Source organism: Ictidomys tridecemlineatus, chromosome 12 (genome assembly GCF_052094955.1).
Source record: "Ictidomys tridecemlineatus isolate mIctTri1 chromosome 12, mIctTri1.hap1, whole genome shotgun sequence".
Taxonomy (NCBI): domain Eukaryota; kingdom Metazoa; phylum Chordata; class Mammalia; order Rodentia; family Sciuridae; genus Ictidomys; species Ictidomys tridecemlineatus.
Genome location: NC_135488.1, coordinates 30,644,321 through 30,707,232, shown reverse-complemented (window position 1 = coordinate 30,707,232; position 62,912 = coordinate 30,644,321). Strand labels below are relative to the sequence as shown.

General features: G+C 51.5%; 1 protein-coding gene across 3 annotated transcripts; it reads left to right on the top strand.

Moving 5' to 3' along the window:
- Positions 1–19,666: 19,666 nt before the first annotated feature.
- Il1rn (interleukin 1 receptor antagonist) lies at positions 19,667–38,466 on the top strand. 3 transcript variants are annotated; one of them, XM_021720162.3, is made up of 5 exons: positions 19,667–19,796; positions 28,606–28,657; positions 35,391–35,479; positions 36,427–36,539; positions 37,467–38,466. In XM_021720162.3, the coding sequence occupies exons 1-5, from the start codon at positions 19,787–19,789 to the stop codon at positions 37,680–37,682; spliced, it is 480 nt and encodes a 159-aa protein (XP_021575837.1). In that variant the 5' UTR covers positions 19,667–19,786; the 3' UTR covers positions 37,683–38,466. The 3 variants fall into 3 exon arrangements, with proteins under 3 accessions (XP_021575837.1, XP_013220625.1, XP_005340302.1); XM_013365171.4 differs by lacking the exon at positions 19,667–19,796 and adding an exon at positions 28,349–28,464; XM_005340245.5 differs by lacking the exon at positions 19,667–19,796 and having other exon boundaries at positions 28,471–28,657.
- Positions 38,467–62,912: the final 24,446 nt, after the last annotated feature.

The window sequence follows — 62,912 nt, the reverse complement described above, 5'->3', positions numbered from 1 at the left end:
TGGAACTTTGTTTTCGTGGGTTGCTTTTAAGTTTTACAAAGTGGGAGAAGTCACAGTAGGGCAGTGACAGTGGGGATGACTCTGTGCCCACCCCAAGCCCCTGGACCTGAGGAATCTGGGTGGTGGGGGGCGCGAGCTTTTTTTCTTTTTGAAAAAGCTGCAGGGGAAGCATAGCGCGGAGATGTTGGATTTCACCAGAGGAAGAGCCAGGGATACTCAGGAAAGAGAGCAGGCCAGGCAGTGGTGCCCCCCTGTCACCCAGTGGCTGAGAGGCTGAGGCGGGAGGATCAGGGGTCCAAAGCCAGCCTTGGCAACTCAGCAAGGCCCTAAGCAACTTAGCGAGACCCTGTCTAAAATACAATAAAGGGCTGGGGGTGTGGCTCAGTGGTTAGGCGCCCCTGGGTTCAATCCCCCAGGCCAAAAAAAAAAAAAAAAGAAAGAAAGAAAGTAAAAACCATTTACTTAACAAAAACTGTGGAGCACACTGAGACACATTCCTGAACAAGGTGAGGAATGGACATCTCAGCAGTTGGAACAGACAACAAATACCTATGCAAATTTATACTGGGCATAATTTCAGACAGTGATACAAGGTATGAAGAAAAAAAGAAAGCTATTGGATGGAGACTGACCAGTGTGGGCAGGAAGTGGAGACGGGTTTGTCACAAATCGTATCCTCCCAAGGGAATGGAGGTGCCCTGGGAGCTAGGCCAGCAGGAGGCCCAGATAGGTTTCACGGGGTTAGTGCTTGCTGGAGTGAACAGCTCTGCTGAAGAGCACATTAGGGCCTTCCTGTGGGACCCTGAGGCTCCGGCCGCCCTGCAAGGTTCTCTCAGACACGTGTTCTCACTGGGGCCCCCTGGGGGCAGCCGAGGGCAGTGCAGGCTCTTTCCTACCTGCTGGACCTCAAGACCAGAGGCAGGCTGTTGCAATCGCTGCCCACATCCCCGTGGGTCATGGAAGCCCTGAAAGCAGAGCTGACACGCGTGCGGGGGCTGGAGGCAGCCTCCCAGGCTCTCAGGCCATCTGCACGCAGCCCAGGAAGCCACAGAGCTCCTGGAGCCGAGCAAAGGGAAGTGGCCAGCACTTCAGACATGACACCATGCGGGCTCAGAGGACGTGTCTTTAGGGCACAGAAAAGGAAGTTTTACTTCACCAGGGTTAGTAAACATGAGCAATTTGCTTTCTTAGTAGACGTCTGCAGCTGTTAGAGGAAAGCAGGACCGGTACCTGCAGGGAGAGAGTCACAACTGGTTGTCAATGGGAACTGGGAACACGAGAGCGTCCTCACATAGGGAAGCCACAGAGAGGTGGCCCTGAGCTCCTGGGATCCTTTCTGGTGCCCTGAAGGGTCTGAGTGTTAGAGATTGGTGTCCCTCCCTCTGATGTTCCTTTATTGTGATTCTCCCTGAACCTGTGCGCCTTTTGCGATCTTGAGCTATATGGAATGGGCAAATTCGTTCATTACTGATTCACATATTCCCACTTTTTGAATTGTTAGGGTGCTCCAGCAAGGTGTTCATCTCTGTGACCCAAAGACCTGACAAGAACAAAATAGAGGAGGAAACAGTTATTTGGGGCTCACAGATTCAGAGGTCTCAGTCTGTGGACAGCCGGCTCCATTGCTCTGGGCCTGAGATGAGGCAGGACACCATGGTGGGAGAGTGTTCTGGAGACTAGCAGCTCAGGAGGGGACCATCAGGAAGCAGAGAGAGCTCTGCTCACCAGGCACAAAATATAAGTCTCCAAGACACATCTCTTGACCCACCTTCTCCAGTGACACCCTAGCGGCCCCAGGTTAGCACCCAGTTAATCCATATCAGTGGGTTGATCCACTGACTTGGTTAAGGCTCTCCTAACTCAACCAGTTCACCTCTGAATCTTCTTGCGTTGACACTTCATGTCCAAATTATAGCAAAGATACTATTCCAAAATACAAGGACTTAAGGATAAAATCGTTATAATTCTTAGCCCAATGGGGAGAATAAAAAGTGATTTTGAATGACATCACAAAGTACTGCAGACACTGGTTTACCCTCCACTCCACACTCCTGTGCCAAGCTGCAGCCATCCCACGTGGGCCTTTGTCTCTGCTCCTGTCCGGGTCTCTATGTCCAGCCACCACTGGGCAGCTGGGTTACACAGCTGCATTTGAAATGCCACTCAAAGAGGAGGGACCACCCCCGCTACCTGCAGGAACACCCGCTTCTCCTCCTGTTTCTTCTTTCTCTGTAAATGAAGCTCCTATTCCTCCTCCCACCTCAATCATCTAAGCCTCAAGATAAGATTGTCCTTGACCTCCCCTTTGTTCCATATTTCGCAGTCACCTCTGTGGCCAGTCAGCAGCCATTGAGGCCCGTTGATGGCCACGTCTTCCCAGGCTCTTCCCCTCCTGGTGGCTCCTGGTCTGGAGGCTGTGGAGGCCAACACCCATCTCCTCACTGCAAAGCCCGGCCTCCTTCCAACCTCCGTGCACACGCTGCACCTCCATGGCAGTGGAGTAGAATTTGATTCACTTATACAAACACAGAGTGCATCTTATTCTTGGGCTGTTCATAAAGTGGAGTGTCCCTGGTTGTGTGTTCATATATGAACCAGGAAAGTTATGTCCCAGTCTTTCTCCCGTCTTTCCTATTCCCATCCTCTCTCTTCCTTCATTCCCTTTTGCCTAATCCAATGAACTTCTATTTTTAGCTCCCCTCCCCGGAATTGTGTGTTAGCATCCGCATATCAGAGAGAACACTCGGCCTTTGATTTTTTTGGGACTGGCTTATTTCACTTAGCATGTTAGTCTCCAGTTCCATCCATTTACCAGCAAATGCCAGAATTTTATTCTTTATAGCTGAGTAATATTCCATTGTGTCTATGAACCACACGTTCTTTATCCATTCATCTGTTGAAGGGCACATAGGCTGGATCCATAGTTTGGCTACTGTGAATTGAGCTGCTATCAACATTGATGTGGTTGTATCATTGTATATTTAAGAACAGCCATCGTGAAGTACTGGCAGGTCCCCCAGGTCCCCGTGGTCTCTCACAAGTTCTGTCTTGCACGTATCACTCTTTGGGATTAGACAATCATCCCTCTTCTGTTTGCTGCCTTCTCTTCCTCGTGCTTCAGAGCTCCGCTCTCTCTGGGGGACGCCATGTGCAGCTCTGCAGCAGACTAAGCACCGTCCACGTTCTGTGGCCCTGTGGCCCTGGATGCCAACACAGATTGCCAGCTCCGTGCCCGCGGGAGGCTTTCCCCCACTCCACAGGCAACCTGAGGGCGGCTTGCTCCACGGGTCGCATCGCCAGTGTCTTAAGGGGGCCATTTAACCATGTGTGACAATGAACAAGTGAGGAAGGGGGAGGAGGGAAGGGAAGGAGAGAGGGAGAGGGGAACAGAGAGGAGGAGGGAAAGAAACGGGGCACAGGGACGAGGAGGAGGACCAGCCACAGCCTCCCTGAAGTAGGCAGCAGAGCCTTCCAGGAAGAGGCCATGTCTGCGCCAAGTGAAGAGTAAAAGGAAGTTTCCGGAAAGAGCCGGGAAACGCCCTGAAGTGCAGTCAAGGAAAAGGGCGAGATGCTGTTCTCTTCGTCAGGATTCAGTGACGGGTGACAGAAAGCACTCGGGGTGTGTCAGGAAGGTTTTCACATAAGGAACTGGACCCTCCCAGCCTCCGCTGGAGACCTGGAGGAGCGGGCCTTAGTCCACATCTGGGAACCGTCCCCAGGAGGCCTCCAGAGGGGGCCTGCTGGGAGCTGTCTGTCCGTCTGTCACAGTCAGGAAGGTGCTGCTGCTCCGCTGGCCCCTGTCGCCCACCCCTGGAGCCGGCCGGGGAAAGGGGCCGCCGGGCTGCTGGCTCCGGGACCACACTGCTGCGCCTGCAGTCAAGATCCAGAACCTGCGGCCTGGAGCGAGCCGTGCTGCCTGAGATTGGGGGTCAGCATCCCCTGATGATGCAGCCAGATTCAAGCCTCTCAGCCACGTGTCCGACGGGCAGAGTCGGAGTGACATCTGGAACTCCAGCTGCAAGGGCGTCTGGGAAGCGTGGTTATGGGCATGGAGATGGTTTGCCCCAAAGGGCTGCATATGGGCAGCCCGGTCCCCTGGGTGGCCGTGTGGAAGTACTGGCGGGAGGGAATCAGGTCGTGGGGTTTCAGGGTGGGTTGATGCACCTGGCAGGAGGGGTCAAGTCTCGAGGGACGGAATGAGCCCTCAGCAGAGTGGGCGGCTGTGAGTGGGGCTGGCCCCTGCGTGACCCCCTGTCCTGCACAAGCTCCTCCTGTGTGTGCAAGTGCTGTCACCGCTGTGGTGCCATCTTCCGTGAGGCCCTCATAGAGTGGCCGTGGCCAGCAGTGTGCTGTCCAACCTCCAGATCAGTGAGCTAAGCAAGCTTGCTTTCTTCCTAACACTCCAGTCTCAGCCATTTCTTACAGTCACACAAAATATCCTAAGACGGTGCTGCTTCCCGGGCTCTGCAGAGACGAGCTGGAAGGGGGCAGAGGAAGCCACCCGCTAGGCCAGGTCAGGTCCGAGAATGGAGGAATTCACAGGCGACTGCCTTCAGCACCCTTCCCCCACCCTTATCAGGATGACCTGCCCCACTCCAGCCTGTGGCCCAGGTCACCTGTCCCAGGAATTTCCCTCCCTACAGGGAGCTATGGGTTGTTAAGTAATGTGTCTGCTCCATCCTGCCCTTCAGACCCCCTGCTTCCCACCCTTGGGCCACCCCCACGGAGCATTCCTGGGCCTAGTCACGTAGGCAGGAAGGAGAGAGGTAAGGGGAGAAGGCAGAACAAAGGTAGCCTAGGACATAAAAAGGGCAGAACACCTCGCTTCTGGGGCTGCCAGGATACCAGCTGTGGCCCCTTCTCCCTCCCGGGAGAGTCTGTTACCCCTTTTTAATAAACACCTCTTTCTATGCTTGCCTGGGCCTGTGTCTCCAGTGTTCAAACTTCAACATGTGGGGAAGCAGGACTCGTCACCAGTGACCCGCGGTATCACTAACAGACGTCCTGAAGACCCCAGCTGCCACCCACAGGCCCTCTTCCCATATCCGTTGAGTTTCCAGGACCAGAAATGGCCTGGGTGTGACAGCAGCAGTAGCCAAAGCCCTGTGCAGGGCCATGTCTCTTGCTCTCCCAGCCACCTGGCGGGCGGTGTGGGCTTGTGGAGCATTCACCCCACGACAGGAGGGACACCACCCTCGCATCTGGTCATTCACACCCAGGACAGGAGGGACACCACCCTCGCATCTGGTCATTCACACCCAGGACAGGAGGGACACCACCCTCGCATCTGGTCATTCACACCCAGGACAGGAGGGACACCACCCTCGCATCTGGTCATTCACACCCAGGACAGGAGGGACACCACCCTCGCATCTGGTCATTCACACCCAGGACAGGAGGGACACCACCCTCGCATCTGGTCCTTCACACCCAGGACAGGAGGGACACCACCCTTGCATTGGGTGCAGCCCGTGCACTTTGCTGAGTTTCCACCTCACAGCCGAGAGCATCAGGGTACAGTCCTCCATGGTGGTTGATGCACGGTGACCAATCTGAACTTCTCTGTGTGGGGGACTGTGGTCCGCAGAGCACCTCAGGAGTGGGAGAAAGTCCCCTCTGTCTGTGAGCCCTCCTCAATAGCTGTGTGACTCTGGGAATGACGTCAGTGTCCTGGGTCTCAGTCAGTGCTGCATGGTAGCCTACGGGGACATGATGGGGACATGACGACACTTTGAAGGATCACTACAGTGGCTGCTCCATCACCCTGGAACCTGGTGCTTTCCGCAACTTTGGGTCATTCTGCAAAATCAAAGTCCTCAGTAGGAGCACCCATCTGTCCCACTGGGCCACACCCTCCTCACTACCCGGGGAGGAGCGGGGAGGAGCACTGGGTCCTTTGAGGTTATGGCGTGGAAGCCACCAGGCCATGACCTTGGAGGTTGGAGGGGCTCGTCCCCCAGGTTCACGGAAGCCTGTGTGGTCGATGGACGGAAAGCAAAACGGCCACTCCACCCTGCATGTGGCCATCACATCTGCATTTAACTAGGGATCGCCTACTGTACATCAACCCAAGAAATTGAGCACCAATCCAAGAAATCATGTCTTTGAGGTGCTGACTGTATTTGTTTCTGTTACATCTTAAACACATAATGGTGCTATTAAATATTTTTAAGTATTGAGTTCTGAAATTATCCCATGTACCCCTAGAGATGGCCACACCGGGGGGAATTGCCACAGGGAAACATGAAGGGTGGGTGGTGTGTGAAGTGGCACGATTTGGGTGTGACAAGTCACCATCATCAGTGCGTCTCTGTGGCTGTCAGAGCTCGGTGGGACGGCCTGTGGAGTGAACTCAGACTCACTGAAACAGGAATCCATTACAGAAATGTTTGAAAAAAATGTATTGCAGTTTATTGAAGAAGATTATCGGGTAATTCCCGGGATGGATGGGGCGGTGGGAGCGACCTCAGGACAGAGATATTAAGGGGGCATTTGAGGAGGCTAGAGAAGCTGAGGAAAGACAAGAGAGGCCATGGACAGAGGAAGACCCTCCTGCAGGGACATTCTGTTCTTCCTTAAAAGCTCAACAATCAGATTATTTTGTGGTTGGACACATTCAAGTTATGCTAGTCACAAGAGTAGCACTGAATGACAAAGAGGGATAGGGGCACATCAGGCCACATGTGGCCACCAGGGGAGACAGGATGAGCCACGGTCCCCACGCCCAGGAAGTGGGCCCAGTGGTGACCTCGGGCACGGTGCTGTCTGCATTACCTGTGGGGCCTCACCTGAGAGGCACCTCCAGGACCTCATTGTTCAGATGAGGAAACTGAGGCCCAGGGAGTCTCAGCAACAGGGAGTCTCAGCAACACGTCCTTCCTAGTAAGTGGTGGGGACCAGACTGGCACTCAGACCTTTCTGATGGAAAGCCACGTTTGAAATCACTGTATGCTCACATTCCTTGCTGGAGGGTCCAGCAAGCTCCTACAAGCCGAGATTTAGATGCCACAAAGAAGATCCAAACAACCTGTCAGGAGAGACGGCACTGTCGGGAGATGAGGAAGCTGTGTAGGGAAGGCAACAGTCTTTTTTCCCTCCGTCCTCATAAATTCTCGTTGGGTCTGCACCCCTGCAACCAAACTCAGAATAACAAGAGAGAATCACGCAGGAGTTTATTAAATGTATGTTCCATGTACACAAAGACGCCAGGCAATGAGAAGTGTCAAAGAGGTGGCTTTGAATTCTGTTGGCATAGCATCTTTAACGAAGAGCAAGAAATGTGTAAACAAGACAAAAGCAAAGGGCTCTGAGTCTCTAGGGACAGCAAGTTGGGAGAAGCCAAATAAAGTGACAGATAGAAACCAGCTAGTAAACGGGTCCATGTAGGTCCTTCCATGCCGTCTCCAGGCCCACAGGTCTTCCACGGTCACCCTTGTTCCCACTGGTGGAAGAGGAGGGGGGCACCTCATGCCTTTGTATATCTGCACCCTGCTGTTGGCAAACAGGGGAGGGTCCGGGCTTTCCTGCACCCTCGGCAGCTCCTCCTCCTCTTCCTCCTCTTCCTCCTCTTCCTCCTTCTTCCATCTCCCCTCCTTCTCCTCCTCTTCTTCCTCCTCCTCCTCCTCTTCCTCCTCCTCCTCTTCCTCCTCCTCCTCTTCCTCATCCTCCTCTTCCTCCTCCTCTTCCTCTTCCTCCTCCTCCTCCTCCTCTTCCTCCTTCTACCATCTCCCCTTCTTCTTCCTCTTTTCTGGAGACATGTCACTGTGTGCCCAGCCAGGCCTTCAGCTCCTGGGTTCCGATGGACCTGCTGCCTCCTGGGTAGCCAGGGCTGCGGGAGCCACCACCATACCTGACCCTGTCTACTGCTCTTATTTGCCTTTAGCTTAATGGTCCTCGTACAAGACACAGGTCTTGGAGGACGGTCTCTGGTCCCCTTGGCTTTATGAAGCCCTCAGGGTTGGAGTGGGCTCTGAGGGTTCCCCAGGGTTTCAACAGGTCAATATGAGTCAGTGGGATGGGGAAGTCCCAGGAGCAAAACAAGGCAAAGGAACCAGGAGGGCGGGGCGGGGGGACGTTGGGAGAGTCCATGGTCCCTGTGGCAGATGTGTGGGAGTGCATGTGGGGACAGGTGGCAGTGGGCAGCCAGGGGTCACCTGGAGTGGCCCAAGGGGCAAAGGCATTTCCTTCCCTCTGTGGAGGGAGGCACACACATTTTCACATGGGGAGAGGGGCCTGTAGGATCTGAGCTGTGACTTCAGGCGACAATTTGTACCAGAAACCTTTTGTAAAATGTGGGAAACCAACTTTTTGTTTGAATGAGGACAGACACTAAGTAACAAGTTGCATCGATTATCACCATTATTTGAAGGAAGCAAGGCCATTTTTACATCTCTTCTCCACGAGACAGGGTCTCAGAAGCAAAGACCACCCTTCTCAAGACAGGAGCAGGAGGACAGAGCCCCGCCACACTGGAGTGTCCAGCACAGGTCTCGTTTCATTGGGTTCATTATTAAGACTGACGCTGATCTGAGGGCCAGCGTGCAGAAATCACTCCTCTGGAAGGTCTGGCCAGAGTGTGGCCGCGAACATGGAAAGGGGGGCTTTACAGAAGGGATCAAGCCAAGATCTCAGGATGGGAAGACGATCCTGGCTTTCACCGGGGGGCACCTGTGGGATCACAAGGGTCCTCACTGCGGAGGAGCAGGGTGGGGCTGAGGAGGGAGTGTGAGGGTGGGGGCAGTCCTGGGGGCCCGGGAATGGGAGTCGTAACCATGAGAAGTCGATGGCAGAGAGCACAATCATAAAGGGGCCCGGCAACACCTTGGCCCCTGGTGACAGGTTGCCAGGAGAAAAGCACAACACATTTTTTGGGTCCTAGTTTTACGTGACATGGAGCTTTTTCAGATGGAACCCCCAAGGACTTAGGATCAACTATTCGTTTTGACACGTAAGTTGGAGGGAGCATGGGGGCCACCTAGAACTTGGCTGGACATGGAGACTGGGATCTGGGGCCCCTTCACTGAAGGGGGCCCCTGCCAGGCCGTCTGCTCTGACCCTTCCTGGTTATCTCTGAGACTCCTTCCTCCCAGGGAGGAACCCCTCAGGTATGGGCCTCCGGACCTACGTCAGATGAGGTGGGTCAGAGCTGCTCTTGGTGGCCAACTCCAAGAAGAAAGGTGGAGGGAAAATAATATTTTTAGGATCTATGACTTATTTTGGAGAAGGAAGGCTCTAGTTTCTACGTCCATCTTCTGCAAGAAAAATTCTAATATCTTCAGCTTGCTTTGTGGGGGAGGAAGGGGAACAGGAGGCGGCAGGACTGGAGAAATTTAGAGAAACCTTGCTCCTGCAGCCCTGGCTACCCAGGAGGCAGCAGGTCCATCTGAACCCAGGAGCTGAGGGCCTGGCTGGGCACACAGTGACATGTCTCCAGAAAAGAGGAAGAAGAAGGGGAGATGGAAGAAGGAGGAGGAGGAGGAGGAGGAAGAGGAAGAGGAGGAGGAAGAGAAGGATGAGGAGCCATTCTGAGCCCTAGCTCTGGAACAGGCCCGGACATGGCTTGTCCCCTAGAGTCCAGAAGAAGCGCAGCCTGGCTAACACCTTGGCTTTAGCCCGTGGTCACCTGCCTCAGACTTCTCCAAGACCGCAAGACAAGAAGTGTCTGTTTACGGCCACCACGGCCGGGGTCGTTGGTTAGAGCAGCCAGGGAAAGCGAACAGAAGACGGGCTCTGTCCTCAACAGGGACAGCGGGGGAAGTCGGCCCAGCTTGCCCCGGGAGGTCGGGGGCGCGGGGGAACACTCTGGGTGTCATAAGCACATTTGGAGGGAAACATCCAACAACAGAAACTGGGAGTAGGAAGAAAGGAACGTGAGTAATTTGAAAGGAGGAGAAACAGGTGATAATCGGTATTGCCAGGACCCACAGGGTTTTTGGTTCTTTCTCATCAAGTTATTTGATTCTCGTGACACCCAGGAGGGGGGTTGTTCTGTTCTACCAGGTTTTTCCCAAAGTGGACCAGGTCAGTGGCCACGGATTTGGAGAAGTGGCCATCGATTATTCAGCTAATAACAGACAGAGCTCGGGTCCCATGGGGTCCGTCTGGTTGTGGACCGAGATGCGCACAGTTTCGTGGTTCCGCAGCGGCACTGAGGGAGAAAGTCAAGGGACCTCCCCACAGGGGCTGCCCTGGATCTCAGTGACAGGGAAGGTGGGCACTCCCACGGGGGGTGTCGGGAAAAGGCGCTGCACAGATGGCAGTGGGGGAGGGGGGACTCCTCGGGAACCTGGGGGGGCGTTTCCTGGAGGCAAAGTTCTTCACACCATGAGGTCACTGGCCCCAGGTCCAAGGGTATTGTGGACCCTGTTAACACTGACTCACTGACTGCTGGCCAGTGGAGGCAGAGGTGGGAGGCTGGGCTCCTCACCCCCACAGTGGGCCTCCCCACTACAGGGGAAGAGGTAAGCAGGGGGACTTCCCCAATGTTCCAAGAAAACACGACCAGTCATGGCTGATTTCCAACCTTAGACCGGAAGCCTATGGGCTTGAGGGGCTGGGGTCTTCTGGACTTTTCACTCCTCCCCTGGTCCTTCTGGTGTGGGGCTGAGCTGGGATCCAAGAGATTGGTGTTTTCCGTTTGGTGGTTCAAGGCTCGGGGACGTAGCCCATGCTCACTGGGTACTTCACGGGTGGAGCTGTCTGAAGCACATTCCCTTTGACTGCCCTGGTACTGAAGGAATGGAAGTGCAGAGAGGCTCAGTACCTCACCCAAGGTCACACAGCAAGCAGGGAGGGAAGCTGAAGTTTAAAATCTGATCTTTCCAACTCCAAATCCCGTCCCCGGCCCATCCTGCCATGACTGAAGCACGGTGGTTCTGATTTCGAGACACACTCCAGTTCCAGGAAGGACACGTGACACGGTGCAGTGATGGAGAAAGAGAGGGACAGGAACCCTGGCAGGAAGCCCTGACACCTGGAGGTGCCAGAGGGAGGTTTCTCAGAGGAGCTGGCCCTGGAGCTGGCTTGGGGGGATGAGGGTCTGACCAGAGGGCATTCTTGGGAGAGGGAGGACATGCCCAAGGGCACGGAGGTGGGGATGGATGGGGAAGAGTGAGTGGGCGGGTGACCAGCACAATGAGTCAAGGACCCAGATGGTGACTGGAGCTCCCCTGGGAAGAGCCTGTGAGGCTTCCCGCTGGTAGATTTGAAAAATATTTAAATTGAGTTGAAAGGAAAACTCAAATAAATGGGTTTAAGCAGCACCATGAATAAAGGTGAACCATTGTACTTGAAGAATACAAGTTACACAGAATACATAATAATAAAACAAGGTCATTCAGTGTCTAACAGGTATGTCAAGAGCCTGAGGGTCAGAGCAGAAGCCCCAACACCTCTAACCACAACCCTTTAAGGCAAAAATAGAACAAGGAGAGAAACGACATTGAAGAGTGAATGTCTGAGAATATTTTAGAACTTGCAAATAAATGCCTCCACAGATTCTGCAAACAGAGATTCTACAAAAGAGAACAAATAAAACAGAATTCATAGATGCATCATAGAGAGTGGCGTAAAACATAAAGCTAAAGAGATTAGTTGGCAATCAGACTATTAGCCCACTTTTCAGTCACACAGAAACTAGGAGACAGTCGAATGACATCCTAGAAATAGAAATGCTGAGGGAAAATTTGATTGTTAACAAAGCTGGGACAAGACTGTGTACCTGCCAAAATGATCTTTGAAGAAGTACACAATAAAAACATTTCTGAATGTGCTTGCCTCCTAAAAAATAATACCTAAAGGAAGTTTCAAGATGACCCCCAAAGGGGAGGTGTATTAGTTTCCTATTAGCTGCTGTAACAAATTACCACAGACTTAGTGGCTTAAAACAATACAAAGTTATCTTCTAGTTCTGCAGGTGTGACATGAGCCTCATTGGGTTAGAGCTCAGGTGTCACAGGGCTGGTGGAGGCTCTGAGAGTCTGCTTGAGACCACCCAGTTCCTTGGCTTGTGGCCCCTTCCTCCATCTTAAAAGCCAGCCATGGTCACTGAATCCCTTTGGTCACTCTGAGCTCTTCTTTACCTCCCTTTTCCACTTTTACAGACTCAGAGGATTCAATCCGGCCCATCTAGGCCATCAGAATAAGCTCCCCATTTCAAGGTCACCTGATGAGAAGCCTTAGTTCCACTTATAATCTTAATTCCCCCTCTACCCTGTGACATGACCTAGTCACGGCCCCCAGGGGAGAGGGTGTGGCTCTAGGAGGTGTGGGAGGCGTTTTTCTGCTTCCTGAAGGAGATCTGGGAAGTGAGAGAGAAGGGGCGCCCATGTCAAAACCAAGAGGGAAACTCTGAACAAAGCTCGTCTTGTTTGGAAAAAAATGTCCAAAAATCTAGAACAAGGATAGAATTAAAATGCCATTCAAATGCCATTCAACAGTAATGTCTAGGTTGAGAAGGAGATGAGTGGAGTTAAAAACACTCTTAACCATGTATCGGGAGAAGGAAAATCAGACATTCGTAAACCTCAGACTCTCAAAAGTCAAATATTTATGGCAAAATTTCACAGTAATTTTTTTTTCTATACAAAGAATATATAACCCATGTGGAAGGGGGTGGGGTAGAAATAGGATAATATTAAGTGCCACATGCCAGGGGTGTGCTGTGGCTGCACCAGCTCTGCTCCTCTCTGTTCAGTTCTTCCTCCTCCACACCCACACAGGTTGGAACCTGCTGTGTCTCCCCCAGGAAGGCCATGCGTGCTGATCTCTGCTGCACGCTGATCCTCCCTGCATCCTGATCCCCACAGCATGCTGATCCCCCCTGCACGCTGATCCCCACTGCATGCTGATCTCTGCCGCATGCTGATCCCCCCTGCATCCTGATCCCCACTGCATGCTGATCCCCACAGCATGCTGATCTCTGCCGCATGCTGATCCTCCCTGCATCCTGATCCCCACAGCATGCTGATCCCCACTGCACACTGATCCCCACTGCACACTGATCCCCACTGCATGCGGATCCCCACAGCATGCTGATCCCCACTGCATGCTGATCTCTGTTGCATGCTGATCCCCACAGCATGCTGATCCCCACTGCATGCTGGGCTCCGCACACATTCTGTCAGGCACACAGGGCCCCCTTTCCAGAGTGGCAGAGAGGCTGGTCTAGGTTAGCTATGCACCCTGTGTTTTTGCAAGAAAGGAAGACAGGCCTTCCTGAGACCTAGGTCCGCGACCTTGGCCTCTGGCCCTGGGTCTGAAGCAACCTCCAGTGGTGGATTATTCTGTCCCTGGGCATAGCCTCCTCTCCCTGGTGATGCAACTCTGTTACAGACCACAGGTTGGTCACTCGTTCCTGTCCTGAGCACACAGAGGCGCATCCCTGGGTCTTTCTGATGCACTGCAAGATCCCACGGTCTAAATCCTTCTACTTTCCCTGTGAAAGCCCCTGGTCTCAGAGAGGGAACTAGTTCAGGTGACCCTGGTAGCCTTGAGGCAGAACTTCCCAAGGCCCAGCCACCGTGTTATATGGGGCAACCAGCAGAGAGGCACTTTGGTTCTGGTTGGTGTAGGGACAGAGGGTCCTATAATTACCATTAGCCCCCAACTCCTCCCCCTCAAGAGGAATTCAATGGGGGAAATGCAACCTCCAGCCAGGCTGCCACCCGAGTCCCTCCATTGGCTCTGCCCCAAGTCCAAGGCTCTCCTGGTGAAGGGGTCTGGGGACCAGGTGCCCCCTCTTGCCCTTTGTGCTGAGTGCTACACTTCAGATCTGAAGGCTTCCTGAATTGCAGGTCCCCTGGCCTCACTACCCTGGAGTCCTCCTTTGTCCTCCCCCCCATCCTCCTCCCCTGAGCCATTTCCAAGCCCTGTGCTCCCTTCACCCTCTTATTATTAATTATTAATTATTGTATTATCCTGTGATGGCTGGCAGTTTTCTGGGGTGCCAAGGGTCTGGATTCCGTGAAGAGATGCCCTGTCTCCTTAGAATCTAACTTGGCACCTGGCACAGGAGCTGGGGAGCAAATGTCACAGAGCAGATGCCCGAGAGGAGCTCACGGGTCTCTTGTTGTCTCCATCATTTGTTGTTACAGGGGACAAACCCCACCTTGAACTAGCCCACAGCCCTGCCGCTTCCTTGGCCACGGGGAGAGGAAGAGGAGCCGCCCCTGGGGTTTCAGCTTGAAGGACATCAGCAGGATTCCAACTGGGGATCAGGTCCGTGTCCCATGGGTGTGGCGAGGACGGGAAGACGGCTGAGTGGGCAGCACTAGAGGCAAGAGCCAAGACAGGGAAGGGCGAGAGGGGAGGTGACCGTGGAGTGTCCGTACGCGGAGTGCCGTCTAAACTAAGAATGAGGAGTCCTGCTGCTGTTGAAATACAGACAGACCTGGGGGACAAGGGGTAACGTGGAAGGATCCAGACTCCAGAGGCAATGCAGCGCGTCTCACCCACACACGGATCTGGAATAGTCCGACTCGGGAAGAGAGACCCGCGGTTGCCGGGGCTGGGAGAAGGGCGCGGGGAAGGTGACGGGGGAGAGCCACCAAGTTTCAGCTGTGAGAGGTGGACGGGTTCTGGAGCCTCTGCAGGAGAGGATGACACCAGTGTGGAAACAAACCCGGATCAGTCCTGCTCCCCCGGTGTCGAAGACTGGGTGCCCAGGAAAGGCTGGGGCGAGGAGAGAGAGTGGGGTGGGGGTGGGGGACACTCCTCCATAGAGGAGGGGTCCAAGCTGGTGCCCAAGGGAGTGGGGTGTCCTGCCCCTTTTATAGATTTCAGATTTCCTTTCTTCTCGTGCTCCCTCCCATCCTGCCTACGTGACCATTGGGGCAGGAAGAGAGTCAGGTGCCTGTTTTTGTTGGAGATGGAATCCTCCCCTCCCCTGGAGGCGGTTAGCAGGAATGCTCTCTACCCATTTCCTTTCCTTTGATAATCAGCTACCTGTCCTTTGCCCTGGTCTCCGTGGCTGAGGCTGGAGAAGGGGACTGGGAAGGTGTAAAGTTTCCATTACCTAAGATCAATGGGTTCTGGAGACCGTCTGTATGAGAAGGGCCTCTGCCACTAACGACATTATATGCTTACAATTGTCCTGCAGTAGGTTTTATTCTTCCCCCAAAGATGATGCTAACAATAACAATAACAACGAAGGGGCAGGAGCAGGCTGAAACGGGATGGTAGACCAGATGATCCCTGGCCTTGGGGGTGACAATTTAGCTCACGGTGTATAATCATCCCCAAGCTAGTTGAGAGGCACCCGTTAAACATGGACAGCTTTTCAGATGTTGATTGTACCCCAATAAAAAATCATCATTAAACATTTTGGTTGGAGTGAGAAAAAGAGGAATAGGTCAGCAACTCGAGGCGGGGACGGGCAGACGAAGCCGCAGGCCAGTCCACTTGCGTCACAGCCGAGTGGCCTCCAGTGGCGCTTCGAGTTCCTCAGCGGGTCTGGCTGGATTCTTGCCCTTCCGCGTTCCCACTTTTCCTGCTTCTTCAGTCCCTTCTGTGCGGCTTGCTGGATTTTGTAGGATTATCTAAATAATAGAGGGGATTGAGAGGTCTGAACTTGCTCTGGCTGAAAAGGGACGTGACACAGTGACAGGAAGTTCAGGCTTCGTGAGAGACGCTAACTGGAAACAGGAGAGTTGGGAGGAGTGAAGGCAGCCACGATGGTGGGTCCCTCCAGGTCACCATGTTTGCTTTCTGCATCTGTCCACCTGCGTGGTTTTCTCTCTCTGCAGAGTGGCCACCTCTGCTTCTCCGTGCCCCTGTGAAGGTGGCCACCCCACGGCTCGTGGAGTTAGGAGTCCTCAGCCTGGGGACAGTACGTACGTGGCCTGGCCTCTCTGAGGTCACTCCTTACTCCTGGAAGTGTGTTAGTTTAAACCAGGCACCGGCCACTGGTCAGTTAGCCATGACCTGGGGACAAGGTCAGGTTCAGTCTCAAATGACTGCCTGTGAGCTGGGGTGATAGGGATGGGGTTGTTCCTAGCAGAACAGACCCTGGGCACGGCAGAGTGGGCCCGTCTTGACTTAGTTGATGTGAGCTTGTGTGGCTTAATGTGCGGCCACTTGTGAACGTTATGCCCAGGAGTCTCAGTCACCTGTGAATATCTAGGCATGTGTGTGTGTGTGTGCGTGTGTGTGCGTGTGTGTGCGTGTGTGTTTGTGTGTGTGTGTTTGTGTGTGTGTGTGCATGTGTGTGTGTGTGCATGTGTGTTTGTGTGTGTGTTTGTGTGTGTGTGTGTGTGCATGTGTGTGTGTGTGCGTGTGTGCGTGCACCAGGGCGAGAGAGTCCTGGTGCATGGGTCCATTCATCTATGGGTGGGTCCCATGCTCTGAGCTAGGGTCACAATGGTGAACAAAACGGATGTAGTTCTTACTGTGACCTGCCCAGGGGGACAGATATTACAGGGGGGACCCTACACGAAGCATCTGAGCTGAGGAGGAAATGGTGAGGACAGCCGGCTGGAGTGCGGAGCAGCGTAGGGAGGGTGCTGCATGTCAACGTCCTGAGGTGGAAGGAGGAGGTGACTGTGAGGAACTAAAAGAAGGCCCACGCAGCTCAGAGAACAGGGCTGTCTTACAGGCTGACCTGGACCCAGCTCTGCAGACTCGGACCCAGGTCTTTGGGGTTTACCTGACCATGGGAAAAGCGCAAGGGCTTAGTCATCGGTACTGTGAAACCAATCCCACCCTCTTCAGACCGCAGGGTCCTTGCTCAGGCTCCCACAGCAGCAGGAGCCCTGCCCTGAGCCCAGCTAATGGCCCAGTCTTCTGTCCCCCCAGGACACTTCCCTTGGGGAGTCTGGGGGTCTCTCCTGGAGAAGGCCTCACCTGGGACTGTCTCAAACCAAGAGAGGGGTTCTGAGGACATTGACCTCATGTCTCGCTCCTCTCCCCTGCTACCTCCTGCCCTCCCCCCTCCTCTATCTGTCCTTTGTCCCCTCTCCAGGCAGTGTTCTGGTGCCAGGCAGGTCAGTGCTGGAGCAAGCAATGCATCACCGTCACTGAGGTTGGGGCTCCTAAATGTTCTTCAGAAGCCCCTTTCCCATGGATCAAGGTCCCTGGACACCTGGAATTCCCAAGTCCTCGAGTGCCAGTCCTCCTCACTTCTACCATTTGCCCCCAGCTCTGGGAAAGATGCTCCAAGCACCCTCTGCCAGACCACTGTCCCCTCAAAGCTGCAAAGCTTTGGAGGAGTGGTGGCAATCCTGCACAGGGGAGTTCTGGGTGGGCCAGGCACTGGGGGGCTCAGGTGCCCATAACAGGACCCTCACGACCTCTGGACATGCCCAGTGTCAGGGCCAACAGGGAACCCAAAGCTCCTGCCCTGATGGACTTGGAATGCCCTGGCCCTGACTGGCAGCCAAGTTTACTCTCAGTGACCAGCCCTAGACTAGTCCAGATGCAAGCTTCCCAGGGAAGAAATCAAACCCAAGCCCACGATAATCATAGCTCATGCTGTGGTCCACCAGCGTCCATAGAGGACTGGCTCCAGGACCCCATGCAGACACCCAATCCATCCATGCTCAGGTCCCTTATGTGGAGTGACACAGTGTTTACACAGGATGAGAACGTCCTTCTGTACACTTGGACTCATCTCTAGATCACTTCTAGCACCTGACGTAATGTGAGGGCTACGTAAATAGCTGTCACAGTGCTATCCAAGGAATAATGACCCAAAACATCTGAATGTGTTCAGAACAGGGGCCATTTTTTTTTAAGTATTTTTTTTTCTTTTGGTACCAGCCATTAAACCCAGAGGTGCTTAGTCACCTTGCCACATCCCCAGTCCTTTTTATGTTTTATTTTGAGACAGGGTCTCACTAAGTGGCTGAGTCTGGTCTTGAACTTACGATCCTCCTGCCTCAGCCCCCTGAGATGCTGGGATTCCACAGCATCTCAACACAGGCCTTTTTGAAGTTATTTTCAGTCCACGGTTGTTTGAACCCACAGACGCGGAGCTGCGGACACAGAGGGCTGAGGACTTCGTGCTTATTCTAAGCTCCTTCCACTAGTCCGCTCAGTCCTAAACCGCACTATGACGTGGCAGCAGTCTGCCCTCATTTTGTAGATGTTGCAGAGATCACAGAGATAAAATCTGTGAGGCTGAGATTTGACCTCCTGGGCACCAGAGCCCCCTGCACCACGTGACTTCCTATTTGTCATCCCAGAAATGCACAATGATGTGCATTGTCACAATGATGCTCTCAGCTCAACTTTCCAGGTTTGCAAAGTGGCCCTTTGCAAAGTTTCCAGGTTTGCAAGTTTGGTTTCTGATTCCTCAGCAAACAGGCATTTCTCTTCAAAAGCTACTTGAAGACTTGTCAGGCAAAGCTTAGCGGTCTTCGCCCTCTAGCCTGGGAAGCTACCACCAACGAGAGCAGGAAGTGAGGCCGGGAAGTCCCTGTGGTCAGGGGCACCCTGGCAGGGAGCCTTTCTTGTCTGGGCTCCTGTATCTCCTGGACCCGTTGCCAGGCATGTGAGTCCATTGAGGAGACCCTGGGAACCAGTCCAGACTCCCTAAACACTCAGAGGTGGCAGAACTGGAAGCCGCACGCCCTCCCCATCCCCGCCTGGAGCGAGGTCCTGCACAAACGCACAGTTGATAGAGGGATCTGTCACGTGCAGGCTGCTCATTCTTCCAGCCAGCCCATGTCACAATTAGGGCAGCGAGTGCCAGGGTCATTGTGCCACCATCAAACCAAGACCCGGAGGGCAGAGTGAGGTGCCTGGACTCACCCAGCTGGGCAGAGCTGGGGACCAACCCAGGGAGCCCTTGCGAACTGCCACGCATCCACTGATGGTTCTGAGCACACAGGGGTGTGGGCTCCCTGATGGCAGGCACAGGGGTGTGAAGCTGGAGCGGGTGGGTGCTGGGAGGCAAAGAGGGAGAAGGGTTAGACCTTTGGGATCTCCCAGAGAAAGTGCAGGGAGCCGATCTGGCCTTCTGGACAGAGTCCAGCAGTGGCCAGCATGTGAGGCTCAGTGTTAATGGAAGAAGGGGTGAATGCTCTGCTGAAGTCATGTGTGACCACACCAGCTTCCAAGTGATACTCAAAGTGGCCGAAGATTCTGCCCCAGGGCCTTTGCCTGAGGTTCCCTCCACCTGGAATGTTCTCCCCGTCCTAGGCATCCCTCCGATTCCAGCTCAAGTGCCACTTGCTCTTAGTTTGTGCATACCCACCCACCCTTGTGTCCCTCAGAGGCATGCCATGCTTTCCAGGTGCCCAAGAGCACTCACCCACCCCTCAAGCCTCATTCTTACAACTCATTTCTAGTCTGATTTCTTCATTGGGACACAGAGACCTTCTCTGTCTTGCTTCCCATGCCTGGTAGAGTGTCCCACAGGCAGGGTCAGGCCGACACATGCTTTTTGGATGAATGTCTGTGCACTTACTTGTCTGAACTGGTGGCGGTCGGGGCTGGGGTGGGTGCAAAGCCCATAAACCCCCTCGGGTTTCTACCTACTGTCCCGTTTAATGCAGATAAGAACCAGTTTGGCTTCTGCGGCCTGAGTCACCCTCCTGGAAGCTGAGCTTGTCTTGGCGTTGATCCCCAGCGGGGCCCACCTCCTCCTGGGGCTGTCTGGCCCTGCGTGGGTGTGTGGGAGAGCCGCTCCCTCCTCCCCTGTCCTCAGGTGGTCAGGAGGGAGGACAGCGCCACACTGGGAGGTGGCGCAGGTACCGCCCCCACAGTCTTTATTTGAGCAAGTCGGTCTAGAGCTGGAGGCTGAGGACCTCGGGAGAGCTCGGGAGACCTCGAATCCAATCAGGCCCTCATGGCTCTAGGTAAGCTCCTTCCAATGCCATTTTCCATCTGAAACGTGGGGGAGGAAAACGTGTTCCACTGGTGGAAGGGCCAGTATTTACCCAGTGCTTCCAGAGCAGCATTGGGAGCATGACCCCCAGGCCTGTCTGTCTGGGAGGCCAGGGCAGTGGGCCCAGAGGCTGCTCCACCACAGGACCCCTCAGGGAGCCCTGGAGTCTGTTGGTCAATGATAGAACCAGGGAAGAATCTCTGTAACACGAGGGACAGAAGAGTCTGTGTGTGATGAGATACCCATAGAACCCAGCAGTGATTCACAAGGTCGGAGTGGTGACAGGGAAGGGTGGGGCCTGCAGAGAATGAAATGACTGACACCAGGTAGTTCCAGCAGATGGGTGACCCGTGAGAATGCAGGCCTGGAGCCAAACTGATCTCTCTCTCTCTCTCTCTCTCAAGAAAAGCCAAATATTCAGATTTCATTGTGAGTAATGCTCTGGTTAAATAAAACCATAGAGCAAGCAGGTAAAATATTCCATCTATGAGTCACTAGTTTTGAACCTCTCATTAGGATACGTGTGGGGCAAAGAAAAAAAAAATCTTAGGATTGCTGATCTGAGAACCCAGATTCTATTTGCATTTATTTGGCCCTTGTGAGCAGACGGTTTCTGCCTGCTTGGTCTGGCTTTCCTGGTCTCAGGAGAGAGGGGGCAAATGCTCAGGGGTTCACGGTCAGGAGGATGCTAACCCTCCCGCGAGCTTACTGTGAGATGCCCTTACCCGGCTCGTCTTGTTCAGTCCTCACAGTGCCAGATGAGAAAGAGGAAATAGAGGTAGAAAGATGAAGTCATTTGCCCAAGCCAGACAGCCAGTCTAAGCCTGGGTGGACTGCAGATGAGTCTGTCTCCCTTTTACCATGCTGTGCTGCAGTACGGGCCTAGGCTGGATGAGATCAGGGGAGGAGGAGCTGGGGAAGCCACAGCAGTGATCCTGAGGCAGCAGATCCGCCCCTCCCCAGGCTGCAGGCATCTCTAGTGGGATGTGCTAAGATCTAGCTCAGGGTCTTGTGTGGTTTTCTAACGTGTACAGATAATGCTTGGAGCTTGGAATCACTGTCAGAACCAGATGACGGTACGTTGGGAATAAATTTCTTTACTTAAAAATAGTCCATTCCAGAAAGGCAGTTGCTGGGTGGGTAGCACAGGAGCAGAGTACCTGCCCACTGTGTGCCAGGCCCTGGTTTCACCCCAGAGCTACGAGATTGATCTGGCACAGATAGGTGCTAAATAAATGTGCGTGAGCTTGACCTGAATTGGATTCAGGAAGCCAGTACCAGCAAGCCCAGAGAAGACACCATGCTCCCTAGGAGAAGGAACCACAGTCTCCCTCTAAGCCAGGACTACGGGAGGCAGTGACCCTGCCAGGCAGAGAAGCTGGGGAGATGTGTGTTCTGATGAAAGCTGGGAGAGAGGACAAGGAACAAGGACAAGGGTGGGGTCACTGCACATGCTCAGCACAGCTCAGGCCCACCGCTCCAGCCTCTGCTTCCTCTCTGTACCACGAGGTCCCCACTTACCCTGCAGCTGACGTGTGTGAGGAGGAGGGGGACGAGGAGAGGAAGGAGAAGATGAAGAAAATGTCCATCCCTTTGAGGACCCAGGTTTGAACACAGCATTAAGCCACCCCGTGTCCATGGCTTCTTGATCATGCAGCTGGAAGATGTTGAGGATGAATGGATTAGTTGAAAATTAGCTTGACAGAGTGGCGGTTGTTGACTGCTGTGATTGATCGCTGCCGCATTGGCTGCAGTCTCTTTTCCTGAGTGGAGACTCACTGTGGTTTTTGGATACGCTTGTGTTTCTCTCTCTAGATGGGTCACCTCTCTGCCAACAAAAACAAGCTGAATTGGCAGGGTATAAGGACAAACCAATTGTGTCTGCAATTTGTGGCATCAGCCATCAGAGGTGCCTTTGCCTTTTAAGCCTTCATAAGTTAGAATGACCCACAAGCAGCGACTTGGGAGGCGGAGGCAGGACGGTTGCGAGTTCAAAGCCAGCCTCGGCAACTTCGCAAGGCCTTAGTCATCTTAGAGAGACCCTGTCTCAAAGTACAAAATAAAGAGAGGTGGGATGTGGCTCAGTGGTCAATCAAATCCCAATACCAAAAAGACAGAAAAAGAATGAGTGACCGGTGGTCCTGGTTTATCAGGGGCTGAGAGGTTTGCTGAGATAAAGAACTTGCAGTCATAATGCGGTTACGGTAAGACCTGGAATGTCTTCCAAATGTTTATGTGTCAAAGGCTAACAAAAAAGTCAAATCCTGCAAACTAGGGCAATTGGTCACCTGAGGACACATTTAGGTGAAAAGTTTGCCCTGTGGCACCGTATAAAGTTTTAGACTTATTCTTTCCTTACTACAAATTTTTTTAAAAAATGAACTAAATAGTTGCCTAAGCAGTGTAAATTCAAATGAAACGGAGCGCCACAAGAATGAATGCAATTCTTGCTTCTTCCAATCATGCAATGAGCAGAGAGGAGAAAACTCAGCTTTCTCTCTGGCTGACTTCAGTGTGGGAAGGACTAACCAAACTGGATTCAAATCCAAGCTCACTGGGGTCTGGAGAAGTGGCTTAATCTTTCTGAGCCTTAAGTTCTTTCTCTGCAAAGTGGCTACGAGAATGTTTCCATCATGAAAATGGGTGCTGTTATGGACCAGAGGACCAGAGGAGATCTGGAGGAGGTAGTGTCACACAGGCTGGGGCACAGCTCAGTGGCAAGGTGAGCCCAGCATGCACGAGGCCCCAGGCCACTCCCCAGCACAGCTTCGGCCACACAGCTGTCTCCTCCTCCTCTCTGGCTCCTTTTGCCTGCAGAGAAGCTGTCTTGCAGAGTTAATCATCAAAGCCAAGAAGGCAAGAGCAAACACGTATCTCCAAAAACTTAAGGGAAATTGACAAATGCTGACTTTCCCTGCAGATCTGTAGTAACACATGGGAGCAAAAACCACTTGGCAAGACTAAACTTCAGAAAGGATCCGTAGGAGTTACTATTTGGATCTGGTAGGAGAACAAGCTTCTTGCAAACAGTGAGCCATAATGGTTGGTTTATACACAAAGAATGCTCTGCGGCAGCCAGAAGAGCAAATGTGGTTACTCTGATGTCAGCTAGCGGGAGGGCTGTAGCTTGGTGGGCAGAGACGCCCCGGAGGCCAGTCTCCAAGCCTGGTTTGCTGCCAGGGCACCTTCTAATAAACTGCTGGATGTGGTTCAAATGAACTAGTATCTGGCAGGGCTGGCTGAGGGGAGATGGACAAAGAGAGACATCAAATTAAACTGTAGGGGTTTGTATTTTGTTTTCTTCCTCTTCATATTAAAATATATATCCATGACTTGGAAAGAACAACTAGGGTGTTTGTACCATTGTCTTAGTAAAAAATTACAAGGTTTGGACAGTGGTGCCTGTTCTGGGTGGTAGGCACTCGGGCATGGCATGCTGGTGGAAGATGGTGAATAAAGCCATTGGAACCCAAGGTGCACAGCTGCTCACCAAAGCCGGATGCTTGCGTCTTAGCCACAGCACTGGCTGATGCACTCGCAGATCCAGCAGGCTCCTGGAAAGTGTCTGCACCCAGATTCAGTAAGTGTTTCTGATACACTGGATTCATCAGTAGGATTATTTCCTGCAAGGGTGAGAGGACCTCTGGAGAGTCACTTGTGCTGAGAGGAAGGAGGTGGGAGTTGGAACATGTGGAAATGGTTTCTCTCTAGAATGGATGAAGAGCAGCCAAGCCTCCCTGATGCCCCGGGGCGCTGCAGCCTGATGCCGTGGGGTGTGCTCACGTCTCCCCAGTTCCCGTTCAGTGCAGTCACGTCAGTGGCTTGAGCTCATCTCTGGTGGGAGGACTCATACCACAAGTGGACACTTGCTGTTTACCAGCTCAACTCGGCCCTGATTTCAGGGTTAGTCACGCTGATTCAAATCTACCCCATCTGTCCACTCTCACCAACCAGGAGGACCTTAACATAAAAGAAACCTGACATCATGCTCTGGTTCAATTTCACTAAAGGTCAATTCCCAGCTCCTTGGGACAACACCCAGGTCCTTCTGCTCTGTCTCCCCCCAAGCTCTGCAGTCACTTCTGCCTCTACCCTTGGGTGACACTCACTCCAGCCTTCCCGAATAAGATGGCCCCAGGTTCTACCTGTGGCTAGGTTTTTCAGAATGGACCCTCCTGCGAAAACATCTAGAACAGTCAGATAAGATGCCCCAAGGTGCCAAGGCGGAAGGTCTGCAGGGCCCAGGGAGGTGGGGCCAGCCCAGAGGCCTTTCACCAGGGCCATCTGCAGGTTCCAAAAGGCTTGGTTGGGTTGGGGTAGCTCAGTGGTAGAGCACATGCTCAGCATGGGTGAGGCCCTGGTTCCGTCCCCAGCACCCAGCCCACCCAGCTCAGCTGTGGATTCCTGGGTCCTCCTTGGTGGGGGCCACGTGGGTAAAATTTGTACTCTGCTCTGTTTAGGATGAAGGGTCCTGAAAACTCCCACACAGTAGGGCTGTAACCTGGAGGGTAAAAGTGGAGGGAAATTCAGCAGCCCGCTCCAGCAGGGAAGCCCCCCTCTGAACCACCTCAAGTCATGTTTGGGTGAAGGTGACCTAGGGCTGCAGTTCTCCCTACCCAGCTTCCCAGCAGGAACAAAGCAACTCATCTGGAGTCAAGACAGCCTCACCCAGAGGCGCCAATGATCTCTACAGGTTTTGCTGTATAGTGTCCATCAATCAATAAGAAGTAATCAGGCATGTTGTATTAGTAAGTTTTGAGTTACCATAATGACATACCTGAGATAGTTAATTTACAGAGAGAAAAGGTTCAATCAGCTCATGATTTTTGGAAATTTCAGTCCAAGATCAGGTGGGACCGTTGCTTTGGGTCTCTGGTGAGGGTAACAGGTGGCAATCGCAGGGAGCGCATGATGGGACAAACTTGCTCACCTTGCCAGCCAGGAAGCAAAGGGCAAAGAGCAGGAAGAGCCAGGGGTCGGGGTGTGCACCTGTCCTCCCAGCAACTTGGCAGGGGAATCACAAGTTCAAGGCCAGCCTGAGAAATTTAGTGAGGCCCTGTCTCAAAATAAAAGTAAAAAAGGGTTGGGGGTGCAACTCAGTGTCGAGCACCCCTGGTTTGCAATACTGAAAACACCAAAAAGAAAGAAAGAAACAGAAAAGAAGGAAAAGCAACAGGGAGGGAAGGGGCTGGGGAGCACGACCCCCCCCTCGGGAGCACACTTCCAGTAACCCAACGAGCCCCGCCGCTGGAGGCGCCCCACCTCCCCTAGTGCCACCCTGGGACGAGTCCTCCTGCAAAAGAACCTTGGGGGAGCACTTATCCGACCCACAGCATATGTGCGAGACAACCTGAGCGTTAAAGAAAAACAGCAGAAGGAGACCCAGCAGGGCTCCAAGTAATGCAGTTGCTCAAAGATTTAGAAGGCAAGATTGAAAATTTTGGCAGAGAGCTGTGAGCATGCAAAGGAGGAACCAAATGGAAATCCTAGAACGGAAAGATATAATTAACTGGGATTGAGAAACAGCTCACACCATTGAACACGCCCCACGTGGCCGGGGGCCATGCTTAGCACTTCACAGGCAGCATCAGAAGACAGTGGCAAAGTCACCCTCCCACTTCCCCGCAGGGACCCCTCGGGGCTCCCAGGTCCCCTGTGGTAGCACTCTTCTTTATACTCTGCTGTCTCCTAAGACGTGGACACCCTGCCTCCATCTCTCCCTCGGCGGGGCCCCTTTAAGCAGGTCCTCATCATTTCTGATGGTGCCACTGTCTACTAGCATCAGGCTCAGTGTCTAGAAGGCACTAGATACAGCTGTGGGGACCCGAAGCCCAGAGGGAAGTCACCAGTACTGGTCAGGAGAGCAGGATCCTGTAAGTGCTGTGGTCATTTAGCTTCATTCAGGAAGCAGATTTGGGGGCTAAGTACCTAGAACTGAGAAGAAGTTTAGTCAGAGATGTCCTGTGGGCAGAAATCACACGGACACCAACTGGTTTGGTGCAATAAATGGAACCAAGTTTGGAACTGTGGCCAGAAGCGTGAGGACAGGGAGAGAGCTTCCCGTCCCCCTTCTCCCTGTCTCTTCCTTTGGGAAGGGGAATAGACTTGCATCTGGAGCAAGAAAGGAGGGTAGGTCAGTACACAGGGAAAGGAGCAGGGATCAGTACCTAGGGAAAGGAGGGTGGGTCAGTATATAAGGAAAAGAGCAGGGATCAGTACCCAAGGAAAGGAGGGTGAGTCTGTACATGAAGAAAGAAGCAGGGATCAGTATCCAGGGAAAGGAGGGTGGGTCAGTACATAGGGAAAGGAGCAGGGATCAGTACCCAGGGAAAGGAGGGTGGGTCAGTATATAGGGAAAAGATAAGGGATCAGTACCCAGGGAAAGGAGGGTGGGTCAGTACATAGGGAAAGGAGCAGGGATCAGTACCCAGGGAAAGGAGGGTAAGTCAGTAAGCAGAGGAGAGGCTGGGAGTGCAGGGCAGGGTGTGGGGGCTGGGGCAGTGTGACTCATTTCTCCCACTTTACCTTGGGTGAAAGAGCACACATGATCTTTGTTACTTGGCTACTTCTCACGTGCCAGGGACAGGGCTAAGGACACCACACACAGCATCTTATTTCATTCTTACAGCAACCCAGGATGTGCTTCTGTTATTGGCCCCATCTAACAGATAATGAAACTGGCACCCAGACAGCCTGGCTCATCGTCTGAGACGACCTAGCCAGTAAATGACAGGGGAGGATTCAGGCTCAGCTGGGCCACTGGCTGGGGGTCTTTTGCAGAGAACATGGAAAAAGGATGCAGATCCTAGAGAGTCCCGGAGCCCAGAACTCTGTTCCACAGGAGAAATCTCGTTCCCTTTGAATTCAAATTGGAGTCAGAGAAGCGGTTTACCCACGTGGGTGAGACCCTTCCTTGGAATGCTGCCTGAAGGCAGAACCAGGATGGAGACACCCCACCCCACCCCGGAGAGCCCCTCCTCTCCCATCTCTTAAGATGTGTTTTGAGAGAGTGCTAAGTTAAAATTCAGGGGGGCTGTAGAGTAGCCCAGGGGAGCCGGGCAGGAGGGAGCATGTCACAGCCGGGCTGGCTGCCTGCCCTTCCGCAGACGTAATGACAGTGATATGCCCCAGATGATTAATAGCTGTTCCAGAAATTTCAGTGAATTCTGGAAGTGACCAATAACTGCACAGGTCCACGCTCGTCGCATCATTCCGCCAGGGCTCAGGAGAACAACCAAAAGCAAACATATGAGCAGACCAAACAGCCCCGAGGGTCCATAGTTTTCTGTGGTTTCAGAGAGGCCAAATGATCCACTCAAGTCCACATAGCTTCTGAGGACAGCGAAGGGACACAGGCGAGCCACTTTGCCTGCCAAAGCTATCACCCAGAGTGAGCTTTGCAGAAATGTCCATTTGCTTTAAAGACCCAGAGAATTCATTTGCAACCTCCACAGACTTTGATTCGTTGGTTGAAGATGAAGTCAAATGCATTGAGATCAAGTGTGGTGGTGGGAGGATCCCGGGCTGCAGGTGAGAAGACCAGGATTCCTGGACATACACTTGGCATTAACAAGCTCTGTGACCTTGGGCATGCCCCTTCTCCCATCTGGGACCTTCGGATCTCCTTAAAACAAACGGGATGTTTGATCCTGACCCTCTTATCTAAAAATGCCAAATCTGTGCTTCTGCAATGCCATTTCCCATCACATAGAAACCCCCTTCAGCTTTTTGCATCCATAAATGGGAAACATGATGGCCTTTTCCTGTTTAGAATACTGGAAGACAGGAAATTCATGTTTATCAACCCAGAACGGGCCAGGAGTTGCCCCTTCCTTTCATCCTGCCATCCTGCCCCGCCACCTGCAAGAAGGACACTGTCATCTTCATGCTGAGGCCCAGATGCAGAGGGAGAATTTGTGCCTATTTCTATCCAAGGGCTGAGTGCCCTCTGTTTCTCCAAGACCATGTCTTTAAAGATGTGGGGAGTGGGGAGAGAACTGGTTTGAGAGTACCTCTCAGGAAGGACTCGCTTTTCTCTAGAACAGGGATCAGCACACTTCCAGTGCACTCCGGTGGCCCCTGGTCTGTAAATAAAGTTGTGTTGGAGCACAGTGTGACCTTCCTGTTTGCAGACAGTCCATAGCCGCTTGTTCAGGGGGACGGCTGAGTCGGGTGATCGCGTCAGCTGGACGACCCACAAAGCCCAAAATATTTACAATCTGATTCTGTACAGAGTGTTTGGCAGTCCCCTGCCCAAAGTCCAGCAGGCCATCCCTCCTTCACAGAAAACAGAGTGATGTGACACAATCCCATGTACTGGGAGCCCGTGATGGGATCTATGGGGACAGAGGACATTTCTGCTCAGATCTGGTTTTAACAAGTCAACATCTCAGACTACCTGTCAGGCAAAGGAGGGACTTGGACTTTCATCGTTCTCTTCCCACGAACCCAGTGAAGGGGAAATAGAAATCTTGATTTTGGGGAAATTGCACAGGGGAAAAAGGGGAGGGCATCGGTTACAACACCCCATTGCGACACTCGTTGGGGCTGAAAGTGACAACAGCAAGGGTTTCTCGTTTTGGAATTGCGAGGGTATTTCCGCTTCTTGCAGTGGGACTGGTGGCAGCAGCCTGGCCCCGGTGAGTGACTACCTTCTTTATAAGCAGCAACACTGGCCCCCAAATGGCAGTCTCCACTGCCTGGCTGGGACCACAGGATGGAAATGTGCAGGGGTCCCTGCAGCCACCTAATCTCTCTTCTCCTCTTCCTGCTCCACTCAGAGGCTGCCTGCCGCCCCCTGGGGAGGAGACCCTGCAGGATGCAAGCCTTCAGGTAAGGATGTGAGGGCACAGAGGCCTTCTGGGGCCACCGGCTCTGGGTATGGGTGGGCAACAGAAGTGCTGTGCACAAGATCCACATGCTGCCTGGACCGCCTCTAGGGTTTGTGTTTTAAAATACCCCAGATGTGTGAAGCAGGGCCGAAGCGCAGCTCACCTTCCCAGAGACTAGGGCAGCTCACCCAGGGACAGGCACGTGCAAAGATGCTGGTGTCTGGGCCAGCAGAGCGGGGCAGGGCAGGACATAGCTGGAGACCCCCACTGACTGTGGAGACCCCGGTCTGGGTTGACTTATTGGAGGCTTCACTTCCTGGTGCCTCAGTTTCTCCATCTCTGACTTGTGCTCATGATGACTTCCTGCGTGTCTTATGGGTTGTCGTGAATGAAAAGCAATTGCACCGATGACAGTGTAGCAGTGTCCTGGTGACCGAGAGTGCCTAAAAATGATTGTGAGTTTTGAGATTAGACCCAGAGCCCCAGGCGATGGCACCGCTAGTGCATATGAGTGTGCTGCCTGTGTGGTTCCCCTGGGCCAGGACTTGTCCCAGGACTCGTCCCAGGAGGGAAGGCATGCTCAGCGATATCCCTCTCCATCCCGGGTGTTTCTGACCCACAGCTGCAGGTTGAGACTTTGAGTGTGTCAGTGCCCGTGTGGGTCCCAAGATGGGGCCCTCCCTTCCCAGACGCAGGACTGTCTGCTTTCTGAGTGCCTCTCACCAGTTGGGGGTTGCAGAAGGGCTCTGGGTCCTCTAGCAGGGATGTTGGATCCCTTCAGGCTGAGACTCGTCTGGGAACTAAGGACAATCCAAAGAAGTCCAATGCTCACACGTGCACAGCCCTTTGGTTGGCCTGAGAACCCCTCCCTGAGCTAGTGCTGCTCAAACCCCAGGATGGCAGGTGTCACCAGAGGGCTTCACAGGTGACGAGGTGAGGCCCTTCTGGGCCCCAGGCTGGCTCTGTTTACTCCATCTCAAGTTGCCAGTCCTGCTGTCAGCCACAGGGGCCCGTCAGCGAGAAGAGAGGATTGGGAGCCACCAACAGGTGACTGGGTGAGCTAGAGGAAGCCAACTTGTCCCGGGGGGGGGGGGGGGACAGCTGCCCCTGCCAGACCCAGGACAGGTCACTAGATAGGAGAAGGTTTCTAGCAGCAGACCCTGTGGGTCCAAGGCTCAGTGAGTTAGCGGCAAGGTATTGTGTCCTGGAACTTCTTACACTGAGCTGCAGTAGCCACCAATCTCAGGGGGCTGGTTTACCTTGAAATGAATGACAATAGAGTCAAAATTCAAGTCAACCTCCACCCCTCTCCGCACCCCCCCCCTGCAATTCTGAAATTCAATGGACACAGGTGGCCGCCATATTGGACAGGTTGACTGCAAGGCTTTTCTGCATCCCAGGAAGGTCTATGGGACAGGGACGCTCTAGAGCATGCTCTGCTGACCAGGAGGTGCCTGTGCTGGGATCTGGGATGAGAAGCAGGCAGAGGGCATGGGTAGCAGGGGCTCCACTCACCAGCTGGGGGAGTTGGGCTGTGGGCCTCAGTCTTCTCATCCATGTCCTGGGTGTGCAAGTCCACACTCCTGGTAGAACTGGAAGGAGATTAGGTGAGCTCTGGGGGACACATGAAGGTATTTGCTGGGGTCCTGCCCCAGTGGGGTCCAGGGGGTCCTGAAGGACGAGTGGCATCGGCGCAAAGGATGAGACAGGAGTCGTTCTGTTGGAGCAATCTCCAGAGAAAGAGCTGTCAGCTGCTCTCTCCCTGTCTCCTATTATTCTGCCTTTTCTCGTCATTATGGGTACAGAATCATTAATAAAATGTGTCTTCAATTTAAAATCTCCAGATTTTTCCCAGGATGTGACATTTCCTTACTTAACAGATGCCAAACTACATAACCAGACTCCATGTCTCCCAACCTGTCATTAACACTTAAGTTTAAAGCACACCTGTACTTAAGATCCCATCTTAAAGTCCCCTCTAACCATCTTATATTCTAAAAGCATCTAAAAATGCCTACATTGATTCTCATAAAACTGGTTAAGCTGCTTTCTCAGAGAGTTTCTTTGTTCTTTAGTCAAAGTACAGCAGTCTTAAATCTTTGTAATCTTTAACGAAAGGGCAGGTTCTGCATGTCCATTCCCCTGCCGCTAACATCAACTATGCTCATCATAAATCCCTAAAGTAAAGGAGGGTCTTTTAGAAGGACAACATACTTTTACAAACCTTTTCTCCCCTGGATGAATACCATAACCTATCCTTAATTAAACAGGCTACATATGGTGGGCTTTGTGCAACAGGCATGATAACTATCTGCTTAGGCTTTTTAAGAGACTGAGAACATGAATTTGGATTCATAGTTGATATAATCAATTGTGGTGTCCAGAGTTCCTGTAGCAGTTCCCAGAATGATTGTGGATATTTTTCTGTTTTGTCCTCAATGTCCTGACAGATAGTAAAACAGCCTTTAAGTCATGAACCACCTGGCATGTAACCTGGCAATAATATCAGGTGCATAGGAATATAATATAATATAATATAACTGGTGAGTTATATTCTTGGCCATCTGGAATTTAAAGTCTACTCCTGGATAGGAGTAACCCATCCAGATGAGAACCATTGATAAATAGGCTCCAGTTTAGACAACATAATACTTGGCCATTGTCTAGCAAAGAAAGGACTTGTTGTTAAAAATCTGTGATAATCATGGTCAGGGGAAAAGATAGAATGATCACATATTGGAAAAGAAGAATCTCGAGGGAAAAATTTAAATCCTTTTTCAATATACACACATTTATGCCAGGAAGGAAATCAAAATAGTCTATCTATCCCTGACCATGAACTTTTAAGATGAACCTCAACTCAGGAACAGTTCTGAATCACAGGAGGAGCCTTTTCTGTTCATAAATAATCTTTAAAATTACGTAAACCGAGGGTTAAAATAGAAAGTGCCCAAAGATCCTTTTTGTTTTTATTAGATGGGGAATCTGCTTAAAATGTCCTATAATTAAGTGATAAACAGCCTATTGGTCTAGCAACACAATGAGTAAAACAAAGAAGAGGTAAATGACTGTCACCCTTAAAATTAAAATTATGAGTACAAATAGGAGTAATAAAATAATTAGATCAGTATTCTTGGCAAATACACTCATATCTCCTTTTCCCCCGGTAGTAAGATGAAACAAAGGTGGGCCAGGATAATGTGCCCTGAAATATTTAGAAGATACATTTGCTACTTGACAGGCAAGAAGGGTTAACCTGGCAATAATATCAGGTGCATAGGAATTTGAGAAGAAATAAGTACTGGAGCTTGATCGGTCAGTTGTTCTATCTGTCCCCAAGTTGGTAGTCTTGCGGAAGATCTCGTAGAAAACGCGTGTTTAGGTAAGAGTTGAGAAGTGTTAAAATGTAATTGAGAAAGAGGTGGAATCAAGGTGGTTGTCAGACCTTCCTCAGGCACCGTGGTCAATTGTGGGAAGTATGGGATTTTGGAGGGAACCATCTGTTCTGCTTCCTGTTCTGAAGGCAGGGACGCAGAATCAGTCTATCAGGAATCCAAATGGGAGAATCCGCATCCTGTGGGAAGAAACAAGCACACCCTCGCCCACAAGTTAATAATATATTAACCAGGTCCTTTCCATTTTCCCTTCAAGAGATCTTTCCATTTCACTAAGGGTTTTGCTGATATTTTCTCATTTTCCCAGTGTCTTAGCATGAGAGTTACTCCTTTATTGTCACAAGTAAGGTGGCTAATCACCAACAAGGCATGTTGTAGACCATGATGAGGAGAGCTGTATTTATATTTTCCTTGAAGTTTAGCAATTTGAGCCTTTAGTGTTTGATGAGCTCTCTCAACTATAGCTTGTCCTCGAGGGTTACAGGGAATCCCCGTAGAATGAGAGATTGTGAACATGTCACAAAAATTTTTAAAGGCATTTGAAGTATAAGCTGGTGCATTTTCTGTTTTTAGTGCTTTAGGCATCCCAAAATACGAGAAACAAATAAACAGATGTTGGACCATATCTTTATATGCTTCCCCAGTTTTTGCTGAGGCAATAATCACGTGGGAAAATGTATCAACAATGACATGAACATAAACTAATTTTCCAAATGAAGGAATATGAGTGACATCCATTTGCCATAAATCATTAGGTCTTAAACCTCGAGGATTAACCCCCATGGGTAGAGCCATAATGTTGGGCAGGTTTGACAATTTCTCCTAGCTGATTCCCTAGGGATATGAAATTTCCGTTGAAGGGCAGAGGCATTTTGATGATACAAAGTGTGACTAGCTGTAGCTTCTTGAACAGTAAAAATTGGGGGTTTAGTTAGTGAATCTGCTAAAGCATTACCTTGTGATACTTTCCTGAAAAGTGAGAATGTCCTCAGATGTGTCCTATAAAATAAAGATGTTGTCTTTCTAGGATCAACTTTTGTAAGGAATTAATGAAAACTTGTAGTCTTATGCTGAGGAAGACAGGTTGTTTCTATATGAGGAAAGATTTTCACATTAGACTGACAATCAGTATAGAAATTAAACATTTGACCTTTTAATTGGGTAAAGACCATGATTCCAGGTGCCATTTCTGCCCTGTGAACAGAGGTTTCTTCTGTCTGTTGAACATAAGTTTTATCACTAATAACTAAAGATGCTTGTCCATTTGAAGAACCATCAGTGAAAAGTAAGACTGCTGGTTGAGGTAAGGGCTCAGAAGAGAACAATTTTGGAAAAATGATAGGGTGGTTCTTAACCAGGTCTAACAAAGGATGAGATGGCAGATGAAATTTAACGTGACCATAATATCCCTGTAGGGCTATTTGCCAGTCTTCAGAATGTTCCATAGTGTATTTAGTTGATCTCTAGCATAAGGAGTCACCAAATTATGCACTTCTTTCCTGAATAACTCTACTTCTATGCCTTCCCTTGATTATTACTAAGGCAACCACAACAGGATATGAGGTAACTGGCATATGCATCCATTCTAAAGGACCTGACTGCCACAGATCCCCTGTGGGTGTATGAGGAGTAGCTAAAATAAGAAAATCCCAAATCTGAGTATAGCCAACTCTTTGCAACTGTTATTAACCGCTTCTACCTCGCATAAGGCCAGATTAGCCTCTTCTGTCAAAACCCGAAGAGAATGTGGGTTTGAGTCTCCTCTCAAAATACCAAATAATGGTTTAAGTTCTGTAGTAGTGAGTTTCAAAAAAGGATGAAGCAATTAATATCTCTAAAAGTTTTTGAAAATCATTTAAAGTCTGTAAATGCTCAATTTGTAATTTTAAATTTTGATGGGAAATAGCTTGAGTACTTATAATTCTACCCAAATAATTATAAGAAGGGGATTGCTGAATTTTATCTGAGGCAATGACTAGACCAAAATTTTGTAAAGATTGTTAACGTCAATAATATATGATAAAGCAATTGAACGTTTTTATGAGCGATTAATATATCATCCATATAATGGATAACATAGGCATATTTATATTTATCTCTTAGTGGTTGTATTGCTGATGCAACATACTTTTGACAGAGAGTAAGGCTGTTTTTCATACCTTCCTCTGAAATCGTTGGCATGGTCTTTTCAAATTGGCAGAGGGAAGGTTAAGGCAAACCTTTTTACAATCATCAGGATGTAACGGAATAATAAAAAAGCAGTCTTGTAAGTCTATTACCATAACGTGAGATCCTTTAGGGACAGCTGTTGGAGAAGGGAGTCCTGGTTGTAGGGACCCCCTATCTTCTATGGTGGCATTGATAGCTCTTAGATCTTGTAGTAATCTCCATTTCCCTGATTTCTTAATAACGAATATAGGAGTATTCCAGGGACCATTGGAGGGATCTATGTGTTTTAAATTAGTTGTTCCTTAACCAACAAGTCTGCAGCTTGTAATTTTTCTGTTGTTAAGGGGCCATTGTTCTACCCATACAGGTTTATCATTTTTACAAGTCATTTTATCTGCTGTTTCAACAATGGCCCCAATTAAAAATCCTGTTGAGCCTCTTCTACAAGAGCAGTACAGAGAGAAACCCCCATTTTAAACATTATGTCTGGACCCCATAAACTAAAAGGAAGAAGAGGAATCACATATGGCTGAAAAGTGCCCAAATTTTTGTTATTAGCCCATTTAAGCATTTGAGTGCTTTTAGCTACATTAGCAACAGTTCCAAGTCCCCTGAGTATTGAGGGAGTCACTGTTGTAGGCCAGGTTGAGGGACAAGCTTTTCCTGCTATACAAGTAACTTCTGCTCCTGTGTCCAATAAGCCTTCAATTATTTTTCCCTGAATCTTTAGTTTTTTCATAGGACGAGAGATTTGAAATTTTTTTAACCCCAAATGCCAAATCACTAGAACCAAAACCTCTAGTTTGTCTTTGATCTTCTGAAATAGCTCAATTTCCTATCGATACATAAGGAAGTAACAAGATCTGAGCAATCCTTTGCCCTTAATGCATAATCAAACTTTTTTGAGATGAAGTCTCTACTAAAATCTTAATGTCTCCAGCATAATCAGAATCAATAACTCCAGGAATAACCTTAATCCCTTGTAGAGAAGCAGGCTGAGGGCATGGGTAGCAGGGGCTCTCCACTCCTCCATGTCCTGGGTGTGCAAGTCCACACTCCTGGTAGAACTGGAAGCAGACTAGATGAGCTCTGGGGGACACAGGAAGGGGCTGGTGAGTGGACCATGCACATTCCAGGTGTGCACTACAGCTGGGTCCTTTTCTTTTTCAGGATCTGGGATATTAATCAGAAAACCTTCTACCTGAGGAACAACCAACTAGTCGCCGGATACTTGCAGGGGCCAAATATTAAATTAGAAGGTGAGTAGTTTCCAGGGGAACCAGTGTTGTATGGGAATTGGCTCACTCTGTTCCCGGAATCCCAGCATTGCCATCTGTCCCTGCAATTTCAGGTGCCATGTTCTAATCCCTGTGAGTTGGAAGCTGGGGAGATGGGAACCACTACAGGTCACACGGGACCTTCCCTTCGTCCTGTGCCTATTAGGGCTCCCACGTTCCCGTGTCATTCAAACTTGAGCCAGCCCCTGATTAAGACCCCCTGTGCAAGGCTGGGCCATGTCCCGTGAATAATCATGGACACCATGTTCTAGTTCACACTCCAAACAAGCTGCATGAGCTTGGATGAACTTCACCCCGTGCCTAGTTTTCCCTTTAGTAAGCTGAGGGTCCTGGGGTGGAGGATTGGAGATTCTTTCAGGCCTGGCATCCAGATATTCTCACTTCCCTGTTTGGTAGGTAGCATGCCGCTGTCTGCCTCGCCCCACCCTGCCCAACCCCTTGCTCCCTCTGCCCTACCTTACGTGGAAAGAATCAGAGACCTACCCTTCCTGTCCTGCAGGTAGTTCTACCCATGCACTTGCTGAAGCACAGGGAGGCTGAGATTATTCCTGCTACACGAGAGCATGGGGAAGCTGGACTCCCAGTCCCCAAGGTCCCCTGGAGCCCCACTCACTCTTGTGTGCTGCTGTCCCTGGCGGTTGGCAGCAGGGTTGTTGACCTGGAGCACAGGTGTCCTGGGAGAGCCAGGGGAGAAGTCACATGAAGCAGAGACTAGAGCCTCAGCCTCCGGGGAGTGCTTAAGCAGGGCGTGAACTTCCCTCTGGACGCAGACAGGAAGGTGGGGTCTGCCTGTCCTTCTGACCCTGGATTTTAGCTGTGGAGGGGGGGCCAAAAACAATACTCAGGGTCTCCTCCACATCCCTGCCTCCTCTTCCTTCCTCCTGATCCTCCTCTCTTCTCTTCCCCAGAAAAGATAGACATGGTGCCCATCGACCCTCATGCTATGTTCTTGGGGATCCGCGGGGGGAAGTTGTGCCTGTCCTGTGTCAAGTCTGGTGATGACATGCGTCTCCAGTTGGAGGTAAGGATCTGTTCTGGGGCATCCAACCCCTCCAAAGCCCAGTGGCTTAAAGCAGTTTGTTCTCATGATTCTGTGAGTGGCCCAGGATCAGCTGGGCTGCTCGGGTGCACATGGAGAAAGGTGCTGGGGTCCTCCTGCGGCTGCCTTCCTCAGTGACCTTGACTGGTGCTGGTGTCCAGCATGGTTCCTGGCCCTCGAGGCTCTCCGTGTTTGGGTGTTAGCCAGACTTCCTCACAACATGGCGGCTGGCCCCCACGAGGGATCATCCCCAAGAGACAAGCGTCTATGGGAAAGCACCTGATCATAATGGCAAATGGCGGTTGCGTGGCTAAGTCTGGACTCAGCTTGGGAGGGGGTGGCCCAAGAGTGTGAACACCAGGAGGGGGCACAGTTCATTGGGACCACCAACATGACACTGTATCACAGGTCCTGAATCACTGTGGGTCTCAGCACTGCCCTCAGGAACTGCCTCTTTGAACAAGGCCTATCCTCAGGACCTTTCTCTTCTGAATCTTATCTCTTTAGCTTCAATGGTAGGGATCCCATCCTGACCTTTGCTACTCCCTGGTCCCATTCAATAGTAATGGGCTGTCCCAGTCTGGGGAAAGATGGCTTTGTCTCGGGGGCTTGTTGGGCAAGATCTTCATCCAAATGCAAGTGTCCATATCCATGACAACGTCACTTCCCTCCACCAGTAGACAGGGCAACTTTTTTGGAGGGTGACAGCTGCTCTGTGTGGAGCAGGGCTGGCCAGGATAGCTCACGTAACAAGTCAAATGAGCCTTGAGACTCCACCCATCTCTCCTCCACCCATTCTCCTTGGAGGCTCAACCCTGACAGACCCCAGCCCTGGCCTCTATGGATGGGTCTTGTATTTAGCAGATTTCCTGGTCTGTGGCCATCACCCACCTGACTCTTGACTTCCAGGCAGTTAACATCACCAACCTGAGTGGGACCAAGGAGCAGGACAAGCGCTTCTCCTTCATCCGCTCAGACAACGGCCCCACCACCAGCTTTGAGTCTGCAGCCTGCCCGGGCTGGTTCATCTGCACGGCGTTGGAAGCTGACCAGCCTGTCAGCCTCACCAACAGGCCCGAAGACACCCTCGTGGTCACCAAGTTCTACTTCCAGGAGGACCAGTAGTACAGGCCAGACCTGCCCTTCCACACTCCCGGGCCATCGATGACTCCAGGGCCTGCCTGTCCACCCCTGCCTGGGGGCTCCTGACAGCTGTGGGGTCAGAGGTGGGACCTTTGCAGGGTGGACCCTGGAAGGAGGCATCAGAACCCCACAACAGGACTCTGCCTGCAGCCTCTTGGTGACCCCCACCTCCATGCTGCCTCCAGAATGATCATCTCTCCAAGTGCAGATGGGATCCCGGCAGGCCCTGCTCCAAACCCTTCTGGGTGGCCTCTGACCTCTCTCTGGGCGAGGTGAGGTGGGGAAATCCAGACCACCTGCCTGCTGGGCACCCCTGCTCTCCCTCTGCTCCATTCCCCCGCCCCTCACATGACCCCCATCCATCAGGTCACTGCCCTCCCCAGGTGGCTTCATGACCTGTGTTACCAGCTGAGGCTGGTCCCTGGGGAAGTTTGCTGTTGTTGGTTTGGTTTTGGTGTAGGGGATTGGACCTGGGGTCTCCCTGTGCGAAGGCACCAGCTCTTCCACTGAGCTCCATCCCTGGCCGTGGGAAAGTCTTTAAGGGTCTATGGAAAGTAGAGATTAGGGAGTTCATGGTACTATTTATTAGCCAACTCTACTCCCCGTGAAGGAATTTGGAGGTTGGATCCCTTCCGAGAGGGATGGGGCATTAGGATGTCCTGCACCTGTGAGGTGGCGGGAAACGGGAAGGCAGGCGGCACATGACCTCATTTCCCTTCCTTTTGTAATGTCCCAAACTTTAAAAATTAAACATTAGTGGACTGTATTGGAGCCTTGTTCTTGTCCTTTTTGAAACATTCCCGTACTCTGAGCCCGTGCCCGGCCCCAAGCACCGTCTGCACTCCACATAAGTCCCCTGCTCTGCCCTGGGCTGATGGGGCTCCCCAGGTCCCTCCTGCTCTGCCAGGACCCAGGAGTCGAGGAGCTGCTTCTGGCCCATTCTGGCGCTTCCGATGCGGAGACTGGAGTGGGACTGGCTGTGCCTCCGTCTGGCTCCCCTGCAGGCCGTGGGCTCCTCGGGCAGGGAACAGGACTTGTGTGTGTCTCAGGTCCCTGGGACTGAGCCTGGCAATTGGCCAAGCACGCAATGACAGGTGCTGTGTGCGTTGGGTGGAAAACTTACTCCTTGTGACTTCAGCGCTGTGTTACAATAAAACCTTGAACATGCCTACTGTGTTGCAGATGTCTGTCACCCTGTGAGGCTCGGGGCACGGAGGGCTGGGTGGACAGGCAGGCCAATGGTCTATTTCTCTCTGAGAGCCTCTCGTCTGAGAGTCCTTTCCTCCTTGGTCCTCACGGTCACCGGATTACATGGGAGCAAATGTCCCAGCCTGGCAGGTGTGGTCAGCACTGTCCACAAAGAGCCCCAACCGGAAAAACCACCAATGTCCATCACCTCCATCCGTTGCATGTGGTGTAACACTCATAGCAAAGACAGTGAGTAAAAGCCACAGCCAGCGACACCCGACGTGACAGTCAAATCTTACAGCATGATGGGTCTGAGGATCCCAAGGGTCCAGAGGCTTTGTGTGAGCCAGGTCCAGCCAAGTCAGTCCCAGGGACTCAGGGGAGCTCTGGGAGCCTAGCCACACCCTGGCTCTCCTGCTCGCACTGTGTGCACACTGGCGTCAGCTCCAATCTCAGAGGCTCAGTTTTCTTATCTGTCAATGTAAATAAGAGATAATGCAGAGCCCAGAGGCAGCCATCTGTGGTTACTGCGATGAGTCCAGCAAGAGTCTGCGTGCAGAGCGATCTGCCCTAAAGCCCTGTTGCTCTCAGTGTGGTCTGTGGGTCAGCTCCGTCAGCACCACTCGCAGTTAAAATGCACACGCCTGGCCTCCCGTCACACTTCCCAGCTTGGCATCTTGGTCTTCACCCGGCCTCCCATGAGCCCAGCAGGATAAAGTCTGAGAAAGGCTGCTCTAAAGTGCAGCCCCCATGCAGCATGCGAGCTCTGACATATTTATCCAGGGAATTCTTATGAGTTCAAACCCAGTTCTTGTCCTTGCTCTCCATCCCACTAGCTCCGGGACCAACCCCCAAACTCCCCTCTTCCTGCCTTTCTTTGACTCCAGCTGTTCTAAGGGAAATCTTTTGGCTGTCACCACTCTGCCAAAATGTCAGCCCCACACAGGCAGAGGTTTCTGTCTGCTTTCTTCCATTGTGTGTCCCAAGTCCCCAGCTCGAGGCTTGGCGTGCTCTGCACGCATCAGCTACTTGGAAAAATCAATGACTTGGCCACTGATATATCAACAGGGATTCAAGGGACTTGGGGACCTAGCTAGGAAAAGATATGACCATGAGGTGACAGTAGTGTGGGCAATGCTGGGCGATGCCCTCAAGCTCTCTGGAAGGTTTGCCATGGGAAGACGTTCCTCACAGCAGGGGTCTGTCCAGAGGTCACAGTGTGGAGGTGGGGAGAGGCCAAGGGGATTCCCAGGGACAGGGAACAGGAGGTGGACTGTGTGCCCAGATGTCATTCTGCAGGACAATGGGGAGTCTCTGCTTTAGAAGGCTCCAAATGGCAGCAACTTGGGGCCAGGTCCTTGTCCCTGTTCCTGGGTACAGCTTCATGCAGGAGGAAAAGCAAGCAGCTCTGAATGGAGAAACAGTCACCTCTTTGGACTGAATTTAAGTCACTGGATGTGCAAATATTTGAGTTTGGTGGCAGGTGAGGTATTGAGCTAACGGATCTGGTCTCAGCCTACAGCAAAGAAAACCACTTCCTACTCAGTACCCAGAGCCCAGCTGTGGCTCCTCTGTGTGATACGAGGACGGGGAGGTGGCTCTGGAGAGCTAGGCCTGGGGAGCAGGCCAGGCTATTAGGAGGCAGTGCAAGGTGACTGAGAGGCAGGAGGGTCTCTGTGGGAGGAAAGGCAGAGAAAGAGACCTGAGCAAGCACCCAGGTGGGACAGCATCACCTCTAGGTGTCACCACAGAATCCAGAATGAGTTTGGAAATTTCCAACTGAATTCAAGGTTTTCTGACCCATATTCCCGTCAGTTCCTGATAACGTGGCCAGGTCCAGCGGTCCCTCCTTCCTGGGTCTCAATGTTCTTGCTGGTAAAAGGAAGGGACTGGAGTAGATCTGCATTCAATGCCAATACCTGACCTTCCTATCCCCACAGAGATTCTGGCCTGGTGGCCTGGGTGGCACAAGGACGTTTCAGCCACTGCCGAGACCCTCTGGGGCCCTGAGGCCACGTCCTCCCAGCTGCCCACACCTGGCAGTGTCTGTCAATGTAAAGGAGGCAGATGGCCTCACTTTGGGGAAGGATCCTGTCCAAGTCAGTGGTACATTTCAACTACTTGTTAAATTGGGCTAAAGGTAGAAGGTTTTCCACTTTCTCAATCTCAAGACTGGTTAAGACTCTTTGAGGTTCACTTTTCATTTTGCTTTTTTTTTTTTTTGCCCAATTGGGGAATACTTTTTGCAAAACTTGGAGAAACCAAATAATTCTGTGTTTTCTCTTTGGGTCACTATGAAATCCCTAAGCCACAGCAGCAAATCTCAACAAGCTGATATTAAACTTTGTTTTATCAGGAAACGTCGGGAAGATTGTGAAATAGATTTGGGGGTTCTTCACCTCTAACTGAAGAACATTTGAAGAGAGGTACTAGGGACTTTCCCAAGAATGTGCCAGAATGACCAACTACCTCAAGTATGGAGGAGGCAAGAAAAGAAGCTCAGGAAATGTCCACCAGGGGGAAGCCTTTCAAACGTGCCTGATGCTGTTCTGGAAAGATCCCCAGAAACACAAACACTGCCTTTGGTTCAGTTATGGAATGTTAAGCTTTGCAGACTTCAGAGTGTAGGAGGTTATAGCTTTAAAGACTCCCTAAGAAAACTCTAGATTTCTCTCCAAGAAAATTTTATTTATTTATTTTTTCATTCAAACATTTTCATTTAAACTAATTTGGGGTAATGATTTCATAGTGTACATGTAGGGCCTGACCCCTGACAGTATCTGATTAATGTCTGTTCTCCAGAGGCTCAGACCCAGGAAATTCCAAGGGCCTTCTGGACCTGCTTTAAAGCCCCCCTCCCAGGTCCGGCTTCCTGCTGAAGACCTCTTCCCTGAATGGCCCACTCAAGTGTGGAACCCATCCTACCCCCTCAGCCCCGGAACACACCCCCACCTCCTGCTGGACTTCAGTGCAGCGCCCTGGAGGCCTGAGAGGGCAATGTGCAGATGTGGCTCCCCAGGTCCCTCCTGCTGGCCCATTCTGGCACTTCAGACCCAGACACTGGAGTGGAAGCTGGCTGTGCCTCTGTCTGGCTCCCCTCCAGGCCATGAGCTTCTCAGAGCAGGGAGCAGGACTCATGTGTGAGTCAGGTCTCGCGGGACTGAGCCTGGCCCTTGGCTGGCGCAGGGCGGACAGGTGCTGTGTGCATTGGGTGGAGAGCTTCTTACACCCTGTGAGCCCAGCGCTGCTACAATAAAACCTGGAAATGCCTGCTTTGTTGTGTCCATGGCCCTGTGAGACACGGAGGGCTGGGGGGACAGACTGGCCAATGATCTTTCTCTAAGGGCTTTTAGTGTTGGCGGATGGTGGATGGAGACCTCAAAGACAGACACAAGACTTAGACATTTATTATAGTGAAGAACGGATCTGTTCAGGGACAATCACACTCACATCCTTTCACCAGGGGTAGCTGACACAGACTCGGAGCAGAGGGGCTGAACTAGTGCCAATGACCTCGGCCACCCACTCCTGTACTCCAGCTCCACTCCAAGGAGCTCCTGCCAGGAGATGGGCATGTCTGAGCCCCACGGCCAAGGCCTTCTTCCTGGGGCCACGGTGGGCCACACGGCCACCTCCCCTTCTCTCCTTGGCAATGGTCTCGTATGGCCTAGAGGTCACTTCCCTTCCCGTGCACACCTATGGCTGCAGGCAGGGAGGGGCTCGGCAGGTGCAGGTCTGGTGGGAGATGACAAGGAAGCCCAGCTCTTCTGCAGCGTGAACAGGCCTTGGGAACTCTCGAGTTCTCCCCTTCAGGGCCGCAGGCTCCCTTCTGGTGAGGCCTCTCTCCTGCTGCACCACCTACAGCCTATAAAATCTCCTTGGAGCCAGGTTCTTGGGGGACGGTTTCCATGGCCACACTGAGGAGCATCCACACCAGCCCTCAGTGGCTGGCTCTGTTCCAACCCCCTGAGGACCTGAGGCGCAGCCCCCTGATGTACCCAGCACTGGGGCCTTTCCCAGGGCCATGAGCACTGTTCCCTGAGTGCCTTAAGGTAGGGACTCGGTGTTTTGCATTCTGTCACCTCCAGAGCTCTGAGCCACTTACCTGAAAGCACATTGCAGACATATCCTGAAGTCTATCAATCACACCTGCTTCCCATCCATGCTTTGCTTTTCTAGAATACTCCACTCCAGAGATCCAGCTGGCTTGTGTCCTCCTAACCAACTCAATAAGTTGGTTAAGTTATTTCTAAAATGACACCATATCATAGCTGATCCTTCTAAATCTCGGCCAATTTCATGGCTTTTGCACCTATTGGTCTCTGGACCATCAAGATCTCCAATAATGAAGAATTTTTTTTCTTCTTTTTCCAAACAAAATATTATAAGTATCTAAGTACGAGGTTGCACAGCAGATCTCCAGAACGTTTTCATTTTTAACAGAAATTTCATGTCCATGGAAGAGCATCTCCCCATTTCCCACTCCCCAGCCTGGCCACCACGGTTCTGTGTTCTCAGCAGTGGTCCTGCTGTGGATGCCTCCTATAAGTGGAATCATGTGGTATATGCCCTTTTAGGACCGGCTTAGTTCACTTAGTATAATGTCCTCTATGTTTTTTATTTGTTCTTTGTAGATCCACAGGGCAGCAGAGTGTTCTGACATATTACACGGACATGGAGTATAGCTGATTCTAATTGGGATCCCATTCTTGTGGTTGTAGTGACCTGGGATCACTATGTCCATCCAGAGTGTGCAGAGCAAGCCCTGGATCCCCAGCGCCTTCCCTCTAGAGAGCCACAGAGATACCACAGAGGATGAGATACAAGGAACTAAAGAGAATAAAAAGAAAAAAAATTAGAAAAAGCAAACGAAGTTCCCAGCAGAGGTGGCCACATTGTCCCTGGAGCCTGAGGTGTCCTGCGCACCCGGCTCCCTGGCTGCCCCGCGGGGCAGGCTGCTGAGGAGCCTTACTGCTGGATCTCCGGCCCTCTCCAGCGCTGGCCCCGACATTCGCATCTCTGTGGCTGTCTTGTGTGAAGGAGCCGGCGATTCTCCACCTCCTGCCACCCCAGTGGGCCCTTAGTGTTACTGGTCTCCAAACACAGACCAAAGTACAGTGCTGGGCCCCGGGCCCCCTCCACAGGGGAGCAGAACTGTGACGTTACAGTCGTCTTCTTATCAAGTTCTTTGGGGGCAGAGCTTCTGCCCGCTCAGACCCCCTGCAAAAGCACCCAGGTCCTCTCCCACCATTTCTGAGACACTCCGTCAGGTAGACCAGGCTGCGGAGGGGAGGGGAGCCTGCCCAGCACACTTGGGTCCACACAGGACACAGCGAGAAGGACAGGAGGGTCTCCTGTGAGTGAGGGCCCTCAGGAATGAGGTCCAGCTGCCCCTTAAGGATTCCCCCTGGCGATTTTGAAGGACTTACGCTTCCTGAGGCTGTTTTTATTCACCTGGAAAATCAAGAGCGAGATACTTCCCAGAGTGGCTGTGAGAACTGAATAGCACGTCCAGGTGCTTTGTGTGAAAGCTTGCTATAAAAACAGGTTCGATGGTGTTATGTCTCAGGGTCACCAGGTGTCTCCAGCTGTGACTCCTCTGAATGTCCTGGTCCTGACTCAGAAGCCCTGGAAGTTCTCGCTGCTCCTGACGTGTCCCCAACACCTTTTTCTGAGATGACCCAGGTAAGACACCTCACTCATGGCTCTCAACAACCTCAGCCTGCCACTTCCCTCTTCTCTGTCTTATCCATCAAGGTCTGGGTCAAACACAGCCTACAGGCAGCCCTGAGCCGCCAGTTCTCCAGGGACCAAGTGGGTCCGGAAAGAACACCGGCATCCCGGCCTTCTGCCACTAGGTGGCGCTTGTGTCCCCACCCGGCAGCTCGTGCGTCCTGGGTGATCATTCATCTCCTAAGACTCGTCCTCCTGAGGTGAGAGGCATTGCAGGCATTGTAAGTCCCACGTCGATTTAGAGACAAAGAGGAGGCAGCAGAGCGTGCGACTCCTGTTCTGAGCAGCTCTCTCTCTCTCTCTCTCTCTTTTTTTTTTTTTTGAGAATGAATTTTCTTTGCAGACACTTAGTTGTCTCATTCTTTTGCCTAGATCAAAAAATCCACCTGCCCCAGATGTGTTTCATTATGTCCATTTATCTTTCTTCTCCTCTTCCTCCCCCTCCTTCCCCTCCCCCTCCTCTCCCTCCTCCCCTCCTCCTCCTCCTGGGATTGAGCCCAGGGGCACTTGACCATTGAGCTATAACTCTGGCCCTTTTTCTATTTTATTTAGAGACAGGGTCTGGCTGAGTTGCTAAGTTTGGCCTTGAACTGGTGATCTTCCTGCCTCAGCCTCCTGAGTTGCTAATGGATGCTTTCTATTGAAGCATACGTTACATACATTAGATCTTAAATGTTTTCTTCCTGAGTCGTGACAAATGGATTCTTTCATTTGACTACCATCCCAATCTAGGACATTCTCATAAATCCTGAAAATTCTTTTCAATCTCTTCAAATCTCTGTTCCTAAGACGGAACCTCTGTTCTGAGACCAGTCGTGCCCTCCTTAACCTCATATAAATGGAGTCGCAGTATGTACCCTTTAAATGGCTCTTCCTTTCAACACTATGCTTAGGAGATCCGTCCAGGCCCTGTGAGGATTCAGCAGATCCTTTCTCTCTATTGCTGAGTAGGACCCAGCTTCTGCATTAATCCCAACAGTTTGCCCATGGACTTGGGGTTGTTGTCCCAGTTTGTTTCCGTGACAGATACATCGGCTCTTCCACACGACTCTTGGCATAGAGATTGGTTTTCAGTTCTCTTGAATAAATGCCTGGGACTGGACCATCTCCTCAAATGCATGTGTGATTTACCAACACTGCCAGGCTCTTTTCCAAAGCAGTGTCTTCCACTCCCATGGCTAAATACGAGCCCCCCACATCAATCTTTCAAGTCCCCTGTCCATAGTTGGCATTATCAGTGTTTCAAATCTTAATTATTCTGGTGGGGAACTGTTGAAAGGGGAACATGATAGCATCTCATAATTAGCTGTATTTGGGATCCTAGGACCGGAGAGCGTTCCTGACCAAAAAGACTCCAGAGTGCCCCAGCCACCCCAGGGAGGTGATAATTATAACCAGAGAAAGGGGATGACCTACAGAAATGTTCAGAGACGGCCGGCTGGTCACAGACAGTTTGAACAACTGGCTACTTGTGATTGGCTGAGACTCATGGTTTGTCACAAGAGCCGGTTACAGTCTGGTTGCACATCAAGTTAGGTGGCAGCTTACTAGGTAGAGAGAAAGCCTGCGGCCGAACTTCAGATACCCAGGAGGCGGCTTTGGGCCAAACAATCCCCCGTGAGCCATGACGACCCTCATCAGGGTTGAGTATCCACCGTGGCTATTAAACAACTTTTCTTAGTTGTTTATCTTTTATTGTACAGTGTGTATTTAAGACTTTCAGGCATAATTTTAATCAAGTGGCCTTGTTACAGGGTGGAGGCCTTCTAGAAAACTGAGGCATTTGGAAGCTTCCCCTTTCAAACCCCGATTCTTGTCATCACGTTGCTCAGAGTAACAGGCCTGAGTTTATTAGGAGGGAGAGGAAAGGGGACAAGGGGACACTCTCAAGGGAGAGAATGGGTCCTCTCAGAGAGGAGAAGGACAGCGTGCCTCTCCTGCTCTCCAGTTTTGTGGGAGGTCTTGGGGAACGTTCCAGAGTCTCACCCAGGTCCACCTCTTGACTTTTGACTGATAGCAGGGTGACGTCAAACTTGCAAGTCCCCACTGGCCATGACCATTCAGGTCACTGTGGCCCGTGCTGACCAGTTCTATGTGGAAGCTGTTGTCATGGATTTTATGATAAGGGGAATGATCCTTATCTTCCTGAGTTCTGGGATCTGTTTGGTATAAACGTGGCCAAAGTCCCCTCTTCTGGGTCACTTGTGTTCTTCTTATTGACACTTTGGGGTCTGCATTTTTCCTGCAGATAACAGGTAGTTTGCTGAGGAGAGCAACAAATCCTGTTGATTTGAGCCGGGCAAGGCTACAGGGAAATGGCTTCTTAGTAAAGAAAGCCTGTGGGGGCAGCACAGTGGGCCTAGTTTACCCCACTCGATGGGCAGAATTTGAAAAAAATCTCATGAGGTCCAATTTATCAATTCTTCCTTTCTACTAAGAAATCCCTAAAGCGGCCAAGATTTTCTCCTGTTTTTTTGTCTAGATGTTCTGCAGTTTTAGTTTTCATATTTAGGTTTATTAGCCATTGTTTAGTTCAAATATATATATGGTGTGCGGAAAGAACCAAGGTTCATTTGTTGGGTGACAGATTTATTAACAATAGAATACGTGATTCACCCATGAGGTGTACAGTTCAAGGGTGTTCAGTGTGTCCCTAAAGCTGTGCAATTATGACCACAATCAATTTTGTAAAAATTGCATCAGTCCAAAAAGAAACCTGTGTGCGTTACCCATCACCCCATGCCTTCCATCCTCTGCAGCCTAGGCAACTCCTGATCCACCTCCCATCTCTGCATTTGCCTATTCTGCACATTTTATATAAATGACATCATTCTTTTGTGTCTGAGTCCATTCACTTAGGATAATGCTTTCAAGATTCATTATAGAATGTCTCGGTATTTCATTTTTCCTGGCTGAATAATATTCCGGTGTATGACCACACTGTATCTTGTTCATCTGTTCACTAGCTGATACACACTTGGGTTGTTCCCCCCTTTTGGCTACCATGCATAACACTGCCATAAATATTTGTGCATGAGATTTTTGTGAGGACACAGTTTTCATTCCTCTTGGTCTACACCTAAGAGTGGAATTCCTGAGTCATGGAAACACCAGGCTTAAGGTTTTGAGCAATTGTCAATCTGTTTTCCAAAGCAGTTGCTCCATTTACCAACCCCACCAGGGGTGCCTGAGGGTTCTAGTTTCCCATAGCCTGGCTGATGCGTCTGTTGTGATGTGTGTTTTGATGTGTGTTTCCCTGTGGCTGATGGTGTGGCCACCTTTCCAGGTGTGCGTCCTCCATGTGTGCGTCTTCCTTAGAGGAAACGTCTGCTCATGGCCTTGGCCTCTGTTGGCTCAGCCTTCTTTTTATAGTGGTTATGAGAGTTAAATTTATATATATATGATAAACTCCAGGGTCCAGGGGCCATTTTTTTTTTCACCAGATAGATTTCTAGTTATTCCAGCACCATTTGTTGAAAATGTTTTCTTTTCTCCATGAAGTGCCTTGACACCTTTGTCAAAGGATATATGAATCTGTATCTGGACATTCTAATTCTGTCACTTTGATCTGTTTGTCTCAGTGTACGCCATTTCAGTTTGTAGCATTTCCTCATGTGTCCTATGATTTATTCTTTGACCTCCTAAGTTACTTAGAAGTGTCTCACTTGTTTTCCAAATATTTGTGTATTTTTCTAGATAAGATATCATTGTTGATTGTTCAATTAATTCCATTGTGATCAGAAAACACTTTTTTTTTTCTAGTACTGGATTGAACTCCAGGGGTGATCTTCTACTGAGCTACATCACTAGCTCTTTTTATTTGATTTTATGACAAAGTCTCACTAAGTTGCTGAGGCTGGCCTCATACTTGTGATCCTCCTGCCTCGGCCTCAGCTGGGATTATAGGCCTGGCTCAGAAAACATAATCTTAAAATTTTATCCATTCAAGTTTAGAGATTCTTTTATAGTCCTGTGTGTGGTCAGTATTGGAGAATGTGCCATGTGTACTAGAAAAGAATATGTATCTTGCTATTGGTGCTATAATAGTCTATTGTGTCGATTTGGTCAAATTGAACCCTAGTGTTGTTCAAATTTTCTGCATCCTTTAGTGGTTTTTCTCTGTACTTTTTAATTCATTACTGATATGAGGTTTAAATTTTTGACTATGATGGTGGCTTTTCTATTTCTGTCTTGATCCCTTCACTTTTTACTTGAGATATTTAGAAATTCTGTTGTTAGGTTCCGTATACATTTGGGATTGTCTTCTTGATACATTGATCCTTTTATCATTTTAAAGTGACCCCTTTTATTTCTGATAATACTCATACGTCAAAATCTACTTGGTGTAAAATGAACACTGCATCGTAGATCTCCCCATCCTTTTTCTTCCAGCCATTCTGTGAGTTTATATTTAAAGCGTGTTTCTTGTGAACACTACGCAGTTGGCTCATTTGATGGCACCACCTTTAAACTGGGGCATTTAATGTCACCATTGATAATTTTTTTTCTTACTAATGTCACTATTGATACATTTTCCTGTTCGTCTTACATGAACTTCTATTCTCTCTCTCTTTTTCTCACTTTTCTAATCTCTTTGGGTTAGTTATTCTTTAGTGACTCAGTTGGATTTGACTCTGAATTAATATCCCCAAACTCCACATATAGTGTCGGAATTTGCATTTACCTTCCCCTCTGTGCTTGGTGCTTTTCGCATGGTTTTGTTTCCACTGTGTTAATAAACCTTACAACACGTGACTCCTTTTGCTTTAGTCAGTGGACTTTCGATAACAGTACAAACAAGCAAGACACTCTCGTATCTATCCACCTGTTCGCGGCTCCTGGTTCTTCCATTGTAGATTCTAATTTTTATTTGATCTCATTCCCTTCATCTGGAATTGTTTCATTTTCTTATGATATTCTCAGATTTTGTTTGTTTGAAAACATCTTGCTTCCTATTTTTTAAAAAAGATGGTGGATACAGAATTGTAAGTGGGCAGTCTCTCCCTGCCTTGGAAGTCCACGTTCCCTGCTGCCTGGCCGGCATGCGTTCTGACGAGGGGCTTCTGACGCCCCGCCTCTGGAGGCTTTTAGGAGTTTTCTCTTGTCTCTGTTGAGTGGGCAACTATGAAAAGGTCTGAGTCGTCATTCTGCTGGTAAGGTGACCAGTCAGTGTGCCACAATCTCACAGGTCCTCCTGCCGGGAGGTAGTAGATGGCAGTTTGTTTCTCAATGCCATATCAGGGAAACACCACTATGGACTCCCCGAGCACCCATTTCCACAGTGGTGCACGCCATGGTTGGATCTTAAATGTCACCCAAAGGCCCCTGCTCTAAAGGCTCAGTGGCCTGTGGTGCTGTGGAGGTGGCGGGGCCTAGTAGAGGGAACTCAGGTCACGATAGGCGGTGTCACTGAGGGGAACACTGGGACCCTGGTCTCTTCTTCTCTCTCTAAGGTTGCGTGGTCACCATGAGGTGAGCAGCCTCGCTGCCCTGAGGTCCTGCCTTGCCACAGGTCCAAGGCAGCGGGGCCAGGGAAACACAGACGACAGCTCCTGAAACCCTGAGCCCAAACCAATCTCCCTCCTTTGAAGTCGTTTACAGGGAACTCACCACAGACGGGAAGCTGGCTAACACCAGGGTGATGGGTCATGCATGGCCTGAACCCACAGGGCGGTAGCCACAGGCGAGGACCCCCAACAGCAGGAAGCCTGGTCTTGAGTCTGTTTGTCTTCCCTGTAGAGGGCAAAACTTGAGACGTGTCTTCATTCTAAGGTAAAAAATTTAGAGATATCATCCTGGCTGGAGCAGATTTATCTAGATCTCACTGGGTTTGATGAGATCAATCACCGTTTTAGTTCCATATTCCTCATTTCGACATCCTGGTTGTCTGGGAGTTGTCCTCAATGGACAGCTGTTGTTTTTCCTCTTGATGATGATCTACAGTTTTCTGTTTCCTTGGCTGTCTGATATTTTATTCAAAAAATACACTGCATGGTGACGTTGAGAGTGTTATTGCAGATGCTCCCTGTTCTGTTGCTCTCCTCTGAAAAGCATCAGGTCCTTTTCTCAGAGGGAATTAAGTCACCGGAAGCTCACCTGGACTTCACAGGGCCTTGGTCTTGTACACTTGGATGGATTTCTGTTGGTTCTGTCCTGAATCCGAGAGTAGAGCTCCTAATCCTGAGTTGCAGTCTTTTCTCTTGGGTGTGACTGCTCTGGAATTTCAATGGGAGCCTGGAGTGTTTCCCAAGACCCTCTAAAAGGGAAGGCCTTGAAGTCCATCCCCTTGCAGCAGGCGGCTAGCTGGGCAGGGCTCTGCTCACGGCTGTTTCCTTTGGGTGACTGGGATTCTTGCCCCCTGCCTGTTCATTCAGGAGTCTGCCAGGGATTCCAAAACAGTTTGGGAGCATGTGTTGGCCTCCCTGCTCTGGCTCCCTCCTTTCCAGGCTCCTTTTTGGGGAGCCTCCCAGCTACCCAGCCCTGCGAGCAGGCATTACACCACTTCAGCTTTCAGAGTGTTGGTTCCTCCTCCCTTCCCATAATGCCTTGCATATGTGGAGCAGGTGCACAATGAATATTCCCACAGGACCACGGCCTAGCATCCTCACCCCATCTTAGACAAAGTGGGGTGTCACACAGAGATGCAGAGCATGGCCTCTGGGTCCTGAGGGTCTCACGGTGGGACGCTGACTCAACCTCTGATACCTCAGTGTCCTCATTATGTGAAAAGCGCCCCACCTCACGGCACTGCTGGGAGGATTAGATCTGTTGAGACAGAGTGCTCATGACTTAGCACTTGGCACTCGACAGATGCTGGACATCTTGGTGGCTCCTGTTGCCTACCCAGACAGAGCCCAGTCAGCTCCGTGCCAGGCAACCTCAGATTAAAAGATGGGCTTTTCCGGGTTGCCAATTTGTAAGGGAGCTAAAATGTCACTGGGTATGTAGAAAATAAGCAATAACTTAGCTCAGATTTTCACCTCTGGTGCCCTCTGTAGTAACAGCAATAGAAGCCAACAGTGCCATCAAGTGGGTATTGAAAAAAAGTAAGTGCCTCTCTCGGGGCCAAACTGTCTGAGGATATGTTCAACTTCAAGTCACAACAATCTGCCAGCATGCCACCAACCCCAAAGCCACTTAGCAAAATTCAGTTACAGGGCTGAGTTTCCGAGCACAAATAATGCGTGTGTGTGTGTGTGTGTGTGTGTGTGTGTGTGTGTGTGAGAGAGAGAGAGAGAGAGAGAGAGAGAGAGAGAGAGAGAGAGAGAGAGAGAGCGCCTCCACAATCAGTAGCGAATAATGGTTTGCAGGGACTCTCAGTTGTCGCCTGTCCCAGCGGCGCACGTGTCTGGGCCTGGCCTCAGTTTCCGGTGTCTGTGCTGCAAACACAAAGGCCAGAGCGCCCAGGGGCGCCCGCGGCTCGGCTCAGGGCAGGGGCGCAGGGGGCCCGCTGCGCGGGAGGCCCTGTCCTGCCCGGCCCTTCCCAGCCTGCGCGGCCGCCCAGACCAGTCCGACGGCTTCGCCTGGCGCCGCCCGGATCGGCCCGGCCTCCCGGAAGCGCGTCCCTCCCCGAGCGCCCGAGCGCACCGGCCCCGCCGCGCAGCAGCCCGCAGCCCTCCCGGGCCCGCCCGCGCCTGGGCGCAGAGCCATGGTGCGCCCCGCCGGCGGGAGGCGGGAGCAGGAGCCGGCGGGACTGGGGTAAGGGACGCGGGGAGGGCTGGCCGGCGATCGGGGAGCACCTGCCGGGGAGCGTCTGGTCAGGGGCCTGGAGCTGGAAAGGCTGCAGCAGGGTCAGGGGCACGCAGGGCACCGTGAGAATCCAGCCTCGCCGGTCGGCGGTACTGGGACACCGGGAGGCTTGGTCGTGCTCCCCTGGGAGAGTCCGTCTGGGCCTGAGGTGGGGAGCTCCGTGCCCCGCTGGAGAGCAGGGAGCCTGGAGAGCTCAGGGTCCCAGCCCAGCGACCCAGAGGGCTTTGCTTCCAATATCTTCAGTGGTCCCTGTGCCTGCGACCAGGCTAGGTGCTGCGCGGTGGGATCTGCGGGTCTGTGCACTGGGGTGAGGCTAGCTGGGGGCTCCCCCCAACCCCCGCCCTGGGGATGCAGGCCCCTCTTCCCACCCTGGTCTGTTTGGTCTGTCTGGCCAGAAGGCATGGGAGACCCGGTACACTGTGTCAGCCCAGCTGATAAGCCGCATCCTCTCCAGGATTCCTTTCTGGCCCTGGAATTGTCTCTAGCCTGGCCTTTCAGTGGGAGGATGATGGAAGCAGGGACGTGAGTTCTTTGCTGGACTTTTCCAGGCCACAAGATGCATTTTGCCGCTTGGACCATATGCACACCTGACCCCAGTGTGGTGTCCCAGGCCTGCTGTGCAGGTCAGGAGTGAAGTCCTGAAGGACACCAGGCCCCACCAGCCCCTGAATATCATTAGCCTGCCCCTCCCCAGGCCCACAGCTGATTGAATGTAATTAGCAATTAATTGGATGTCCGTGAAGAGACTACTTGAGAAACATGCCGAGGTCAGGGGTGGACAGCTGTAGTGCTGTGACTCATTCTCCCTCCCTGCACGTGGCATTTCCTCTTGGTGGAGAGTGTGCAGTCGCTCCTTCATTCATTTACTCAAGACACACCTACCCGTGCTGGCTGCAGTCACTAGGCTGCACAGTAGGTCACCAGGCTGCACTGAAGGCTAGGAGCGCTCTGCTTTCACTGACAGGGGTGCTAGAGAGAAAGGAGGATCTAGGCAGATGAATCACATTGTTTCAGAGGGTGATAAGTGCTGCAAAGAACAAAAGACAGCAAACAAACAGCAAGAACAGTGAAACAAATGAGAGAAATTGGTCCAGAGCAAGAAAGGGCAGCAAGCCTTCTAGATGAGGGGTGGGGGGGGGAAGTGGGACAGTCCTCAGGCCCTTAGGATCTGGAGGCACAGGACAGAATGTCCTCAAGTGTGTCCTGTTGGGAGGCTGCAGCCTGAGGTGGAGATATTGAGGACATGTTCTGCAGTGTCCTTGGCCACTCATTTCTTCATTCATTCAACAGATGTTTATTGCTGGTCTGTAAGTCCTAGGTACTAGTCCAGGCTTTGAAGTTACATTAGTGAACAAGATACCCGCCTCCCCTGCACCCCTGGGACCTTATTTTCTGTTGGGGACAAATGGACCAAAAAAAAAAAAAAAAAAAAACAACCAATAATTTTTACACCATGTTAGGTGAATGCTATGCAGGAGAAACAGTGTGAGGGTTTGGAGGTTATGGGCTGCAGTGATCAAGAGAGGGTAGTCAACACCGGCCAAGCAGAGGAGGTGAAATTGACCAGAGACCTGAATGAGGACAGGACTCAGCCATGTGACCCCGGGGGAAGAAGACTGCAGTCCAGGGAAAGGGAGGCTGGAGCAGGCTGGATATCTGGAGGAGGAGGGCAAAGGCAGGTGGGCTCTGGGAGGCCGCAGGATCTGAGAGAGCTCAGGAAGAGGCTGCAGGGAGCTCAGCTGGTGCACAAAGCCGAAGGCAACCCAGAAGATGTGTGAGAGTTACAAGCTCCCCCCCAGAGCTCAGAGTGAGGCCTGGCGGTTCACACCAAGCAGGGCAGGTGGTCACCAAGGTGGACAGCATGCCTCCTGGCAGCAGAGTCTGTCCACACATATGGGTTACACAGAGAGAACGAGGAAGCAGATCCAAGGTTTGGAACCAGTAAAGACCCTGGGGGGGCTGGGGCTGGGGCTCAGCGGTAGAGCACTCACCTAGTACGTGTGAGGCCCTGAGTTCGATCCTCAGCACCATATAAAAATAAATAAGTAAAATAAAGGTATTGTGTCTGTCTACAACTAAAAAATGTTAAAAAAAAAAAAAAGGCCCTGGGTATTGGAGCTTGTCTTCTGGGACAATTCCAGTGATCTAGTCTTTTGTCTAAAAGCTAATTATGTGATCTAATTAGGAGAATTGATCGCCCTTCTATAAAACACTTCTAGCAGGAGAGCATGTAGTGATGGATACCTGTTGAGCACATGCTGTACCCAGGTCCTCCTTTAAGCACCTTATGTGCAGAAAAAGCAAACAATCCTCCCAGCAGGTGTATGCTTCTGCTCTCCCATTTCACAGATGAGAAAAAGGACCTAGAGAGGCTAAGAAGGTTGCCCAAGGTTTGCAGGCAGGTAAGTGAAGAATCAGAACTCACCGTCAGCTGGTGCGGTTTTTGTCCAGTGCTCTTAGCCATGGTGCGGTTTTAACGTCCGAGAGCCAACCTCAGACTCATGCTGCAGGAGTCTCCACAGAGAGAGTCTAGCAAGGTGGAGCTCCTTCTGCTGGCCCAGCTGTTGGAGAGGTACACAGTTGATGAAGGCAGTTGGTCCCTTCATAAAGTAGTTGTGGCCGTGTGGCTTATTCTTAAGACTGCAGTTGCAGGCTGGGGTAAGGACATGGGTACACAGGGAACACTATCAAGTGCATACCAGGTCAGCTCCTAGATTCTGTTTTGTTCTGCCCCAGTGTGAGGTCCAGCCCAGCGCCCAAGGGTTGCGTTTCCGGTTGCTGTTGCAACTCAGCTGTCATCGCATGCTTGCCTTAGAGGTCAGCCCTGTTCCCACCACTTTCTCTCCCCGAGTCCACTCTGGGACACCTGGATCAGGGACTCCATTGCAGTTTAGTTAAGGTGGGGAGAAGTGGTCTGGAGGCAGTTGGTGTCTTCATCTGTTTTCTGTTGCTATAACAAAATACCTGAGGCTGGTAATTTATAAAGAATAAATGTTCATTTAGCCCATGATTCTGGAGGCAGGAGATGTCCAAGAGCTGTGTACTGGGACATAAATAGCAGAATTTAATACTCAAGTAACTAAATCATCCTGAACAATTCATCTTCAAGTCGTAGATGGAGTTCATCTTTTATCAGGAACGGTTGAATGTCTCCTTGAAGGGATGTACCATGTTTATGGAGCCAGTCACTGTGGGTTTAGAGTTGTTTTCCCTGTTTTTATTGTTTGCTATGGTAGACAAAATGCATTAAGTCTGTGTGTACCTCAGCTCTCTCACTTCTGTGTCTGTTCCAGCAGGAGAACTCATAAATGTGGTTCATACACAAACGCAGGTTATGTGTGATCTAGATCATGGTGGACGTTGCCAGTCTGCTTTCAGAGATGCACGTGACTATACTAGTGAGAGTGCTGATTCCCCACAGTGCCACCCACTCACTGTATCACCAGCCTTCTTTTCTTGCCTGTAGTTTGAACGGACATTTCTTTCTAGTGAGTCTCACATTTGTTTGAAGCTGTTTGTCTTTATGTGTACTGTTCATATCCTTGATGTGTTAGTTTTCTGTTACTGTAACCAAATACCTTAGTCAACCAACTTATAAAGAAGAAAGGTTTATTTTGGCTTGCAGTTTGGAGGTCTCTGCCACAAGTTGGCCCTTTTGGGGTCTGTGTGAGGCAGCACATCATAGCAGGAGCATATGTTGAGCAAAGCTGCCCAGCTCATGGTGGGGAAATGAGAGGAGAGCAAGGGGGTGAGGTACCATTATTCCTTTGAGTGCACCTGTGACCTAATCCTCCCACCAGGCCTCTCTCCCTCTTAAAGGCCACACCACCTCCCAGTAGCACATGGACGGTGGACCCAGCCTTTAACGCTGGGACTTGGGGGACTATAGCCCTTGGCCTGTGAGTTAAATCAGACTTTGGTCTTTGTTATTGATTATGAACATAAGAGGTCTTCTGGGGCTGTGGTTGTGGCTCAGCGGTACGGCGCTTGCCTAGCCCATGCGAGGAGCTGGGTTTGTTTCTCAGCACCACATAAAAATAAGTAAGTAAATAAAATAAAGGGATTGTATCCAACTACAACTAAAAAAAATATTTTAAAAAAAAGAGGTCTTTTTTTTTCTCTGAAATCCCTAGTCCCACAAATGTCCTCATGTCTGCACCCCTACTCTCCTGAGTGTACATTCTGGTATTTTCTGACTGGTTTATCCTAGGAGCTGGGCATATTTTAGAAAAATATATGGTGTTTGTTTATATCTGCATCTATTTTAAGCTTACATAAGTCGCATTGTGCTGTGGAACAACACTTTTCCTTGCCTTTTAAAGACAATGCTTTCTTTCTTTCTTTCTTTCTTTTTTTTTTTTTTACAGGGGATCGGACCCAGGGGAGCTTGTCCACTGAGCCATATCCCCAGCCCTTTTTATGTTTATTTAAAGACAAGGCCTTGCTGAGTTGCTGAGGATGGTTTTGAACTCACGATCCTCCTGCCTCAGCCCATAAGCGGCTGGGATTACAGGTGTGCACCACCAGGCCTAGATCAAGACAGTGCTTTTTTTTTTTTTTGGTAGGATGTGTCTGACTGCTAGGTGTATCCTGAGCTTGTCGCTTCTGATGGTCAGGCTGTGCTGGAGCTGGAGCTACGGGAATTACTGCAGCAGCCAGTTCTTGTTGGATTGGTCTAGAAAGGTTGTGTGGAGAAGTGGTGTTAGGGGGACCTTGAGGGATGGAGGACTGGGTGGGTGGACAGGATGGCAGGAGGACACATACTGGGAGGTTTAGGGAAGGGCCGGTGGACTGCTGAGGCTCAGGGTGGGGGAAGGGGGTGGTCCTGGGGGGGAGGTGGGAGGTCCCAGATGGTCCCTGAAGTATCAGGGAGAGGCCATGGGGTGGCACTGAGGTGGAGGGGATCCAGTCCCGTAAGGATGTGGATTCCTGGGTGGGAGCGATTCCTGGCAGTGTGGATTGGGGTGGCTGAGGACATGGACTCTGAGGGTGGGCAGTCCTGCAGTTCCCCGGATTAGAGGCTGTGCCAGGGAGGGCAGTGGGCCTTCAGGGAGGCTGGACAGTGTGCTAGGCCCCATAGGCAGCACGCAGATGTGAGGACCTGGAGGGGCCGGCTGGGCGCAGGGCTGGGGAGGCGCTCAGGGCCCTTGCACAGGCCGCGAGGTCTGGATCCTGCTTGAGGTTCCCATGAGCAGCTGGGACTCTGGGCCGGAGAGGGGTCTGTGGCTCTGCAGTGCACTGTTGGAGGTGGACACGTGGGAGTAAAGTCTCTCCGGAAGAGTGTGAAGAGCCAGAGAGAAAAATCCAGAATAGAGCCGGGGGCAGGCAGGCAGGCAGGCAGGAGGAGTGGGTGGACAGCTGAGCTGGCCCAGGAGACCCAGAGCATTTTAAACTGTCTTTTCTGGCTGAGGGGTTAGGAAAGCATCCTCCTGGAACCAGTTCTTTAACATTCTGGGTCTTGGGCAGAGGTGTGGGGATTGCACACAACAAGGCCCAAGTGACGATCCTACCTTCCAGGAGGCTGGAGGTGCAGCCCGGGGGGCCCGCAGGGGAATGCACGGATGTGCTGAGGCAGAGGGGACAGAGGTGGCCTCAGGAAGCTCAAGTGTGCAGGCTAAAGCCCCAGGCAGAACTCAGAGGTTCCAGCACAGTCCCTGCCGGGAGCTGCCCAGCCATGCTGCCTCTCTGTCTCCCAAGGGGCTCTGGGTAGAGAGGGCTCTGGAAGGCTCGGGGTTTTGTACTAGGGCCCAGCTTGAGCATGGGCACCCCAAGAGAACATGTGGCTCAGGCATCGCCCTGTCCTGAGCTGCCCTCCCGCTTTGCCTGCTCTGTTGGATGCTCCTGCTGGTCCGCACGCACACCTGGGTTCCTGTTCCTGATCGATGGCCTCTCAGGGCTGATAATCGTCCTAAGGGACCCTTCCCCTTCCTTCTCCCAGCGCTGGAAATGTCAGACGCAGCCGTACCAGGTGTCTGCGTGCTTACCTGTCCTGCTCGTGACCTCTGATACAACAGTTTCTCTCCTGTAATATTATTTAATCTTTTTCTTTGAATTCTCACCAAGGGGGCATTGTCCACTCTACTGTGTATCTGTGAGATAAATTACAGGTCTGTGCACCACTTTTATTTCGTCTGGTTCACGTAGTTAAGTACAGCACCCTGTGCAGTGTGCATGTTCCCACCCAGACAGACAGACAGACAGAGGGCAGGGCTTCCTCCTCCCCACCCTGGGCAGGGGGAAACCCCCTCTCCTCTACCCTCTTAGACTTAGTAGCTGGGACCTGTGAATCAAACTCACAAAAGACACATTAATAGGGGCAGACAAATAGGTTTCCGTAGGAAAATCGGATGGGTTTTTAGGAGAACAGATGAGAGAAAAAGTTATGGTCAATGTTTGTGCAGACATGATCTCACCATGGCCTTCAGGGCTACAAAGCCGTCACAGGGAAGGGTCTGGGGTGGGCTTCACTTTTATTCTCCCTCCTGGGAACAGCTACTCCTGACAAGGGGTTTAGGGCAGCCTGTTGCTGCTTGGAGTTGTGTAAGAGAAGCTTCAGGAGAGCCCTTTCTGTTGCTGTCAAATCTCAAATGTCTTCACCTTTAGGTGGTTTTATGCCAAATCCAAGTCGATTCCCACACCTACATCTGGTAGGTCACCGTGGCAGCCATTTGAGAGACAGTAATGGTTAAGGTCAAGTAGAACAAATACTGCCCATGCTACCTGGTGCCTGTGATCCTAGCTACCTTAGGCTGAGCAGGAGGACTGCAAATTCAAGGCCATTCTGGGCAACTTAGCGAGAACCTGTCTCAAAATAAAATAAAAAGGGCTGGGGGTGTGGCTCACTGGTACAGACCTCTGAGTTCAACCCCCAGTGCCACCAAAACAAAACCAGACCCACCTGTGCAGACCCTCTGGACCCCTGTGTCTCCCTAATTCTCAGCCTCCACCAGCAATGGGGAGTCAGAGGCTGTGAAAGGATCTTCCAGCCGCCCCGTGAACGGAGGAATCCAATCACTGAGTTTAATTGGCTGAAACCTTTATTATTTTTGATGATGATAAACACCTACTTATCTTTAAAAATTAGGTACATTCCAAGCAAAATTTCCATAGAGAAACGAAAACTTTGTATTTGGTTCCCATGCAGATTATCATTTGCTGTTTTCCTGTTTTGTTGCCTAAATAAACAAGGTTTTAAAAATAGAGATAATATGAATATATAAATAGTTTTATTACTTAATATGCTATAAGCATCTTTCCACTTCACTAAATACTCCTCAAAAACGAGGTTGCTAGAGGGTGCCTGGGTCTGCATGTGACCATGTGACAACCCCCCGTCAACCATTTATCTGATTCGCTATTGTGGATATTGAAGGCTGAGCATTTTTGTCACTGTAAGTAATGACGCACACGTGTGTTTCAGGAGCTGTTCTGTGGGTGACTTCTGGTGCCATGGGACTGGGAGATGGAGAGTGACTAACTAGAGCCCAACCCTGAGAGGGCAGATCCACAACTAGAGGCTGCCTGGCAAGCGCCCATCTTTAAAACTCACAGTGTTGGGAAAGGCCGGGAGGGGAGGCCAGGAGGGGAGGCCCAGAGGGGAGGCCAGGCAAACCTTCATGCTGGGGCAGTGAGAGCCTGGTGTTGTGTCCAGGCTCTGTCTGCAGACACAGAGGGTCTTCTGGTTGAGTGGCAGCGTAGGGACAGCTTTCTAAAGTTAGGTTTGGGTAACCAGATACAGCAGTAGAGGCTCGTGCTGGGAAGTGGGCAGTGTCTTACCCCTGGACTCTTCCCTGTCCTCCTGTTCCTGCCTTGAAAGACCTCTTCTCCAGAGGGGGCGCCTTTGTCCCCTCAGGCCTACCCCCAGCTCCCTGCTCTGGCCATGGGGTCCATCCTCAGAGGCCCTTGGGGGGGTAATGTCTAACTCAACAGAGGGAGCGCAGGCGTCCTATCTGGCCTTGCTGGGGCCTGGCCTGGAAGAGGCGGAGAGCTGGAGAAAGAAGCCCCTGGAGGCCTTAACCCCAGGCTTCCTCAAGGGGACAGACGTTTACAGTGTCAAATTCAGAGGTCCTGGAGCCTCTGAGTTGCTCCAGGCCTCCTCCACACTCTGCCAGGTGGCTGGTCCCCCCAGAAGGACAGTATTCCAGCAGCTTGAGCGCCACAGTAAGCCCCGTAGCGTCTCTGCTGGCTTAAGAGGAGGGTGGCCTTGGCTCACCCCCCCCCCCAGGCATGTGGGTGGCCAGGGAAGAGCGCAGGGTGTGCTTGCTGGGGTCAGCTTCCTGGTTCACACCCGCCTTCTCCACCGACCACCTGTGAGCGTGAGTGACAGCTGGGACCCTCTGTCTCCTCCCCTGTCTGTGGTGCAGGTTCAGACTCCCCTCCCCCCACACCCCTAGAGCTGGTCAGGTGCTGCGGAGGGCCTGTGGGTCAGCACGCAGGGCCTCAGGAAAGGGCCGTGTGAGTCAAGTGCCCATGTCCCTCCCTCTGCTGCCCTCTGCTCTCTCCCCTCTGCCTCCCAGGAGGGCCAGACTCTGCGGAAATACCCAGGGTTCCTTCTTAGAAGGTGGCCGCTTCCCCTCCTGGCTCAGGGTGTGAGAAGCCACCTTGCCACCAACCTGCTGAGCAGCTTCCTCTGTAGGCAAACAGGAAGTTGCTCACCAGGGCTGTGGGTGCAGGCCGTGTGGCCTCAGGTCCTGGGGAGGGGCGCAGGAGGCCCAGGAGAGAGAGCCCAGGAGTTGGGCAGGAGGACCCAGCCTCCCAGCTACCAGCTGGCAGGGCTCTGGGCGTGGGAATCTGCCCGGTGCTGGACACCCTGCTGTCCTCCACCGAGGATCCTCTGCCCAAGCAATGCTCCTTGTGGTCCTGGGAAGACGAGAGTCAAGCAGACAGGGAGGAGCTGGTGCTGCAGGGCTGGTGGGCTCGTCTGGTGTAAGCAGAACCTCTCAGCCCACCTCCAGCTCGCTGGGTGCGCACAGACCACGGCCTGGAACAGCAACGGGCGCTGGTGTTGCTCGTGGTGTCCTCTTGAGGTGACTCCAGTGTTAGTGACACATCACTCACCTACAGGACAGGCCCTCTGGTGCACGGTGACGGCACCTGTCCTTGCCCTTGAGTAGCTCACAGTCAAGGGGAGCTGTGAACCCTGAACGAGTGGGGGCAGAGCTGGGGACGGGTGCAGATCCTGCCAGGTGGCACTCTGGCTTTGAGGAGCGGGGTGCTAGGGAGGGCCAGGGAGGCTGGACCCGAGGGGCACAGCCTGGGCGAGGAGGTGGTGCATCTCCCCTCACAGCCACCTGTCTTCTGCCCCATTGTCCCCTCCAGCCTCGCTTGCCCTAACCTCTGGGTGGCCCCTCTCAATCTACCACTTTCTCTTCTTATCTTTCTCTGCTTTGCAGAAGCTTTCAACAAAGCCGGCCACTTCCTCCTCCGCAGCCGCCTCTCAGTGACAGGGCTCTCTCTCTCTCTCTCACCGACTTTGTGGCCCCTTTGCAGATTGTCCCCTCCCGTCCTGGTGGGCTCCTCCACCCCTGGCTCTGATGACTTCTGGTCACACACTTCCCCAAGGCCAGGTGCGATCTTCGGTTGCGGACTTGAATATCTCAAGTAGCTCAAACCCAGTACTTAACAGTCCCAGCCCAGTGTGCTTTCTCTTCCCGGTTCTTCCTGTTTCTGTACATGTCACTGTCACCACTCAGCCAGGGGCTCAAGCCGGGATCCTGGGAGTTGCCTTGCCTACTCGCCCATCTCTCCTCCTCCTCTTTGAGCAGGAAGTGTGCCCATTGGTCCTGAGTGTGGATCCCAAGCCCCAGGTCTGCCCTCCCTCTGCTGGACATGCACAGAGACGTGACTGGTCTCCTGGCTTTTACCTGCCCTCTGTTCTCCGCACAGCAGAGAGATGACCTTAAGAACAAAGTCACAGATACGTAGATGCTTCCTGACCTGGCATTTACCCACCTTGAATGGCACCTGGGCTTACTTTGTAGACCTGGTGGGTGTGTCAGGCTCTGCCCCTGCAGACCCTGGGCCCATCTCTTCCACTCTGGGCACATGGAGACCTTTCCCACCCCAGGCAAGAGTGAGACCTGCAGTTCCCTTGGCCCTCCCTGACTGGCCCTCCTCCTGGACAACCTGTCCACGGGCAGCAGAGGCCTCCCTGACCTCCCTCGGTGGCTCACTCAGCCCTGCCACCCGCTGTCATTTCTCCCTAGCTTGACTCACCCTCAGCCCGCTCATTTATTCTGCGTCACCAGATTGGAAGCTCCCTGCGGCCAGACTCCTGGGTGGTCATTCCTGATGGATTAGCAGTTTCCAGCAAAGAATGCTCAGGGCAGGTGCTGGCCTGGGCTGGTATTGCGGAGGCCCTGGGGGCTGGGGGCCTGAGAGGAAGGTTTGTATGAAGGTCCTGGTGACCAGGTGTGGCCTGCCCAGTGGGGCGGAGAGTTGTGAAATCTGTGTGAGGAACCGTAGCTAGGCCTGTGTCACACAGTTTGAGGGGCCTGTGAGCTAGGCCTGTCTGTCAGTCTCAGAAAGTGAGGGGTGTAAATG

Bases quoted from the DNA above. Each gene is read 5' to 3' on its own strand.
- Il1rn (XM_005340245.5), top strand. From the start codon at position 28,542: ATGGAAATGTGCAGGGGTCCCTGCAGCCACCTAATCTCTCTTCTCCTC. The intron at 35,480-36,426 runs GTGAGTAGTTTC...TCTCTTCCCCAG, and splicing joins GCCAAATATTAAATTAGAAG to AAAAGATAGACATGGTGCCC. The intron at 36,540-37,466 runs GTAAGGATCTGT...CTTGACTTCCAG, and splicing joins ACATGCGTCTCCAGTTGGAG to GCAGTTAACATCACCAACCT.